The 72089-nt window shown below is 40.2% G+C and overlaps 2 protein-coding genes across 3 annotated transcripts in view; one reads left to right on the forward strand and one right to left on the reverse strand.

The window, feature by feature from the left end:
- Window positions 1–9686: 9686 nt before the first annotated feature.
- LOC139453281 (VPS10 domain-containing receptor SorCS2-like) lies at window positions 9687–59205 on the forward strand. 2 transcript variants are annotated; one of them, XM_071234916.1, is made up of 26 exons: window positions 9687–10005; window positions 12219–12283; window positions 13675–13777; window positions 15296–15451; window positions 15943–16016; window positions 18846–18907; window positions 19918–20039; window positions 20634–20723; window positions 21408–21575; window positions 22352–22486; window positions 23076–23246; window positions 31729–31829; window positions 32142–32252; window positions 32766–32883; window positions 35533–35672; window positions 39121–39231; window positions 40699–40870; window positions 42234–42417; window positions 47341–47480; window positions 48064–48202; window positions 49940–50055; window positions 51172–51285; window positions 52536–52644; window positions 54496–54613; window positions 55649–55806; window positions 57054–59205. In XM_071234916.1, exons 1-26 carry the CDS (start codon window positions 9697–9699, stop codon window positions 57113–57115), a joined length of 3348 nt encoding a protein of 1115 aa, XP_071091017.1. In that variant the 5' UTR covers window positions 9687–9696; the 3' UTR covers window positions 57116–59205. The 2 variants fall into 2 exon arrangements, with proteins under 2 accessions (XP_071091017.1, XP_071091018.1); XM_071234917.1 differs by having other exon boundaries at window positions 57058–59205.
- Window positions 59206–66186: 6981 nt separating this feature from the next.
- LOC139452630 (large ribosomal subunit protein uL24-like) overlaps window positions 66187–72089 on the reverse strand; it is a 9903-nt gene continuing 4000 nt past the window's right edge. The window contains exon 4 of the mRNA XM_071234167.1: window positions 66187–66332. Coding sequence (XP_071090268.1) covers window positions 66207–66332 — 126 coding nt within the window. The 3' untranslated portion in view covers window positions 66187–66206. The remainder of the gene's footprint in view (window positions 66333–72089) is intronic.

Raw genomic sequence — 72089 nt, forward strand, 5'->3', positions numbered from 1 at the left:
GCTTTAAGGACTTGGCTGCCCCACCGCACCATTCTTGAACGAACCTCGATTCGTTACTGCAGCTTCAAACGGTTCGATCATTGGATCGCCTGCGAGGCATGACATTCAGTGTATACTTGATAGTGAACTGATTTGTTGTTTGTTTGTTGTTTAACGCCGCACTCAACGATATTCCAGCCATATGACGGCGGTCTGTAAATAATCGAGTCTGGACCAGACAATCCAGCGTTTGACATAATGAGCATCATGCATCAACCAGCCTGACCACCTGATCCCGGAACTGATTTGTTCAGATCAGCTGCAATTAGTCGCAATTAATTCCCGACATAATCATGTTTCGCTTGCCAGAATGACTACAGTTATACAAAGCACGGGTTTCCTATCAGGGCATTGCCTAAAAGTCGGGACGGGCCGGGCCAAGACGGGCCAAAGTGTTACTGGCTAATTACTTCATTATCGGCGATGATACCTACATTTAATTGATGCAACATACACACATGACATTACTGAACAATCACCAACCAAAAACGTGCACCATAATTAAGTATTTCGGAGTAAATCACTTGAAAACCAGAAAGTGGAGCTGTGTGTAAGCGTCGCTGATCTAGGTAACATATAAAAGATCAATCGTTAAACGAAATAAGATTTGAAACGTATCAAATACTTCTAGCTATCTTGATACAAATTTCCATCTGTCTGCATATCGTTTATATTTATAGGAACGTACTATATCTAAGTAAATACCACTTAATAATGTCACTGTTCATCGTGTATAAAGCAGACACGTTGGTTAAAGTAGACCTCTTCTCCCCATACTCTCAACAGTCACACATGTGTTCGGTCCGACTTGGCCCGGGCTGTCAAAATAAACTTAAACCTCACAGATGTATCATGAAATGGATTCACACCTATAGATTAGTATTATATCTACCTAAATACATGTTTATAATGTCTCAGATCGCGGTATTTAAAGAACACAAGGTGCTCAAAGTGAAGGCCTTTTCCCTATACATTCTCAACATAGTCGCTATCAGAAGTGTTTGGCTTCTGTTAGGTCAGACTTGGCCAGGGCTGTCAAAATCAACTTTAAACACAAAGATTATCATCTTCCCGAGGCAAGAGAGTTAACTGACAATAAAAGTCCTGTTTCCACCCTTGCCGGACTAGGCTGGTATAATGGAGTTACATTTTGGCTGGACTAACGAGTTCGCGCACCGAAATCGAAATCCGGTTCGTAAACTGTCGCGCAGATTTCGGTCGATTGCAGGATTTGCAAAGCATGTGCACCGCCAACTCGTTGTCAGTAGATATTTTCCAAATCTTATCACGTGATTTGATGCATTTCGCGATGTAAGACCCGTTTTATCACAATATAGATTTTGATTATCGATCAGATCGTCCTGACTGGGCGCCACCATTTTGTGTGAAGCAAACGCAAGTGATACGAGAGGTGGAATCTGATTGGTCCATAGGAGAGGTTTAGTAGGGACATAACTGGTAATAGCCACTGGTGGCGCTACGATCAAACCCAGTAATTCCAGTCTAGTTCGGCAAGGGTGGAAACTGGACTTTTAATGTCAGTTAACTCTCTTGCCTAGGGATGATAGGGCCAAGTCGGACCAAACACTTCTGACAGAGATTTTCGTAAGAAAATACAGTAAAAGTGTTTGACTTTAACGGATCAGTTTTCTTTCAATGCTATGTGCTGTGACATTATAAGTATTGTATAGTAGGTAGATATAATACTAATCGATAGATGTAAACACATTTGATGATACATCTGTATGTTTGAAATTGATTTTGACAGCCCGGGCCAAGTCGGACCCAACACAAGCCAAACACTTCTGATAGACTATTTTGAGGACGTTGAGAATGGGGAATGAAAAGGGCTTCACTTTGAGCACCTTGTTTTCTTTAGATATATGAGACACTATGAAGTCGTCTATGGGTAGATATAATACTAATCTAGGGATCTGAATTCATAGCATGATACATATATGAGGTTTAAGTTGATTTTGACAGCCCGGGCCGAGTCGGGGCAAACACAGGTGACAGATTTTCATGAGAAAATACAGTAAAAGTGCTTGACTTTTACGGGTCCGTTTCCTTTAAATGCGGTGTTCTGTGACATTATAAAGAAATATGTAGGTAGATATAATATTAGTCCTTAGATGTAAACACATTTGATCATACATCTGTGAGTTTAAAGTTGATTGTGACAGCCCGGGCCAAGTCGGACCGAGCACAGACCAATCACTTCTAATAAAGAACGTTAGGAATGTATAGGGAAAAGGGCTTCCCTTTGAGCACCGTGTTTTCTTTAACTACTGCAATATGAGACACTAAAGTGATATATAGGTAGATTTAATACTAGTCTTTAGGTATAAAGAATGTTTAGTAACTTTTGAAATGTTAGGACAGTTATTAACACGTGTCGGGTCAGCCCTATGACATTCGAAGAATATCCAATTCCAGTAAACATCCTGTGTTGGTTTAACATGAATTAGTAAAGGTTAATTAGGGATGCCGAACACGTTAATTAATGAAAGAAGAGTAGTCGAAACACTGTCCTGCCCAGGACATCACACCCCTATACGCTAAGGTCGGTGAGAAACCTCATCAAAGAAAACACACAGTCAAGTCAGTGACTTTTCTACGAGGACTCACGGTATGTAGTCATAATTATCAATTTATTACATTGTTGAAGATGCATTTTGATTCAAACTCAATTAAATGAGAAAAAACTATACGTTTGTGGACATTTGAGATCTGCCGAGATATGTACGTTTCGTGTTATTATTCTGCAATCCATTTTTAGTATTACTCGATGACCCGGCCCGACATTTCTTGGCCCGACTTTTAGGCAATCCCTATCAGTTCCACCTTTACACCGTGACGCAGGCGAATACGTTGTGTATTTAACCGAGAAAGATTCCTTGCGGGTATGTATAAATGACTGCTATATGAACTGTTCCGAATCACTTCTCGTGACGGCAATATTATATTAGCTTGGTTTACTGTCTACCCGTGCTCCGCGTGTTTGCCATCAAAGGTTCACTGTGTCACTTAGGGGGGGCTGCGGTCCTGTCGTAAATTTAAGCGACAAAATCCCTTTCCATATTCTTTAGAAATCCCTGAAAGATTGTACGACTCCGACTTTTTCGTGAGCATGTGTCTATGAATCACTTACAAATAGTGACAATATAACTTTGGCGCAAACACAACACGGCGCAAAGAAAGCTTGTGGCATACCTACCTACCTGTTGATGCAAGTACCTTGATCTAGACGGTCATAAAGCGCTTATGTGTAACCCAGAAGAATAAACATATTGTAATTTGCATGTGGCACCTTTAGAATCAGGAATGGGAATATAGCACTTTGTCAGTTTAAATACTTATGTAATATATAAGTAGAAAACAAACATATTATGAAAACAAAACTAGTAATATGTTTTCACAACAATGACTTCCTGAAACATTGATTGTTTTCAAGGAACATGGGGTATTAAGTTGACAAAAACATTGTAGTATACTTGACACTGCTGGCAATGATATATATCTACAGTGGCAAAGTTATCAATATTTTTTAATATTTAATCTGCACATGGAGACATGCATATAGTGTTAAAATTGAAACCCACCATGCACGTTGTCTGTGCGTTTGAACCATGAACTATACTTCTCTATGAGAGTTACCTCCCTAATGGTAATATTTTTTACTCCTGTAGCCTGACAACGTCAATTATTAACACTGTCCAAAGGTGCTAATATCTCGCAACATGGAAACTTGGTCAATGTATCTCGTAAAGTGATATGCTGTAGGTCTGTCTCCATCCCTCTCGACAGACAGCCCGCCTCACGGAAATTGGTAATCGTTTCACTGCAGCGAAATGCTGTATGGGGAAATAGGTTGCATAGAACTAGACTGGTACCCTGCCCTTCGCCTACTAGCGGCTGAAGGCGAGGAGTGCATACGCTCTAGGGCAGGTAAACCAGTCTATGATATAGAACGTGGCTCACTGTCACGATTGTTGCCGAATAACATAAACATGTTCTGTATAATAATTTACAGTTTTACAGGAATGTTTTATAAAATATTGATTTATAATGATTTATGTATATCGTATGTACGCACGTCATTATGCACATGTGATACAAGGATAAAGTTTTTCTTTAAAAAGTTTGGTTACATCTTTCCAACGATTACTCATCCTAATTGCCCATGGACCTATGTCATTTTCTCAAACCCATAACAAATATGGCACGTGAAAAGGTGATCATATCCTGCCCCACCGGTGGCACCGGTGATAGGAAAAAGTCTGCCATTTTACGTGGCAGTATTTAAGTGGAAATATATCTGAATTGCTACAAATCATAGAAAAGATCATACTCTATCATTCGGGAAATTCAGGTTTAGAATAGGTCTTCAGCAACCCATGCTTGCCGTAAAAGGCGACTATGCTTGTCGTAAGAGGCGACTAACGGGATTGGGTGGTCGGGCTCCCTGACTTGGTTGATGCATATCATCGTATCCCATGGCCAATTACGTGGATCCATGCTCATGATGTCAACCACTTGATTATCTGGTCCAGACTTGATTAATATTTTCAGACCGCCGTCATATCCCTCTGGATGCCGAGTATTTTTTCTGACGCACATTTTCCTAAGATCGGAAAAGTGAAGGTTGTGCGAGAATTGCGCTCACGCGGCACTGGATCTACCTCTGGCTATAGAATTACGCAGAGGTGACGAATATTAAATTTCCTATTTGATGGTGTAAATCTAACTGGAAATATCAAACCGGTTTTAGAAAAAGACACTCCTAAGTGTTGTGCGTTGAAAAACAGTAAATTTCTCAGCTTTTTATCGTACACCGATAAAAGTACTGAGCGACAATTCTTTTAAGCTTTACGGAAACTGTGAGCGAACAAAATATTGCCTAATATCTGAACGGCATAACTACATATCAAATGGAGTTATATGCGTATGTATAACGAAATACATTCAATTCCAAAAGTAGCATGCCGTAAATGACGAAAACTGTCTTTTCTCTATGACGTCAAAAGGTGACAGAGAGGTTACACACGTACAAAGAAAAGGGGACATAACTCCGCTATGCTTAGCTCTAGTTTGTTGTAACTCAGGTCACTTGGTGAGAAATAGCTGTGGGTAAGGACAATGTATTTTCGTGGTGTTTTGTTCAGAAGGAACCAAACTATTCCAACACAAATATCGATATTGAAACAGTACATGTTTAGTTATAAAATATACCAATAACAAATTATGAAATCGTACTTCATAAAAAGGAGGTAATAGAGAAATGGATGGCCTTATCTAACCTATAACTAAGTCCTTAGATTCCAACATTCTCCTGATTGTGTAAGTGTAATTTGACTAATGTTACATCATTATTAATGGAGCACAAGCCTTAACATCAAATGTAATGAAGTACCCTAAAAATAGCACCATTCCTTTTGACGTCATGGCTGGTTTTATATCTTTGATAACGTCGGAAAAAGACGACACTGGTATTTTGATTTATATATATCTCCCCTAATTTTCTTTCATGGTATGGAAAATCTCGATGTGTGGAACGGAATTTGACGCTTTTTCGACACAACATAAAATTACTGCTCTCACCAAGTAAATAGTGTCTTGAATATGTAAACAATTAGATAGTTTATCGTGTATCCTAATTGGACAAGACACGCACCTGTTTAGCATCAATGTACGTAATGAAATACCCATAAGAATATTTCAAAAACAACCAAACATATATTCAATATTGGACATACATTTGTTCGCTATTATTTTATTAATAGATTCGAAGAAAGCTCTATTGGTATAGAATTATCAGGATAATCGTATACGTTTGAACCAACGGGGTACCTGGCATGGGTTATATTTTTATACATTTTACAATTCCTGGAGAAATAAAGTAAACAGTTTACTATCCTGTGATCACAATATTGAAAAAAGAATGAAACCATTGATTATATGATGCAAAACGAGAGGAATAATTCGTAAAGTGTTTGTGACTAACGCGCACCTGGGGAATTGTTAGATATCATTGTTTTCTGTATCCAACGACATAAAAGACAATTCCAAGACCAAGACATTTCAGAAATGTGTGCATATATTTTAACGAAAAATATTATCCATTTTTTTACATAAACCAATTAGTTTTAGTTAAATAAAATGAAACGGCTATTCATGGATATTGGTTATATGAACTTATAATATTGACTTATTACACATCCAAAGAAATACGTACATGCTGCAGTTACATTTACACTTCATCTTGTAACACTTGTCCAAAGGAAATAAGAAATATGGTAGTCGACACAATAAACCTATCACATTCTTATGTAAGCAATGTTCAAACAAACAGGAGATTATCAAAGGTTCGTTCATACATGCTGTGGCCTATATGTACGTATGATTTCATTTTGAACATTGACAAATATCCAGTGTGAAATTAATTGTGTGAAAAAAATGTATAAAAGACATGCAAAATCTACACCATAACTGAAACTGTAAACAGCATGATACAATAATCGTGTGCACTCTCATTCAAGGACCTTCACCTCAATGGAATTACCAAATATGTACAACAATGTTGACGTATGACATCACTACCTATGACCCACTTTTACAAAATGGCGTGTACACTGTCAACAGTACGCGGGAATGTACGAGGTGACTTTCGTTGATTCAGGGATCGTATAAACATAAATGTGACATGTAAGTAATCAGAAACATTCTAACAATCTATGTACTGTTGTTTGTTGTCATAATTTTCATTGAAACAAGCGGAAATAGTCAGAAATTCCGATAAATACCGTTGTCGTTGTGCGTGATTTTGCGTCAGTCATGGCGTCAACCAGAACGGTAACTTTGACAACTTCTGTTGAAAATATCAAATCATTGCAATGTATCTATTTGAAATTCCCTAATTCCTCCTACGATTCTCTTCCCATGCATATTCTGAAAATGTTGAGGCTATATCTTGAACGAATAGACGAATGGATAGCTCAAAATAGGAGAAAATGCTACACTGTGTAAAATCTGAATTTTGCTTTGTTTACATTTCAAACAAGTACAGTTTTTCGAGCACAGCGTTCGTTTTCACACCTAACATATTTTGCTTGATGTCATCCAGCCACTTTGTATTGGTGACAAAGACCATTGGTCATTTGATTCTAAAATGTATGAGGAATTCAAGGATGTGTGTATGGCAGCTAAGTTTGAAATATACGCGATGTTACAGGCGTCTCATAACCGGTGTACCTGAAACGTGATTTTGTAAACACTAGCCAATAAGGCGGAAAGTTCACTTCGGCGTTCGTGTTTGCGTATTTTCCAAAACATTCTTAACGATTCTATGGTTATCGGAGACGTTTTGCAATAATCATTGGTGATTTCATAAAAGACAGATACCCGTGATCACTAATATGCCATTTTTGAAATTCATTTCTCCGAGTAAATATCCTAAATATAGATGTCAAAACATGCCGTAAATAACGCCGTGAGTGGTGATTTAGTAATGGGTAAAAAATGGCGACATTTACAATGTACCTAATTTTCAGAGGTCATTTTCAGTACTTTTGCTTGGCCTAAAATGCCAGTGGATGATATCACATAACAGGAAATTTCCCACCTTATTCAAAACTGTGAAGTGTATTTGTGTTGGTGATGTATTTTGAATTTTATACGACTTCAAAGTGAGGGTTGTAGAGGAAGGACATATATGTCCCTCTGGCATCCAGGGGGATATAGCTGGAATATTGCTCATTGCGGCGTTACAACAAAGAAACAAACAAAAACATACCTCTATCGCCAAACCCGTGGACGTTTCGGGTTACAGTCTGACCCCAACAACTGAGACCGGTCGCAAGAGGCGACTTCTCATGGATCGGATGACAGCTTGTCATCGTAACCCGACGGCGTGGGTCGTTGCTCACACTTAATATCAATCATGCACTCATTTACAGGCTGTCGTCATATGGCGAAAATATTGCTGAGTGCGGCGTTAAACAGCAAACTAACAACTTTCTTTAAGTGGCATTTAGAAGTTGGTATGAACAAGAGAGAAAGTTCTATGGATATACAACGTCTTTATTGTAACATTGCAGTCATTGTAATAAAGAAGTTCTATATCCAAAAAACTATATCCCTTGTTCAACAAACACACATCGAAAGTGAAAGTGAATATCGAAAATGAATACGGGTAGTGATTTGGTTCGGCCCACCGACATGTCTTGAATTGTCTTCCACAACAAAAAGTAGTTATATCAGAATCTATGAACGCGCAATGCCTTTTAGAAAGTGGTCAAATGTAACAAATGTTATATCTGGGATAACACTTTCTGAGTAAAGTACAGATTCTCGTACTTTTTGGGGTTGAGTCCCGTCCGGTTTTCGGACCCACACTGCCAGAGTGAGGCACCTAATTGACAGCAGAGGGGGTACACAAAGTACGTAATTTAGACTAACAGTTGTCGGACTTTCCTTTTTGTGGAAGCCTCGGTGGCTGAGTGGGTTAGATCACTGACTCTTTGTGCTGGTAATTAGGTGCCTTACTCTGGCAGTGTGGGTTCGATTCCCGGGCAGGACTCAACACAAAAGAGAATCTGTACTTTAGTAAGAACGTGTTATCCCAGATATTACATTTGACCACTTTCTAAATGGCATTACAAGTGTGTTTGTTGCTTTCAGCCATCACCTCAATCCCGTGGGTCATCTCGACCACCTTTTTGGGGTGTCCATATTGAAACTGGATTCACTATTTTCACTCTTTCACGTGACTATCCCTTTAAACAACACAATCAGGCAGCACATTCCCGTAAGTCGCCTCTTATGACAAGCATAGTCGCTTTGTACGAATGAAGACCCCTTCTACCCCGGATCTTCACGGGTCGCATTCACTCACGAAGCTAATCTTATTATAACTTTTGAGTTATGATTGAAGAGCGGCGTTAAACCATACTCACTCAATATTAACATTAATTGAAAAGCATTGTTTAAAACTATCTATTTGAATTCTAAGAACATTATTAATATTTTTTTACGTAAATGCTTTTCTCCAATCGAACTTCTTGATCTGCAGACAGTGCCAGTGGGTTTCGCCAAGATGGTTAGCATGTTCATTCGGCACAGTAAGTCACCGTGATCCCCAGCGAGGTGTCCGAGCTTTGGTTACTGATGGCTTATAGCCCGTGTTTTAAAGTTATGAATTATATTGTTGTGGCCAAAATTGTTTAACAATTTTGTTTTTAAATATAAATTTGTATTCATAACACAACTTGTTCTCGTCGGTATATGGCTGGCATAACGCCGATGCGACGTTAAATTTTAACATACTTTTGTGACACTCCTTTCCAATGATGAAATAACACTGTTCAAAGCGGCGGTAAATTCGTAAACTCCCACCAACTCACACACGCTTATATTTTCAATTGTGTTTCACGTCGAACCATTGGTAGCATTAACATGCACATTCATTAAATTATTTTTTCAGTGAAATATCAATATCTTTCTCTTGTAGATAACACAACGCACTAGCATGTAATGATATGTAAGTACGTAACATCATTTATAGCAAACATCTTTGATCTTTTCCGAACACGGAAGTTGGGAAACTTTAAACCAATCAAAACGCCCCATGTATTTGCTGCGGACGGTAGTAGATCAAAGATGGCGTACCAAAACATTCCGGGCCCAGTGTGCATGGCTGTTTTTATCGCCGTTTTTGTCTCCTTCGAACTCGCATTCGTTTCAGCTGTTCATTTACGCGAGGATAGGTACACAGCAAGCTGTACACCAAGGAAACTCGACATCAGCGAGCATCATGAGGATGTTCTTCATGTCAGAGTGAGGCGCGATGTCGCGAGCTCAGCACCGTCAAACTACAGTGATACACACCTCAATTTCACAGATACGTACCTAGACGAGACGGAGAAGCACAGAGAGGCATACATGCATTGGTCTGGGAACAAAAGCAACGTATGTATACATATTTAACTGACAAAACGCATAGCAATTGTGATGTTGTAGAGTGTGTTTACCTTCACCGTCTGTTTACCTGTAATCCCGAGGAGTGGGGAGGTACCAGGTACGATATGGCAAGGACACAGGCGAAGGATGTCAGAGATCTCTGGCGGACGAAAACATTTTGTTCTCCGACTTACGTATGACATTTTCCAAGACATTTGAATGACTGTCAGTCACATGACGAGCAGAAGGCAATGCAGTTGTCATGAGGAAGTAATAGGCAACTTGTCAGAAGAATCAGGGCAAATAGGTTTTAGAATCTTATTATGTCAGTAAATAGTGTGACAAAGCAAACGTTTATTTTTTGTTCTGCTTTCAGTTGTGTTCATAAAATTCGTGTTTTTCTGCCAATTGCTATCAGTACATGCTGAAAGTGATATAACAATGATTGCAATAGTGGATCTGGCAAATCAGTGGTCGACATAATGTGCAATGTCCCCCATGCTGCCAGGGCATTACGACATGCACTCAGCCAAGTTACTGCATGACCTAGTCTGACCACCCAATTCATTTTGCTGTGACAAAGTTGCTGTGGACCTTCTAACCCTTCATGTCATAATTAGGGGCGGTCAGGTAGCCTAGTGGTTAAAGCGTTCGCTCGTCACGCCGAAGACCCGGGTTCAATTCCCGACATGGGTACAATGTGTGAAGCCCATTTCTGGTGTCCCCCGATGTGATATTGCTGGAATATTGCTAAAAGCGGCGTAAAACCATACTCACTCACTCACTCATGTCATAATTAGGTAACGGAATATACTGTGTAATGGGGGATTATGAACAGATGCTAAATCAGGAAGTCAATATTTAAGAAGGAAATGATAGCTATCAGAATGTCAGGCTAATACTATAAAACATGATAAAGTGTTCAAGTTTGTGTTTTGAAAGCATGACTAGACCCACTAGTGTGTAGTAGATTATACTTTAAATGAAAAAGTATTGCACTCAGAATGTTTTGCTACAGCATGAACATACTGAAAGTATTTTGTACTGCACCATGTGCACAGAAATATATTGAAGGTTTTCTCATAAAGTCTGTATCCTGGCTCTGTTGGCACTGGGACAACATAGTAATTATGATGAGGAGGACAACGTCAGATTACCAACTGTTTTTTACCAATTATGTTGAGAAATATCTTTCTCAAGGCCATGTTGTATAAAAGTGATACAGACACAGATGTATGTTTGGTCCAGTCACCAGTTAATTGTTCGTGATGTGAAGCAAAGCCTAGATACAACACTACCATGATAATGCCTGGGTTCTGTATTAGCATGTCAGCTTGTCAAAAAAAAAAAAATTTTGACAACCAACCAATTGTTGAAGGCTGATTAACATGAATAAGCAAAAGCCATATCCATTTGATCATTGTTTGCTAAGTTAGTCACCAAATATATGAATCATCTTAATTCTTACTTTTATTAGCTCACCTGAGTGAAGTCCAGCATGTCATGGCTTGCTTGTCAAGTGTTTTGACTGTTGTGTTTTGACCATTCTAATTCTCTGAAAACATCTTCTCATCTGAAAATGTCAGGATGTAGGAAATTGAACTTTGACCATTGCTGGCATACAGTGGACTCCTCTATCTTGAATTTGAAGGAACCAACCATTCAGGTTTGAGATAACGTGACTTGAGATATAGATACAAAACAAGGTAACCAATTTGTTTTTAATTCCTTATTCTCACCTTTCAAAAGTAAGACGTGTTCCCTGAACACCATTTTTCATGTCACATGATACCTATAGGATGCTTAATAGGGACTGACCATTTGATACACTGGGCTGGGATTTTATCTAAAAAAATTATATTGTCCCTGAAAATTCTTTAAGAAAATAATCATGCTTCTTTCTGTTTGAAGAAAATAAATTGCCTGCCACAAAAATGATATTGTTTCTAGGTGTTTATCTTAAAAAAATTCAGGCTCAAAGTTTTAAATATAAAACAATCTGGTTTTGAAGCCGTAGTTGAAATAATGTCTAACCTCCAGACAAATTCCTACCCCCCCCCCCCCCCCCCCCCCCCCCCCCCACCCACCCCCCCCACCCACCCCCAAATCCTTGGTCCCTACTATTAATCATTATTATGTTGGCTGACGGTCGTCATCATTTTTGCATCTTTGATATGTTTTGGATTTGGGCATTTAGTAATTCACTTACATCTTTTTTTCAGGTGATATTCATTCTCACCCGTCAGAGAAATTTGTTAGGAGAAGTAATCAGCAGTAAACTTTGGCAGTAAGTATTATTTCATATTTAGAAAATATTCAAGTTTGATAGTATTGTCGAGAAGTGGAGACCCACTGAACTATGTTTCATAAGGTGGTGCAATTTGCTGGTCAGGCTTCTCTAGTGGTGTGTTGAACCCCAGATTCTCACTGATTATGATCCATGTCTTGTTATGATGTCAACCCATATGCATGTCCATGGTTTCTCCATGCCTAATTCTGTCAACCCATAAGCATGTCCATGGTATCTCCATGTCTCGTTATGTCAACCCATCCATATGCATGTTCCTGCTTTCTCCATGCCTCGTTATGATGTCAACCCATATGCATGTTTCTGGTTTCTCCATGTCTCATGTCAACCCATATGCATGTTCCTGCTTTCTCCATGCCTTGTTATGTCAACCCATATGCATGTCCATGGTTTCTCCATGCCTCGTTATAATGTCAACCCATATGCATGTTTCTGGTTTCTCCATGTCTCATTATGTCAACCCATATGCATATCCATGGTTTCTCCATGCCTCGTTATGATGTCAACCCATATGCATGTTCCTGGTTTCTCCATGTCTCCTTTTAATGTCAACACATATGCATGTCCATGGCTTCTCCATGTCTTGTTACATCAACCCATTTGCATGTCCATGGTTTCTCCATGCCACGTAATGTCAACCCATATGCATGTCCATGGTTTCACTTAAATCTTGCTTCCCACAATATACATTACAAGCTGTCATGCCATAAATAATGAATCAAATTAGTTATAGCAGACAATTTGTACCATCCTTGACCATATCATATGATGATGATGATAACTGTTACCATGGTAACACAGACAATGGGGAAGTGAAGTTTGGTGCTTGACATGGAAATTGATGACCATGATTGATGGTATACAATGGAATATTGTAGTGATGGATATTGGCCTAACTTTTGCAATAATTATTATGATTCATGTACTGCGTTAAATGCCACAATATATTGCTTGTGTTCTTGCATCTGTTATTTGTTAGGAACCTGAATAAAAAACACTTCCCCCACACATTTTTGACAACTTCATAATCATCCACCATTTTGTTAGCTGTTGCTATGGTCACAAAGCATGCATAATAGATACATTATATAAAGGAAATTAGCCATGAATAGTTTCACTTCTTCTCTCACAGGAATCAGTTGCTAATTTCTGAATATCCTAATTTCAAGTAGTGAGTAATGTAAACTTTGCCAACTAGATGAAAATATGCATACTTTTGTAAGACTATTACACAATGATGCTATGTAAAACAGGCTATGGCTAGCCAGCATTCAACGTAAGGCCATCTTACTTGTTGACTCTTGAATAACTCATTAACCCTGTAACATACTAGAGCGTTCGTTGATGTTTTCACGATTTGCTTATGCCAGGTCCCAGGACTATGGCTCCCACTACCAGAAGGTTTCCCTGGGACATCCTGGGAAGGAGGCGCTCATCACCTTCTTCTACGTCTCCCCCGCCAACTCCAGCAGGGTGAGGCAACTGTTAGGGGCACATTGTCAGCATTGTGGGATCATTAGCAAATTTTGTCAAATCTTGTTTTTATATGAAAACTCTTATTTATGGAAATTTAGTAGTGGGAGTAATATGCTGACAGAAATTGTGTTTTGGTGGAAAGAAATGTGTTAGCATGTTTTTTTGTTGTTTAACGCAGCACTCAGCAATATTCCAGTTATATGATGGCTTTTTTAAAAACATCAAATCTGGACCAGACAATCCAGTGATTGACATCACGAGCATCGATCCACACACTTGGGATACGATGACATGCATCAACCAAGTCAGCGAGCTTGACCACCTGATCCCATTAGTCGTCTCTTACGACAAGCATAGTCACCTTTTACGGCAAGCCTGGGTTGCTGAAGACCTATTCTACCCTGGATCTTCACAGGTCGCATGGTTATGTTGGGATATAGTGTCTTGTTGTGATATTTTGTATTATGTTGTTAACACAAGGAGTGTAAGGACACAGTGTTATGGCATGCAAATGTTATGGTGGCGTAATATTGTACTTGTTTTTCTTGAAAGATATTGTGTTTATCTGTTGTTGCGGGAAATAGTATAGAGGGAGTTTTGTTATCATATTTTAGTGGGAGAGGGTTTATGTTATGAGTAGTTATGTTGTACAGTGTTCCCTTGCTACTATGCTACCTTGGAAGTCCAAATAATTGATGAATGTTTTAGGTTATCAGTGGTTTAGCCGACATGGAGTCGGAGAGGGTAGACGCAACAATACATGCTTGCTCTGCTTATCTAACACGATCTATACTGCATGTTTCAGAGTTTGAAAAAAGATTAGGATATTGTAGTTGTTTATGATTCATAATGTTAAAAAAGATTTATTGCGTGTTGTGCTCAGAAAAAAACACGCAGTATCCCTTCAATGAATTCGGGTGAACGAACAACCTTCATCAATAAAAATGTAAAAAATTGAGATAGAATATCTGTAGACATGATGATTTATTATTAAAATTGTATTTCTTGGTCTGCTAGGCATTGTTTTATATGAAGAGATTAAGATTACCGCCAGAAACATCAATCAGTTGTACACACACTTTCTCCCAGTTATGACTGTTAAGGAGTCAAAGTATGGCATTTATGATATATGTATCCATTCTCTGGTAACTAAAGTTCGTTTCAAGGCGTCATTAGAGGTAATCGGACTGTGGTTACTATAAATAATGATGAGTTGTGTGATCTACCGATCACTTCACACACAATTTTCACCGAAATTAATGTAAACAATATTGAATGAATTTTTTTATAAGATTTAAAAATATGTTACAAACATATGTCCAGATATACAAGAACATGATTTTATAAGCAGATAGTGTAATAATAGGATTAAATTGCAGACTTTAGTTCAGATTTGTTGATTGGTATTTCTGATGTTGCATGCTCTATTTATGTGTTTGTTCCTGTAGATTCAAGTGACAGTGCAATGGAAGTAGCATGCTTGATAATGACCCAGATTATGCATTTGCTCCACAGCTGATATTTGCCGACACAGCAAATAAAACGTTGTATATCACACATGATGAGCTCACAAATGTGAAGACTGTGACCATCCCCTTCATCCCAGACCGGCTTAAGCCCCATCCCACGATGGCTGACTACGTCCTGGGGTACACGCTCCAACAGAGGAAGGTGAGTTAAGGGGCAGCAACTCTATGTCCATGCACCTATTGAGGGCGGCACAGAAGCTTAATTGTACAATACGATTCATATGGTAATTCGTTGGTAATGTCACTTAATATATGTTGTGTTGTATTCATGGTCATGCTGATCGTTTTCAAAAGTCACGTCAGTGTTTGTTTGTTTGTTTGTTGTTTAACGCAACACTCAGCGATATTCCTGCTATACGACGGCACTGCAGTGAGTGAAAATACATTTTAAGTATAGATTGTTTTAAGGATGACAGTATATGATAGGATTATTACCTCTCATTTGTTATTGTATCACACGGCATATATTAAATTGTTAAGAATACAAAATATGTATTATACTTGCAATTTTTTTATGAAGTTGTTATTAATGATATTTATGATATGGAAACACATTTGGCTAATATTCTCCACTCATTTTGATACTGTTGATACTTTATGAGCAGTCAGTCTCACTCGGAGCTTTCTTTACAGCTCTACGTGTCAATGGACTTCGGTGAAACATGGCATGATATGAACCAAGATGGCGTCACTCCGCGAGTGTTTTGGTAAGAAATGAGTTTTTTGGTAATTTACACATGAGATTGTTGAAATGTTCAAATTATTAGTCTTTGTGGTCATAATTATCTGTTTTCACATTTGTCATGATAGGGCACTCTGTGACTTCACACATTTGTGCAAAGCCAGTGTTTTGCATATTTAGGGGAAATTTCATTTTGCTTAGAAAGCGCAACTAAAAAGAGTAACTATATTGACATTAAGACCTAATGTGTGTGGGTTGCTTTGTTTGTTGCTGCAAATTTAGCAATATTCCAGCTATACAGGCCACAAAGTTAAAAAAAATTCATAGGAGCCACTTGGCTCCTAAACTTTTTTTTCAAGGAGCCAAATAGAATTTCAAGGAGCCAAGGCAAAATGTAAGGAGCCAAAAGTAATGACTTGTAATTTAACTGAGCTTCTGCATAACAAAACACAAAAAAATCCAAAAGTTTGAATAATCAGTTTATATCATGAACAACAACTGTTGTTGAAGCTTTTGAGTTTTTCAGACAATCAAGCTTTAGAACATTGTGTCAGTAACATCATCTGACAGTTTACCGGTGCGAGTTGCAGGTTTTGGTTCATCGAACGTGTCGACAGACGATGAAACTTCCGTGTCAGCTTCGCCATTCAAAGCATTCCGTATTTTCTTGAGTATACTGCGCATTATCTTCCCCCCCAAAAAACACAGCTGTGTAGAAGGGGATGCGCATTATACAAGAAATAATGAGTTTTGATGTTTTTCCCCCATGGAAAGATATTACCGCGAGCAAGTAACACCGGAAATACCATGTCAACAAATCCATACTGAAGTACGCAAATTAATCATGTAATTACACTGTCTGACTATAAAAAGTGTTTTTTGTATATCTGGACTAATGTTTGTAACTTATTTCATTAATTTTATTCAAAATTACTTTTAATATTGTTTTAATTAATTTCGGCGAAATCATGTGTGAAGCGATCGGAAGATCGCACAACTCACCGTTATTGACAGAAACCACGGTCAGATTACCGCTATTGATGCCTTGAAACGAACTTTAGTTGACAGAGAATGGATACATATGTCATAAATGCCATACTTTGACTCGTTAAAAGTCATATTTCTTTTTGTTGGACGATTCTATGTCAACACGTAATTCTCACAATCACGCGATCACGTGCGCAGGAGCCTTGACGGTGACTGGTCAGACTGGTTCCATGTAAAACCATGTAATACCCGGTAATAGCAATCAGCTGCTTCACTTAGGGTTATTATTATTTCAAATATGTTTAGTAAAAGCTGCATCTAAATTAACAAGATATTGGAATATATTATTCCTGATAAAAAAATAGTTTCAGGTACAATTTTTGCCGATCCTTGCATTAAAATCCTGTAAAGTTATATCATTGGGTGTGTCTTGACTGAATCACCGGTAGATTCCAAGAAAATGTGTGTACAGCTGATTGCTGTGTCTGGCTTAGTTTACGAGAAGATACACAAGGTAATCTTAATCCCTGGATATAAATCAATGCCTAGCAGAACAAAAAATACAATTTAAACGGTAAATCAACATGTCTGGTGATTTTTTCTCTCAAATCTCAAATTTGTACTGACCAAGTTTCTCATCAACCATTCGTTTGCCGGACTTCGCTAATGGGGTAGATATATCTACGGTGTAATTTTTTTTTCTGAGCTTGGAAGATCTATTCAAATTTGTTTCCCAAAAAAATTCTGAATCCGCTAGAGAGGGGTGCACACAATACTTAAGAAAATATGGTATACATCATTTGCCGATTGACAACGATTTGTTGTTGTTTTGACTTGCGCAAATATGGAAAAATACTTCGTGTTTTTGAACGGCGAAACGACCGCCACAGCTGTCACCTGGGCGGATGGCGTACTGCGCATGCATGGGTACTAAACTCTTAACATCGTTAGTGCATTACTTAATAACGGAAAGTGCTTCCTTCATTCCAGGTATGGAGCTTCATATCGAAAGCGAAAACAGTACACATGGCCTAGCACTGATCTAGTCGATGTAATTATGTAATATCTAATGACGAGATATTTAGTCACCAAACTTAATTAAAGACAAGGAGCCAGTTGGCGACTGACATGAAAATACCAGTCGCAAAATACAAAACTAGATCGCCATGGCGACCAATTTAGTCGCAACTTTGTGGCCTGCTATATAACAGCTGCCTGTAAATAACCAAATCTGGATCAGACAATCTGGGTGATTGGCATTGTGATAATCAATCCACACAATTGAGATACGATGACATATAGCAGACCAAGTCACTGACCACCTGATCCATGTAGTCACCTCTACTACATGCATATGTTGTGGGGACCTGTATTCTTACCCGGAATACCTAGGGGTTGAGTGCCGAGAGGCAGTTTGTGGTTGGAGACTCAAAATGTTTTGGCACAGGCAGACGTGTACATCCAAAGTATACTAAGTTGAATATGTCATGGAGGAGAGAGCAATGAAAAGAGAACTCTTGGACATGTCATCTGGCAAAAATATTTAAGACTCAGCCTTTTACCATGTAAATAGGTCAGAACGGAATCCCAGAAGGCCTATACTTGTCATAAGAGGCAACACAGTCGTAATGTGTGACATGGCTTATTGGATGTCATCATCACCCAACAGCACACAATGTTGCACTGGTTTTCTTTGGCCAAGATTTGATTATTTACAGGCTGCTGTGACACAACATTCACATAACCTAGACAAAAAATACTATTTCTGTCAGCCACAGATGGTCTATCAGGTATCTGTGGTACTACATTGTCAACTAGACTCTTCCACGTGTTTCTTTAAGTGAAGAATGGATTGATGTTCTTTCAGGGCTGATGCCAAGTATGACAAGAACGAGACCCTTGTGCATGTTGAAGTTCAGACCTCCAACGGTAAGACTCCTTGTGTGTACACCATAGCCTAGTTCACACACCCCCATCCTTCAGCATGGATAGAGTGAATGAGTTAGGTTCAACTCCACTTCCAACAGTATTTCAGTTACATCTCAGCTTGTCAGTCTGATGTGGGAGGTAAGCCCAAAGTGATGCTAATCTTAGACATATAGCATTTTGGATGAAAGTCAGGAGCACAGGTTTGGTGCTAGCAGACCTAGAAACATAACCAGAGTGAACAGGAATTGGAACCTCTGCTGTAGGTTTGTGACTAGCCTAAACGATGCCACTCTGCACAGCAACTTGAGGTGCCTTAGAGGATTAGCACTCATGTGCCAGGGATAGACATTTATTCTAGACCACTAGCCTGTTGCTAGTAAGGAATTAGAAAATGATCCTGATGGGTTTTACTGACTAGCATGAAATGGCTCAAATGCATTATTGTAAGCATGGTAAGGGTAAGATTGGCCTAGATGTTGTCATAAAGTTTGATGCAAAATGATGCTAGCATAGTGGTGAGTGCATAATAAGAATAATGACAAAGGGCCAGTGATAGCCTTCTTCGTGCTCCCACTGGCCATTATTTACTACATTGTTATTGATAACAATGATGCGGTTGTTGGTCACAGCTATTTTAAATGAATTTTAGAATTCTGGATCCGCTTCCATATTGTATCAATGTTGCGGTAGTGTTGATCAGTCACTCTGCATCAGCTTCAGGTAATTGTTGTGACAGCTTTAAGGACACAATGTTGGTTCCATACATTTCCAAAAGTGTGTTTTGAGTTTGTATGTGTAGGAGTACAAGGCAAGAAGAATATCCCTATCCAAAATTTAATATGCTGTCCACATTGAACACAAAACTAGCAATCTAGGCCCAGTCATCGGTAGACCAGGTGCCAATACCAGATTGGGGAAAATGCCCCATGAAAAGTCGTCATTCAGTCACAAAACTTTGTGTCGTTAAAAGTAACCTTTACAAACCACTGAATTTCTTATGCTTGCAACAGGTCTAGCTCGCTACAAGATATGCAGCATCTACAGCACGTGTGGTGTTGCAGAGTTTGAGAGCAGCGTTGGCAGCTTTGACCCCTTCAGTATGCTGGTCATCAAAGAGTATGTCTTTGTGCAGGTAAGATGCTGGTCATCAAAGAGTATGTCTTTGTGCACGTAAGGTACTGGTCATCAAGGAGTATGTCTTTGTGCAGTTAAGGTACTGGTCATCAAAGAGTATGTCTTTGTGCAGGTAAGGTACTGGTCATCAAGGAGTATGTCTTTGTGCAGGTAAGGTACTGGTCATCAAGGAGTATGTCTTTGTGCAGGTAAGATACTGGTCATCAAAGAGTATGTCTTTGTGCACGTAAGGTACTGGTCATCAAGGAGTATGTCTTTGTGCACGTAAGATACTGGTCATCAAAGAGTATGTCTCTGTGCACGTAAGGTACTGGTCATCAAAGAGTATGTCTTTGTGCAGGTAAGATGCTGGTCATCAAAAAGTATGTCTTTGTGCAGGTAAGGTACTGGTCATCAAAGAGTGCAGGTAGAGTGCTGGTCATTTTCTTGTTTTAACAGGTTTTCTTACTGTTCAGATATATTGCAAGCTTTTAGGACATATCTCTTAAATGTTCATTCTTTCAAGATTTTTGTTTTTGTTTAATGTGATACTTACTTTGTTCAGAAATTAGCTTTGACGGAGTGAGCAGTTCATTTTCCTGTCATGTTTCAGAAAAGCAAAGTGTTTGAGAGCGTCATGCATGTTTCCTACAAGAGAGGAGACTTCAAGAGAGCCTACTTTCCTCCCCAAACCAGCACTAAGGTGATCACAGTCTTCTGTACATGGGATGTGGTGGGGTGGGATGGGCTTGGCATGTGTGTGTGTTTTACAGCCAACCATTTAAAAAACCTGAAATGAAAAAAAAGCTCAGATCTGAAAAGCATTCCTTCTTTTTTCTTTTTAACTTCTATGATATTACGAATCAACCTAGGTTTTAGGGGTGTTTGTTCTGTAAGTTCTCTGCAAATTATAGATAAAACCATCCTATTTTTCCCCAAAAGAATTGAGCAAATTCAGTCTTGCATATGTAGAGGATGCATAAACATTATTGTAAGCATGTAATTCTGGAACAAGTCTGTCAACAACTATACATTGAAATAAGCCACTTATTTGGGACTAAAATGTGTAGACTTCAGGTTGTTTCTTGGTCTACGTTTTTAATCTAATTCAATAATTGTATGGATAATTTCATTTATTATTGGACATTGTTACACAAGGTTGCATTTGATATACACCAAAATGGATGTATTTACTTAGTGCTTTTGGAACAAGAGAACAGGATATCAAACTTGACGTATATGCTCATTCATCATTTTCAGTTTTCGAAAAATTCACTTTTAACATATATTTAATCTTGTCCATGTCTAATTATTAGTATTTTTACTGACAGTATTATCGGATATGACCTGTTTCACCTGTAATGGAGGAATCTGATTGGTGTTCCAGGACTTTCTGATTGTGAATGCTGATGAAGGACAAGTGTTCATTGCTGTCAATCACCTGTCAAATGCAAACCTCTACCTCTCCGATGCCACTGGACAGTTCTATGTGTTGACAATTGCCAACTGTGTTTTCAAACCTCGGATAAACTGGTTTGATGTTGACATATATGAGGTGGGTTAGATTTATATATAGTGGTGATTTCGTAGTCAATTATCTTCTTGTTTTATTCCACAGTCAGCAATATTCAAACAAAATTACAAGAGTGTTTTTTGTTTGTTGTTTAACGCCACACTCAGGAATATTACAGCTACATTAGGGCGGTCTGTAAATAATTGAGTCTAGATGAGTTGAAAGAAGCTGAACCTTCCCTTATTTGTCCCTACCAATGGTGACATCCTGATTTGTTCAAGAAGTTAAAATTCCAAAATTGAAAAATCTCTTTTAGCTATTTTGTTACTCAGGTTTTTCATTCAAAATCGTTCCTTAATTATACATTGTCACTCAGTGTCAATGGTATAGTCACATTACCTGCCCCACCTCGTCAAGCTGCTTACAAAACACTGTGTAGTCCAGACATAGGCCAGCCTTATAAAACAACTGTTAGATAAACACGCTACTCCAACCTTCCTCTACAACTACAACAACTTTCATAAACACTGACTGACACTGAGCTACCTTTTCATCATGCCACATTCTACTGACAACATAACCCATGTAGAAGTAGTTGTCATCTCTGGTAATCTCATCAACAGGGTGTCGCAAACATTTCCAGATGCAGTTAAGGCTGTTGTTAGCCACTCGCAATAATTTCATGGCGCAAAACTTTCTAGATTTACAGCAGTTGGTCCTAAATAAGTAGCTACTCTTGTAAATGTTGGACACATGGACACATAAAACAGTGAATATGGTATGTATCTTCATTATTTTGGTTGTATTTTTCTCAATAGGTTAAAGGCATCTCCGGGACCTACATCGTCAACCAGATAGCTGATAATAATGGCTTCCGTACAAGAATCTCCTTTGACAAGGGTGGTAACTGGAATGACATTCCAACTCCCAAATCAGCAAAGACCAAATGTAATGTGAGTTGTTTAAGGTTTAAGCTTGCATTAATCTGAGGTAGTGTAAAAAGGGCTTTAACTATGCATTCAAGACTGTTTGACATATATGATGAAAATAGTGTTATACATGAAAGGTTTGTTTCTGAAATTTAAAGAAGAATGGTGTCATTTTGACATATTGTGTCAGTGATTACCTGTAAGACTCATGTTCACACAATTATTACTCTTTCAATGTACTCGTGCCATTGTATCTGATTCAGCAGTTTCATCATCTCACGAAATAGGACATGTATGAATGCAACAGCAATTCCTAAACAAAGGGGTTTCTCAATACCAGTGATGACCTTTATGGGTTATGTCCCTTAGTATTGTCGGGATCTGCTGATCATGGCTTCAAATCCAAGACTCATGCCAACGATGATCCTTGGTAGACCGACACCGTGTCCTGGCTGTGGGATTTCCCCAATGCTTGCAACCTGCACCATGCTGGGCTGTTAGGCTCTGATAACATAATTCTTCAAAGTAACTTTCAAAGCAAAACACAGCCCCTATCATTATTTCAATAGCACCTGTTAAACATTTTGCCACAATCAACGACTCTCTGTCTCAGACCAGCGACTGCTCCATCCACCTGATGGTCCGAGGTGTCTACGTGCTGGGCATCCTGGCTGAGGCCAAGGCGCCAGGCATCCTGATGGCTCACGGCAACATTGGCACCAAGCTTCAGGATGGGCCCATGTCCGTCTTCATCAGCCGTGATGGGGGCTGGACCTGGACACAGGTGAGTGTTTCTAGCTCTGCAACAGGCAGTGTCACATGGACAACTATTATTTCACTCAATATATCACTTATCACTTTCAATATGAAACCATATTCTCTAAGGGATATGACAACAACAAACTTATCTTTCCGCCATGTCTATAATTTACAACAACATGAAAATAAATGGAGATAAGATGCAAGCCATATTGCCAGGTGAGCTCCAAACAAAGAGGTCAGAATTAATATACGTGTATATGTTTCTCTGTAAGGAGTTTCAATTGATGAGTATAAGGACATCTGCAAAATGTCGGTGCATGAATGTGAATGTACATGAAAATTTATCAAAACATCATTTACCAATAACATTCAAGTACTGTACATGCATGTTGAGATGGACTGTTTTAAAGTCTGTTCAAATCCCTGTGTAATGTATCATACTGTTCATCATATATTACATGAAGTAATACGTTACCACTGTTATACCGAGGCTGCTGTCCCCCACAAGTGCTCTTATAGCGAAATCTTCCACAGAGATCTCAATTACCACAATTAGGCTCGTGCATAGCCACCTAGCTGCTATGTGATACCCTTCACTCTTGTCTCTTCGCTTGCCTTCGCCAGACGTGTATATCGACTGCTATAATATATATATTTTATGTATTCGCTCTTATCGTTTGTTTTTCTACGTTTGTGAATATGTTTGGTGTGTGTGTTGTAACCATGTTTTGCTTTTTGTTCAAAGAACATTGTCTGACATGGAGATGGATTTGTCCAGCACCCCGACTACTCCTGTTACCAGGCGTTGCGGCGCCTGTCTGAAGTTTTTGCCTTCCCGGGATCCCCATAATCGTTGCCCGCGGTGTAGGGTCCCTTGTGAGGACAACCGGTGCACCCTGTTCAAGGGTCTGGGGCCAGAGGATTTTGCAAGATACAGGCGCTACGTGCGTTCTGCTATCACCCCTGAGGTGGCCGCTTCGTCCGGTCAGGCGCCCATTGTGGGCACTACTTCCTCGGCGGCGGATCCCTTGGCGGCCCTTGCGCTGTTTGTTGTCTCAACTGGTGGACTCCAAACTGGCGGCCTTATCTCAGGATAAGGCCCTGGTTGTTCCGTCCCCGGCCCCTTCGGTGGCTGTGTTTTCGGACGCGAGGTCCACGGGTACTTCGGCAGCTAACGTAGTCACCGGTCCTTCCCCCGAGCCGATACTCCGGTTATCAACTAAGGACTGCATGGCTATGGTGTATGACCTCTTTGAGGACATGCCATGGCCCCAGCCGGTACCCCGGGGAATCAACCGTTCTGTGGTTTCCTCCGAGGTTTTTGACAAGTCTGCTGACATCACGCCATCTCCAGACCGGGGCACAAGATTCAGGCGATGATTGCCAAAGTGTTAGCGGTGCAACAGACTGTTTGCTTTTGGGAACAGCTGTTAGGGCTACTTGTGTCAGCCCAGGACTGCACCGATCGGGGTCGTCTCCTACTCCGCCCGCTTCAACGGTTTCTAATCCAGTTGTTAGCACAGGAGGAGAACAGTGCGATCGGCTCCGACTGCATCTGGAGTGGTGAACAGTCCCTTGCAAGGTTTTATCAGGTGTCTCTATGCGTCCCTTCCGCGCCACTTGAACCTGTATACAGACGCCTCTCTAGTGGGCTGGGGCGCCCATCTAGAGGGGGAGGTGAGCTCAGGGCTGTGGTGCGTAGACAAACTAGGTCTTCACATCATTTGCCTTGAGTTCAAGGCAGTGATAAACGCAGTCAATCACTGGAAGCATCTTCTCGTCGACGCCCGGCTCATGCTGGCGACCGACAACACGACTGTAGTGTCCTATGTTAACAAACTGGGGGGAACCCACAGTCACTCTCTACTCGATCTCGCATTCGAGTTTTACGCTCTGGTGGACAGTGTCCCGTGCCAGGTACGCGCCCGTCACATCAGGAGATCCGGTCTCACAGGCAGTGAGACCGGATCTCCTGATCCACCCTCACACCCATCAGCTTCATCCAAACGCAGGGCAGTTCAATCTGCACGCGTGGATGTTGTCACCGAGCGTCTGAGGAGTAAAGGTTTTACTCGTCGGGCGTCTCGGGCATAAGTTAGTATGCATCGTGATTCTACCCAAATGGTGTATAAATGCACCTTGGGCTATTTTCACGAAGTGGTGTTGTAAACATCACATTTATTCGCCAGATAAGGTATCTGTGCAGGATATTGCTCGTTTCATGTCTCACTTACGAGAGACCCGGAAACTCTCCGGGGGTTCCATTGCCAACTATGTCTCGTCCGTTGCTATGGGTACCAGGTGATTCGGGGTATTATCAAGGGTTTCAAACAGCAAGATCTTACAAAGGGCCGCCTTGGGGCACACGGCCTTGGATCTCTCCTTAGTGTTGAAAAGACTTGCAGAGGCTCCGTATGACCCCTTTGGTAGTGCTTCGTTCCAGCATGTGACTTGGAAAACAGCATTTCTCCTCTCCTTTGCCACAGCGGCACGAGTGTCGGAAATACACGCACTCGATGTCACCAAAGTACAATTCGATAGGGGGGACGAAGGAGCTGTCCGCCTGGGCTTGCTCATGGGCTTCGTTGCTAAGAATCAGAATTTGGCCAAACGGAGAGAGAATTCACTGTAAGATCTCTCAAAGAAATCTTACATCCTGCTGATACCGAGGACAGATCGCTGTGTCTGGTTAGGGCCCTTAAGTATTATCTTAAGGCTTTGAATGAACGCAGACAAGGGCGTGACCGTCTGTTCATATCGTGTATCCCTAATCGCACTGCTGACATAACTCGCAACTCGATTGCCTTATGGCTTTGTTCTGTCATCAATCTGGCATACCAGTCTCGGGGGTTACCGGTAGCGGGGTCAAACCCGCACGAGATTAGGGCGCTAGCGGCAACATTTGCCCTACACTCCAATATATCTGTTCACAGAATATTGCGGGGTTGTTACTGGCATTCTGACTCGTATTTTACCTCAGAAGGGTCTCTGATAAAGACGTGGAGGGTGTGCACCGTCTTGGGCCTCTGATCGCGGCACAAGCGGTCATCTAAGGGGTGTGCCCGGCGCAATTCCGAACTCCTCAGGCTTCAGACCTTGCACGGTGGTCAATCTGGATCTACTCCAAAGTTCCCACAGCCGTGGGTATGGGAGTGGGGGTCCCACAAGCCAATGCGCTCATCCACAGGTGAGTGCGGCTTTCTATGTGTTTCTATATTTGGATTTGACAATTATTAACTTAATTGTCTGTCGTGTATTGCAATCTTGTAATGCATGCTTTCCAATATTGAATTTAGGTCATGCGCCAATTACATACGCTTAAGTATGCCTGTTCTTGGGATATACGGTCCGAATGAAATTAATTTCCCTCTTTTCGACTGTTAACCTGATCTAAGATTTAGCTCACACTGATACTCACACCTATCCAGTGGGGCCGTTTGGAGTCACCAATCGTCTGGCTATAACGATTGAGCCTTACGGTATACGCTTACGGACAGTGCTTTGGTATCCCTATATGGTAACGCCAAGCTGGGAGCATGCGCATGGAGTGCTTCCGTCTTGTTGTATACTTCTGCTGGCTGAAAGAAACACGAGCAGTCAGGTTTCGGGTTGTAGGTGCTCCCCACTGCCTACTGTGGTAGTCAGCCTCGATATAGCAGTGGTAACGTATTACTTAATGTAATTTGTAGAATTTTTCTATTCGGAATATTCTATAAGTAATACGTTACCACTAAGTTGCTGCCCGCCCGTCCGTCCCCTGAGCACTTGCTCTCGCAAGAGACAAGAGTGAAGTGTGTTGCATGGCACCTAGGAGGCTACGCTTCTCTGTGGAAGATTTCGCTATAAGAGCAGTTGTGGGGGACAACAGCCTTGGTATAACAGTGGTAACGTATTACTTATAGAATATTCCGAATAGGAAAATTCTACAAATACTTTTCTTGTATCTTTTAGATACAACCATTGTTTTCAGGGTGGGATAGTTGTAACTCTCCATAAGTTAAATGGAAATTGAATTATTATTATTATTATTATTATTATTATTATTATTATATGTTCTAATTTAATAATTTTTTACGTATCCTGCATTACTCCTTAATGCATTCACTGCAAAGAAATGGGACATCGTACCGGTGATGGTCCTGGGCGAAGAATTATTAAACTGTTCGTAGTCCCACTTTTCACACCCTATTGCCACTGTCCTGTGACCTCTGTGACCTTAGGTCACCTCTTCACATTACTGCCTGTCGCGCTACTGCGGAGCTCTCGTTTTGGATATATTTAGACCTTCTGTTTTCGTCTACAATTCTAAAATTCATCGGTGATGGGTGATGTATTCTTTTCATATTTTTTCTCTCAACATGTTGTGCTGTTATATATGATTTATTTAGGCGTAAAAAGACTCTGACTTTTTTCCCGCCACGTGCTGTTTGTTCACCGCCAATTTTGAATTGTGTTACAATTGTTTGTCTGTCAAGGTAGTCAATTTGTTTACAATTCTCAGCAATGTTTGTATAACATATTTATGTGTTCTTAAATACTACTAGCTTTGGTGTTTCATTGAGTTGTGTATATACAAATTATTGAATACACTTTCAACTTGTTACAATATTTTGCTGATAGAATAATTACATTCTACGGCAGTCTTCTAGTCGTGCTTCATCAAAAGTCTGAAATTTGCGTATCTGTACTTATGCTTGCGTGATGTACTAATTGTTGTGGAAAAAAAGAAATCTGACGAAGATCCTCATCTATGTTGACTGGCATGCACGCAAGTTCGTGCACCAAACTCTAAATGTGTTCATTGCGTAAATCTCTCTCCAATGAGTTTTACTATGTATAGAGATTCAGATGTCACAATCGCGAATTAGCGAGGGACATGGTTAATTCATTACTACGTAACCATTATCTTCGACGGGTAATATGTTGGCCGTTACTATCACTGCTGAAGTGCACGCACCGCCGAAAACTTCAAACCCAGAGGATATTGTATCATAATTGACCCTTATTTTCAGTTGCCTGAGAAAACTACATCTGCTAGATCGGCGAAGACTGTGCCAGCGTCTCAAGATGCTTTGATGGGGGTAGTGCAAACCCAAGCCACGTTCAAGCCAACACCATTGAGCATTGCGTCTCAGATGCCTGTGCTGAGCGCAGCCCCTGCTTTCTACCCAAGCGCATCTACAATGACGTCAGCCCCAGGGCTATCAGCGTAAAATGTTACACAGGCAGCGCATGATCAGCTTAGCGCTGTACAAACTAATCCAGCTCAGCAGATGCAAGCTCAGGGGTCAATGCCATTACAGAACACTAATTGGATGCATATTTTTTTTGCAAACCTTGTGGCAGCAATCCATGATGCAATTGTATCCTGCTCCCAAGCCTACGCCTATATATCAGACAACTGCGTCAGTTTCATCTACGGCTCAGATCTTACCATCTACTCCGGAGCCTAATGTATATAATACTTCCATTGTGTGTCATGATACAGCACATTCATTGTTGAGTAGTACCAGTATGCATATTTGGACATCGACGTATGACTCCTATTCACCAGGCAGTTCATCTAAGCCCTCGGTCAGAGGTAGTACTACAAATCGGAGTAGAAGTCGTTCACTATCTTGACGCTCACGTCAACATCGTTCTTATTCGTCAGACTATTCTAATGGTGAAGGGGGAAATTCCTCGACAGAATGGAATGCTCATCTCGGTCTGTCACTTGTACCTGATTGGGTAGCGGACCGCCTCATTTCAGTGCCTTCCCCGGGTAATGGGGTGGATAAAAAAGATACCATATGGACACATCCTGTGTCGATTCCGGTCGACCCTATGATGACAGATATGATTAGATCTTTGGATGAGGACTGCTCCAGGCTGATGCTTATGCTGTCATTTTAGCCGCCCAAGTTTAGAAAGGATGAATTTCCTATCCTTGGCTTTGAGGCAACAGACCAGGCACATAGTTTGGATGAAGATATACAGAGAATGACGAGGCTCGTCAAGGCCTACTACTCTTAAGGTTCAGGATACCAGAGGTGCGTTTATTGAAACGGAAATTCAAGGGTATTAAAACCTTTATCAGCACTAGCATCGTCAACACATGCGGTAGAGCAGGATCTGTCAGAGGATAATCCTAGCCGACTAGATCACCTCCTAACTATAGTTGATTTTCAACATCGTCAGATTGTCCACATGAGAAATCACCTTAAAGCCGCATCGGCAGAAATAACTGTCACACGGAGGCTTGGTTATTTAGCCCTATCTACTTGGGACTCGGAGTTTAAGCGCAGGTTAACACCAGGTTGTTTTTTTCTCACATCTACTTGGTACCCAAGAAGGGCTCAGACAAGATGAGATTGATACACAATCTCTCCGTTTTCAACGAACGTTACCTGAAGCGTCCACCCTATTTCCGCCTCACCACGTTGAGACTACTCAGAACCAGCATGACAGAGTTCGATTCTTTGATCAGTCTCAATCTGCAGGATGCATATCTGCATATACCTATCCATCCCAACGACTTCAGGTTCCTCAGGTTCCAGTTCAATGGGGACCACTACCTGTGGGCAGTGCTCCCATTTGGCATTTCAGTGGCCCCCTTGGCTATTTACATGAGTAATGAAGCTCATAGCTGCGTTTCTACACCTGAGGAACATTTGGTTTGAGTCATACATAGACGACTGTCTCCTGTGTCATCAACACACGCAGACGTTAGTACGCCACCGGGATATACTATATTAACTGGGATGGATAATCAACGAGGCTAAGTTGGAGTTAACTCCATCATTTCGACTCCAGTTCATAGGTGGCCTGTTCCAATAGGACCTCCTATCAGTTCCAAGGGGCCGATGGCACAAGATTTTACACCTCCTGTCACCTGCTCTTTGTCAACCACGCACACTTCACCAATTACACCCAATTCAACAATTCCTGAACCCTTACATCAGGAGTCAGGATCCACTCTAGGCCATCACTCTACCGGTTCAACTAAGGCCTTACCTCAATTGGTGGATGGTAGAGTCGAATGTCTTGGGAGGAGTCTCTTTATCCAGGATATCCACGAGTCTACAACTGTTCGTAGACGCCTCCCTTCAGAGGTGGGGTGCTCACCTGCAAGGCCAGACAGCCTCAGGGCTATGGTCAGGCGCTCATCGAAAGTCGCAAATAAACTACTTGGAGTTGGAATCCTTAATTCTGGCCATATTTAATTGGCAGAATCAACTACAGCCAGCCCAACTTGTAATATCCACAGACAACAGCACTGGTGTGGGGTCCCTACCCATGTCTACTCTGATCACGACTGAAGTTGGTCTGAACACCATATCTCTATGGTTATGCTCAATCATTGTTTAGGCTTATTCGATCGCCAATCTGGATCCGCCGAGAGCGAATAATCCTCAGGAGATCAGGGCGTTAGCCTCTACAGTGGCTTTACACAGCAATTGTACTATTAAAACAAACATGTAAGGATGTTTTCGGAGGCCCGACAAAATTTTCGCCACTCGTTATCCCCGTGATGTGACTCCTGAGGATGACAAAAGTGTACGAAGGTTTAGTCCCGTTGGCTGTAGCCCAGCAGGTTACTAACCCCCAACACAAATAATGAACTCGCCCTATACAGAGCGGTTCCAATTTTCGGTGCAGTCGATCAGATTTTTTTCCAGTGGAAGAATATTGGACAATCGATTGTCTTCAAGGCTTTATATTCTACTAAGTAAAGATTTAGCTGATAAGCCTATTGTCTTTATTACTAGGATGTATAGGGACCACTCTTTAATTCCTATGTTCATTTGTTTTCACATTGAAATAACCCGACCATAAGGGCGTTTTTCTGAACTTTTCCACTTCACGGTGTATCGATCAATTGGTGACCTACCTTTCGGGTGTGAATTATTGAGGTGTCTGTATTTTGAGGGTTTCCCAACTCCAAGCTCTCCGATACAGATGCATTAAGGAGTAATACAGGATAGGTAAATAATTTAGTAAAATCTAAATATGTTTTACATTTGAATACTTATCCTGCATTACTACGTTTAAGGCCCACCCATCGCAGACTTGCCTCCCCACTTTGGCTTCAGAAACCTCAAAAGCATGTCTTTCTTAAGCTAAGGGCGACAGGCAGTAATGTGAAGAGGTGACCTAAGGTCACAGAGGTCACAGGACAGTGGCAATGGGGTGTGAAAAGTGGGACTACGAACAGTTTAATAATTCTTCGCCCAGGACCATCGCCAGTAAGCTGTCCCATTTCTTTGTCGCAAGGTAAGCAGTGAATGCATTAAGGAGTAATGCAGGATAAGTATACAAATGTAAAAAATATTTCGATTTTACTAATTTCTTCCAAATTTTTTCCATTTTTTTTCAAAATTTTATAGAATTTGCATTGACTTGTGAAATAATTCAGGCAAATGTGTATAATTTCCCTTTACATCTTTAAGAAAATAAGAATAGTTGTACATTAAAAAACACACTGTGCAATGCCAGTTAGAGCCATCTCCTTTTTGATCCAGACTTCGCTGGCTGCAGGTCGGTACAAGTTCAACATCCTGGACCAGGGCAGTGTCCTGACGGCCATAGAGGATGCCTCCATCAACCTGACTGACTCCGTGCAGTAAGTCAAGGAGTTCCATGTGTCCATAGCATTTTTCCACCAGTTTTATGCAATATTTGCATTTGTCATGTCATGTCGCCATGGAAACTTGTCAAAACACATTGTCAAAACCCCCATGCTTATGAGGGAGGTAAGAGAATCATGTATTGCGTGGTCAAAATGGCTACTGTGGAGTACTGGTAATAGTATTTAATGGAAGGACTAGCATGTTCCATGGATGATTGTTGTCATGATTATTGTGTGCCATTGTTATTACTGAACATCACTGTAACGTTGCTGAACATGGTGTAAAGTCTCATTCATTGGTTGCAGTTACTCTCTTGATGAAGGCAAGACCTGGCAAACCGAGAAGTTCCTGTCATCGAAGCAGATCCGTGTGGACGGGGTCCTCAACGAGCCGGGCATCACCTCCCTCATTGCAAGGTAGGGAGTGATTGGAATCATTATTGAGTATTTCCAAAGTTCATGGTCAAATTGTACTCACATCAACTGGTGCACACTTTGTATACAATTATACTTTCCATACTGATATAATAAATGTTTCCCATAATTACATCGCAGTGCTGACAATAATCACAGACATAGAAAGCTTAGAATGTTCCAACATATTCTAACATAGACTAACATATTCAATGTTCAAATTATATTTATTATCAATTGTACATGTGCCTGATTCATTAATTGATTGGTTGGTTGGTAGGTTGACAATACCATTGCCATGTCTTTTATCATTAACTTAGCACACAATTTCCCCAGTTCATGAGAGCAGAGTATTGTTGTGTCACCAGTTTTGCAATTGTTACACCATTTGTGTTGCTATTTTTACAGCATATTTGTTGTAATGGTTACAATGATTGTGTTTCTATTTTTACCGGGATATGGTTTTCAGTTTTTGTTGTTGCTATGGTTACCGTTTTTCTGTTGCTATGATCACAGTGTATACGGCCATGAGAACAAAGGCAGCATCTGGACAGTGGTCAAGCTCAACTTCTCATCTGTGCTGACACAAAAATGTGTTCAGGATAATTACACAAGCTGGAGCCCTGCTGACCAGGTAAGAAATGATGATGATGATGATGATGATGATGATGATGATGATGATGGCATATTGGCATTGCATTGATGGCTTACAGGCTCATATCACATGCCATCCTGTGGGTTGTGAACAGGATGGCACGTGATGTGCTCGTATAATAACCAACAGAATTGCACATGATGTGTGCATATAACAATATAACAACCAACAGGATGGCACGTGACTTGAGTCTATAACAACAAACAGGATGGCACGTGATGTGAGCCTATAACAACCAACAGGATGGCACATGATACGAGCCTTTAACAACCAACAGGATGGCCTATGATGTGAGCCTATAACAACCAACAGGATGGCACATGATGTGAGTCTATAACAACCAACAGGATGGCATGTTATGCGTGCATATAAAAACCAACAGGATGGCACATGTCGTGAGCCTTTAACATCTAACAGGATGGCACGTGATGTGAGCCTATAACAACCAACTGGATGGCACATGATGTGAGCCTATAACAACCAACAGGATGGCAGGTGTCGTGAGCCTATAACAACCAACAGGATGGCAGGTGTCGTGAGCCTTTAACAACCAACAGGATGGCACGTGATGTGAGCCTATAACAACCAACTGGATGGCACATGATGTGAGCCTATAACAACCAACAGGATGGCAGGTGTCGTGAGCCTATAACAACCAACAGGATGGCAGGTGTCGTGAGCCTTTAACAACCAACAGGATGGCACATGATGTGAGCCTATAACAACCAACAGGATGGCACATGATGTGAGTCTATAACAACCAACAGGATGGCATGTTATGCGTGCAAATAAAAACCAACAGGATGGCACATGTCGTGAGCCTTTAACAACTAACAGGATGGCACGTGATGTGAGCCTATAACAACCAACTGGATGGCACATGATGTGAGCCTATAACAACCAACAGGATGGCAGGTGTCGTGAGCCTATAACAACCAACAGGATGGCAGGTGTCGTGAGCCTTTAACAACCAACAGGATGGCACATGATGTGAGCCTATAACAACCAACAGGGTGGCACATGATGTGAGTCTATAACAACCAACAGGATGGCACATGATGTGAGTCTATAACAACCAACAGGATGGCATGTCATGCGTGCATATAAAAACCAACAGGATGGCACATGTCGTGAGCCTTTAACAACAAACAGGATGGCACGTGATGTGAGCCTATAACAACCAACTGGATGGCACATGATGTGAGCCTATAACAACCAACAGGATGGCAGGTGTCGTGAGCCTATAACAACCAACAGGATGGCAGGTGTCGTGAGCCTTTAACAACCAACAGGATGGCACATGATGTGAGCCTATAACAACCAACAGGATGGCAGGTGTCGTGAGCCTATAACAACCAACAGGATGGCAGGTGTCGTGAGCCTATAACAACCAACAGGATGGCAGGTGTCGTGAGCCTTTAACAACCAACAGGATGGCCTATGATGTGAGCCTATAACAACCAACAGGATGGCAGGTGTCGTGAGCCTATAACAACCAACAGGATGGCAGGTGTCGTGAGCCTTTAACAACCAACAGGATGGCACATGATGTGAGCCTATAACAACCAACAGGATGGCAGGTGTCGTGAGCCTATAACAACCAACAGGATGGCAGGTGTCGTGAGCCTATAACAACCAACAGGATGGCAGGTGTCGTGAGCCTTTAACAACCAACAGGATGGCCTGTGATGTGAGCCTATAACAACCAACCGAATGGCATGGGACGTGAGTCTAGAACAACCAACCGTAATTCATGTGATGTGAGCCTATAACATACTTGTTGTTACCCTGCCTGGCACTTGGTATTAAGGGGCAAGGACTGGTTGGCCCGAGTCAGTATTCTGTGTATGAGTGGGTATGAGTATCCATGTTAAGCTGTGGCATGGTATTTCAGTGGACTAGCACTATACAATCAGCATTCGTCTGGACTAGTATAAGCAGCCACAAAAACATGTGCATGCACTACGCTATATAGGTGCAATAATCCTAGAAGCGACATTAAACCCCAAATTACCACACCTCTCCTCCTATTTTTTGCAGTGTAGTTCCTCCAAAGGACCAATAAATCTCTGGCTTTGAATAATGATAAAACACCTATGAGATAAGATGGATTATTGCTTACAACATGTACAACAGCTCCATCTTGAACAACAGACACAACAACAGCTTGCACATGCACTACAGGCTGAGTGGGCTAATATTCGGTGGTCTGTACTCTCATTTCATCTATAGGCCAGTGCCAGACGCTACTGATAGACACACAAAATATTCAAGTGTCATTGGACAGTAATAATGTCATGGAATTTGTGACCAGTGTTTGACAGCAGTCAGTGACAATACAAACCTACTGAGACTGAGTGTTTTTCATGAGGTACTCATTTGCCAACTGTAAAAAGAGTAGTGTATTATTATTGTATTCTCAGCAGTTTTTCAGTGCTGCTTACATTTTTTTTAAAGGTTTAGAACGATAGTTTGCTTTAGTCAGTAAAACCATCAGGATCGTGTGCGACGGATTGTCAATTCCGTGGTAGCAGGAACTTGGTTCTGTTCATTGGGACATAGTTGTGGCACAAGTGACTGTTGACATATCACTCAATTTTTTTAATAGAAAATACCTTTGTTTGACAGATGGATAATCAAAATTGCACCTTGGGACGGAAAATTGTCTATGAGCGAAGGAAGCAAGATTCACTGTGTTACAATGGGGATGATTACAGAAGACCTACAAGCACTAAAACTTGTCGGTGTGAAAAGGAAGACTTCGAATGGTGGGTACACGATAGGATCTTTCTCTTCTGTGAAAATGAATTATAGCAAATGCCAGGTAGCGGTAAGACACATTTAAATGAGGTCAGGTCAAATGGTGAGGATCGAAAAGGCTTCAAGATTTGTTACTCAAAGTAGTATGATCTGTTAAACGAAAACAAGCAAAAGGCATGTCTGCTATTACTCTCCTAGCATTATTCATTGTGTTAAGCAGAAGTGTTTGTCTTTAATGATAGATTAGACTGTGCGAGCATTCACAGTGCAGCTTGAATATAAAACCTTGTTGGCATGTGTCGTTTATATATTAGCTGTATGCTGTTTATTGTGGTGTCGTCTTTATTTTTTAGCTTTGTTTGTGTTGTTTCTTGTTTAACGATTCACGCAGCTATATTGGAGTTATGAGTCAGCGGTCTGTAAATAATCAAGTCTAAACCAGATGATCCAGTGATTGACATCATGAGCATCGATCTATGCAATTGGGATGTAATGACATGCTTCAACCAAGTCAGCTTGTCTGACCTCCTTATAACAAGCATTCATTTAGGAAGTGATATTTGAGAAAGACTAGCCTATGTAAACTGAACAGATTTAGATCGTGTGGGCAGGCTGTGTGAGCAACGTGGTTGAATTGTTTTTCATCATATCGGACAGCATGGGATGTTGCTCACAATATCAACCAATGGTTTGTCTGGTCCAGGCTTGATTATTTAATATACTATCCATAAAGCGGAATATTGCTGAGTGTGGAGTTAAGTTAGCAGTTCTCAACCATAAAGCAATGATCAGTAGCAGTAGTGAGAATTTGCCACAAATAAGAGCCATAAGTCCTCTGTATCAAATCGTGCTGCTTGTGAAATCTGTATTGATATACAGTGGTCATTTTTTATATTTTTTTATTTATTTATATTTATTTTTTTATTTTTTTATTATACCTTTCTTGATTGTTGCTTTCCATGAGTCTGGTATATTGAAAGTTAAATATCTATAGTCTTATATTGTACCTTTTGTCAGATATTTTAGTTTTAGATCTTCAAATGGTATAAATCTGTTTTCATTCCGTATATCTTTAATTGAGTTAATTCTATTATTAACCCATTGTTTTATGTAGTATGTTGCTTAAATTGTTTGAAGTTGTGTGTTTAAGACATAAGACAAAAATTCTCCTATATTATCAACATGAATAATATTTTTTCTACAAAAGTTGTTCCAAGCTTTCAATACAGAAAGGGTAGTTTGGTATACAAGTATACAACACCTCTTTTCATTGTCATACTTATTTTGTTTTTAGCAGAATTTGTTAGTCCAGAATTTTAGTTCTTACCAGACAAAATAAAAAATTCAATAGGAAAGCCATCAATACCAGACCTTGTATTATTATCCCCTGCCACGAAGTGCCTTTGGATAGTTTTTTTTTTAAGAGTTATTTTTCGAGTTTCCATGGCAACGACTTTGGTTTAGACTGAAAATGGAGGTAGTCCTCGTTTCCGGAGCAGATCTTGAAAAACGTAGTATATTTCTTTACAAAAAGGCCCAGTGAACATAGTTTGCAGGAGCTAATGCATTGCACACACCCGACATGTGATATTGGTGGGGGATGTGAGTATTTCATGCTTGTTTTTCATGTCTTAAACTGCAAATGAAATTTAATCAAGCTCAATTTCTCTTTCTAATAAATTATCATTTGGTTGTCTAATTTTGGAATCTCTAAATTTGGTAGTTTTACTTAACTTGTCGTATCTGCCATCAGATGTATATAATTGTTTATCCAAGTTTTTTAACTTATCCAATACACAATGAAATCTGTTATAACCATATCATCGTCACTTATAACTTTATTTATTATTTTACTGACATACAGTAAACTACGGTTATAACGAACTCAAACAGAGACCACTAATTTTAGTTTGTGATAATTGTAGTTCATTATAGGCCTATATACAACATGTATACAGCAAATGGACAGGGCCAAAAGACCACTTTGTTATGTCTGTCAGTTCGTTAAAAGTGTGTTCGTTGTAAACATAGTTTACTGTAATTTCTATTTTCCAAGTGGCAGAAATAACTTGTTGGCTTTTCTCCTCCCCATACCACTGCATTCTATTCCTAGTTTGTATTTCTCTTCTTTCATCTTCTCCCCTATGTGTTCCATTGCTGATGTGTATTTTGATAATTCTGATAGATGTTTTTCATCCATTTGTTGAAAATTTTGCCTTATGTTATCTTATAAAACACTTATCTTACTTTCTAATTCTTTTGTTTTATTTTGGTTCTTTAATGAACAAAGTGTCAGTATCCTGTTTATTTTATTTCCTTTCTTATTTCCGGACATTTTGTCAGGATTTCACTTGATTGCGGTCATTGTGGTCATTGATAGGATTATTTTGAACACCATAGTTTTAATATTTTTGTTTGTCAAGAGTCAAGTTAAATTTGACATCATGTTATACTATGATGATACTATCCTACTCAACATTTGCTAAGAACAAAATAGCCCTCCTTTGTCAAAGGTTTGATCCTTAGCAAATGTTGAGTAGCATCAGTGTATAAAATTCCCTAAAACTTCAGTCAGACAACCAGACTGGCAACTTTGCAAAGTTACCAGACCAGATAAAATGTTGCTAGTCCAGAATTTTTAACATGCTCTCAAAGCACACTTTCCACCCTTTCCGAACTAGGCTGGAATTTCTGGGCTCAATCATAGCATCACCAGTGGCTATTATGAGTTATGTCCATTTTTATGTCCCTCCTATTGACCAGTCAGATTCCACCTCTCATGTCACTTGCATTTGCTTCAAACAAAATGGTGGCGCCCAGTCAAGACAATTTGATTAATGATCAAGATATATATTGTAATAAAATGGGTCTTACCTTACAAAGTGCATCAAATCACTGCAAAGTTGAAATCCATGCCGTTTACAAACTGGATGTCGATTTCGCTACGAGTTTTTATTGTGCTATACATAGACTGGTTAGTCAAGCCAAAATATGACACCCTTAATTGCAGCCGAGTTCAGCAACGATGGAAACTGGACTTTTACACTCAGTTAACTCCCTTGCCTCGGGAAGATGGAATTTTCTAGACTAATGAACAAAAGTAAAAACAGAGTAAACATAAGAATATTACTTTTTAATCTTAGTTTTCAGGAATAACAATACATTGGTGCAGTGTCAACTTAGTAACTTTAACCATGTTAACTCAATGAAATTTTATTCATCACATATGTGTTGAACGTTTACAGTTTATTTACCTCTTACATTGAAGTAAAACTAGAATGCTAGGATAATTTAGGGAATACAATAATAGTCCGACTATTGGGAATTCAACTTTTCAAAATTGACTGTCCATCAGCATAATTGACTTTCTGGCAGGCAGGGTATTCTAAACACTGGTAGTATATGATGAGATGTTTGAAGTGAGTAGGGAGTAAGCATGTGCTGTTTGTTCTTCAGTGACTATGGGTACATCGCCAGCAAGGCCAGTTGCACTAAGGCGGGATGGTTTAACAAGGACAGCATCATCAACGAGTGCCAGGAAGGGAAGAAGTTCAACTCCAGCAACGGGTAATCATTCTACATACCATGCTGTCTCTCACACCACTGTTTCTTGTATAAATATGTTGCTTGGTTGGACATAATGGCCGCTAAAGTGTGACTGGTACCTACAAGCTGTGGAGGGGGTTATATGTTGTTTTAAGCAGAGCATTGACAGCTGGGAACGCAATGAACCATCACCCATCTCACCTAAACTGTGGAACAGGTGGACGTTGCAAGGTGGAGTAGCAGATCTTCTGTTTCAAAACATATCTAACAAATTGTGTTTCAATTTTTTAAGAGCATTTACTGTGGAGAAAAGGCTTCCTTTTTTAGAATGATTGTTAAAATGTAATGGGTCAAGCTCCATCTCATTCAAAATTAATGAAAATGGTGACTTTAGGCATGATGTTTTCTGTTTTGCTTAAACAAGGAGTCAGAAATACTCCTTACTCAGAAATCTTGATTTTATACTTGTGATGTCCAGGATTTTATGCATCTGAATACGTCTCTCATCAAGACGTGGGTTGGACTCCCCACATGGATACAAGAAGCCTATTACTGATAATCACCTGATATTGCTGGAGTACACACAGATTTACAAAGGCTTGAAAGTCGGGATCCAAGTGGTACCTCTGTTCCAAAAATGAGTAGTTATAAAAAAAGTATTATGCTTTCAGATATCCTTGTTGGAACCAAAATGTTTGTGGGTGAAGAAGACATAGACAGTGTGAACATTGATAGTGTTTACCATGTTTTGTATTTTGATAGAACTTTTCATAAATATAAAGAGCATGGTACAAATGAATTAGTTTGGATGATTCCCACTGCCTTTCTCATTTTAGTCACAGAGGACCTGTTGTACACATATGTCTTGTTGCTTGCTGTCTCATTAACATCAGATCTTAGAGCTCACTACTGCTAAATAAAGATCTGAGGACTTTACGCGTCACGTCAGAATGACCTTTTATCCGACCAATCAGAGCATTGCTTTCCAGATCGGGAAAGGTGGAAGTCTGAATGTGTATTTTTGTCATGCAACCTCAATGACAGTTACAGGGTGTACAACTCTGTAGGAAGCACTGACTTACAATCTCGACCATCTATTAGACAGTCCAGAATTTTCTTTTGTTTAGATTTCATATTTTGAATCTATTTTTCAAAGTGTAGTCTGGAATGGAAGTCGCCCGTTTGAAACTTGTGCCGTAAAGCTCGAGAAAGCTCGTCAGTCAAAGTTTGCTAAAAGATGTCCTGGCGTGACCTGTAATGGATTCTTTGTTTAGCGGTAGCAAGAACTAAGATCAGATTGATGAGATTGTGTTATTTGTGTCAATTTGCCATGTTTGCAGTTTTATGTTTAAAGGGCACAATAGTTTATCACCACTAAAAACCCTGACTATTGCAAGAGCCAGTGTTACACCTCACTCACTCACTCACTCACTCATTCAGCTGTTAACTGTGTGATCAAACTTTACCCTTGTCTTTTCATTGGCACAGATACCGCAAAATTGCTGCCGATGCTTGTACAGGTGGCAAAGCTGATGATGACAAGTACAAGCCATCGTTAATGACATGTCCGACTGTCAAACCAGGGGATCTGAAGATTCAGACCGATCAGCCAATCGCAGCCACAAATTCCGATGTTGTTTTCTCACTCATACAAGGGAAGGTGAGTGGTGGCATCGAGTGATCAAGTCAAGCTATACTCCAGTGAACCTACACAAGAGAAGGTCAATTCTTAAAAGAAAGAGACAACATCAGATTTGATTTACTTAGTTAATTGCATATACTGACATAATCCTGTTTTCAATTCAAGCATCAGACATGTTGTGTTTAGTGCTCAAGCCCATCTTGAAACACATTGAATGAGATTTCGAAACCAGAATGACTACATTCTTGTGTTGATTTCCTTATGCCTAAATACACACAACAGCTTCATTAAATTTTTGTGCCAATTTGCCAAATATTACAAAAGATTGAATATACAATTTTCAAAGTATAGAACCAGTGGGGATTCCGGGTTAGAATAAGTCCCCAGCAACCAAGCTGGTCTTAAGAGGGGACTAAACAGATCTGTTGCTCAGACTCCGTGACTTAGTTGATAGTGTGTCATCATTCACGAAAGTGGGGATCATTGCTCATAATTTTTCGATCACAGAATTGTCTTGTCCAGACTTGATTATTTACCGGTTCTTGTCATATAGCTGGAATATTGCTGCGTGCTTGCAAACAAACAGACAGACAAGCCTCTGGTCCAGTTTCACCATGCAAAGTTGTCTCCCCTAATCTTGCCTCTAATTGGTTCTAATTGTATATTTGCCCTGATTGTCATCCTTGGTTTGTCAATTGATAGGGTGGTCAGGCTCCAAGTGGTTGACGGAATGTCATTGCGCATTATATCAATCACTGTTTTGAGTGGTCCAGATACGATTTTCCTCATCCCGTCTTCATGATCCTGATGAGATGAGGATCATGTGCTTGTGATACAGGCTACAGACGACATCATTCTTGTCAAACATCATGTTGATTCGATCAAGGGATGACGCCAGATTTATTCTGTGGCTCTGTTCCCCCTTACTCGTTCGGTATGGTTAGTTTTGTTCTGGAACTTAGATATGTATACTGAATATGACTGACACTGTTCCCTACAACTGTAGACATGTGAACCATAGATACAAAATATGCCACAGACTTGAGTTCTACAATGGACCTTACAAGTATGTGCATTGATAAATACGTGATGTTCTTTTGACCTTTGTATTTCAAACATTCATCAGCTCACCTGGTCATAGATATCATGCAATGGTAAACAGTTCTGTGGTGCCATCAAGTCTGACAACTAGCCAGACAGTCAATGTTACCAAAAGCAAAGGTCATACGACCAAGTAAAAAAATTGAGATTGATTTCAACCCAACTAAATCCAAGTCCTAGGTTCACAATGTTCAACTTTCCCCAACACAACTGTTTATGTATCAGTAAAATGACTCAATTTGGTAAGGAAACTGATCATGGTGATTTGTCACTCTCCCAGGGTTCTAAAGTGTCGACGAAGTACTTGTGGTCATTTGGGGATGACTCTCCAGCTGTCACCAAGACAAGTCTCAAGAACAGCTCTGTGAAACACAGTTTCACTAAACATGGACTTAAAAATGTCACAGTCACGGCCACCAATGCCAAGGGCAGTGTCACCAAGTCACTGGAGTTCCGAGTTGAAGGTTAGTAAGCACATCTTCATAAAACTAGCACCCTCAATATGTTACTGGGAGCTTTCAATTTTCACCTCATGATGACAGTATGGTTAAGCAGTGATGCCAGCCATTAGGATTTTGACGTAATAGTTATGATTTTGAGCCGAAAATTATGTTATTACGCTTGTCCTCTCCCAAATCTTTAGTCTGTCCACCTTTCCCTCTGTCCCAATAGCATCGTAACCACCCAAGCTATGGCCGGAACCTCACTTTTTCCTGTGTGTGCTCGAGTCCACATCTATTGTTATAGTTGTAACGATCTAGTACATTGTATTAGTCACATTAATCTCTGATTATTCAAACAGTTTTCTATCAAACAGAGCAGTAAGTAAATATGGAGTGACGATTGCATACACGTTAGTATAAGCTGGTGTGATGTGTTGTTGTGATGTCGTAATGGAGTCTCCTTGTACTCCCGGTTGCAAGAAGTGTGTTTGGTTCATGATCACGGGAGTTCCTCTTGTGCATGATGTGCAGAGAGAAGATATGCACAGAGGAGACAAGATGTGAGCACTACATCTAAGAAAGCCTTTTTAAAGTTACAGAGGCCATGACTAAGGCTAAAAGGATATGAAGCGGCAAAGAAGAAAGTGGAAGTCATCATGGCAGCCAACACCGTTCAGGCACCTGCATACCACAGCACCTCCCACTCCATCAAAACAACCATTTCCTGTGCTCTCCATGAGTCTGATTAAGCAACTATTCAAGCAATTGCAGGAAATGATGAAGGCCATGTTTGAGACACGGTTCTCAGCCTTAAACGAGGATGTAAGGATGATGAAAACTATGGTCAAAAGACCGCATGGGGGACAACCATCTGTCTTTGCTACACACACGGCCATAGGGCCTACCCCAGCCCATCGTACTGACCAGCCAACCGTCCAGCCAGCCGGTCAGCCAGCTGTCCAGCCAACTGACCAGTCACATGGCCAGCCGACCGATCAGCCGACCTATCAGCCGTCCGACCAGCCGTCTGTCCAGCCGGGTATAAGCTTGCAAGCTTTTCCCTACCGTGATACACAGGCAGCTAGACTTTGTTTTGGTCCCAGAAGAGTACTACAAGGCCATAGTCCCTAGCTAAGTCACTGTATGGCAACACCGCCGGCCGGCAGCCCAGCCAACCGATAGGACACCGTACGGTTACAGCATGGACTCCACTGTGAACCTGACGACCGTCCAGCCAATCAGCCTACCGTTTGATCTCCATCAACTGACGGTACCCAAGCCAGCTGCACGGACCACACAGGGCTGTCCAACCGACCGAGATGTACGAGCTCTGTAACACCAGGGCAGCCATCACAAGCCACACAGATTCCTACCGGAATCCTGGACACCAGAGGAAGATGAACCACACGGGGAATACGTGGCGGACTATTATGAATATCCTCCCCCCACATGAGCTACCCATGGTCACTCGGAGGCAGAGTGTTATGAAGACATTAATCAGGCTGACGCTTCACCCCAATGGGATTATATGAGGGACATACCTTCATGGAACTCACCGAAGATTTTACGAAGCCTGTACTCAACCCTAGTACTAATGTTACGTTACCTGCTTCATGGATGAAGGATCTGTCTTTGGTATCCATATATGCAATGGACATTGGCGCCTATATCAACTGGTTTGTCATGGGAATCGGACATCTTATAAAGGTATACCCGGAGAGACTCCTATGATTATTAGGACAGGTCATGTCAGACTCATCCACAGCCTCCTTGACACTATAGTCAGAATGCAGGAAGACTTACTCTCCACCCAAGTCTGGATGTCTTCACAGCTACTATAAATTCAGCATCAACAATTACTAACACAGATTCATTCAAGAGCTGTTTCTAACCAAACCAAGAGGTTGATAATGTCACAACCGATATTTGCGCCCAAGACATTCAACAGAAAATCAGACAAGGTACAACACAACGATTCAAAGCATCTACTATCAGCCTAGCTGCCAAGGCACATGGATATTCCCAGCCCCAGAAGTGTTCCTGGGATCAGAAAGACTCAACTTATAAACAGCCTCCTAAGAAGAAGTTTGTCCCCTCCAGGAAGGATTCATTTCAACCGAGTCAGGGGTACGACAAGCGCCAATCTTCTCAGGAATCTTTTCATCTGTCTGACGACAAGAAACGTGGATCCCATCGCCAGGGCAGATCTGGCCATCAAGAGGCTACTAAAGAAGCAAGCTATTCGGAGACCAACAAGAACAAAGGCTTTTATTCGCCGGTATTTCTAGTCCCGAAGAAGAATACAACTCACATGAGGATGTTAATCGACCTAAAGATCCTAAACAAGAAATTCCTGGTACCTCCGCCAAAATTCCAGATGGAATCCATACAGAAGTTACAGTCAATGTTAAAGACAGGAGATTGGCTCATCAGCCTCGACCTACAAGATGCCTATCTTCATGTCCTGATACAACCATCGTCATGCGCATTGCAATCACTGGTCGACTTTACGAGTCAGGCTATTTACCAGGATTACAGCGCCAATCATCAGATTTGCCCATCTCCAGCTAGTACGAATCCATGGATACCTGGACAATTTCCTGGCTGCAGATCAAGCTCAGTTTCACCAGAACATGCTATTTCTGATCAAGCTTATGACCTACCTAGGCTTCCTAGTCAATCCCTCCAAGTCCAAGGCCACTCAGGTTGAAGACATCATATACACCTGAGCACGTTTCCAACCACACAAGGGATATCTATGTCCACCAGAGGATCGATTCATCAAGACTTATCACGATGATTCAATCACTATCAAGTCAACCCAGCAGGTCGCTAAGGTGGTGGATGGCTCTTCTAGGCAACTTAATGTCTCTACATGATATGACCATCAGAGGAAGGTTGAAGTTACGTCCTCTACAGCCATGGATCAACTCTCCTCCATGCCTCTCCCTAGAGTGCAAGACTCACTTACCTCCCAATTTAGCATGAGACCTGCATTGGTGGACTCACAGAGTGCATGTGATGAGCAGCATCCCTCTGACTTCTCCAACACCCGAACACCATCTACTCACAGACATGTCAGATTCGGGATTGGGAGCCCGGTACAGGGATTTTGGAACACCGGAGAAAAGAACCTTCAACTGCAAGGAAATGAAGGCCATGTATTACACCATCCTGGCATGGAAGATATGTCTCTCACAATTGTCCATCCTCATAGCCATGGACAATACCTCAGTAGTGGCTTACATCCAGAAACAAGGGGGAACCAGATCCAGCTCTCTGATGATAGAGACTACATGATTGGTTGCCTTGGCAGACTCCATCAATTGCCGAATGGAAGTGAGACATATACCCAGGAAACTGAACATGCTCGCCGACAGCCTTTCCTGCCAGGGGAGAATAGTGGCAACAGAATGGTTCTTACATCCCCAGATCCAGATCTTTGCTTGGATAACCACTACTACTACTCTATGTCAAGATCTGTTACAACAATCCAAGTCCAGCATTTTCCATGACAATCTGTCCAGCCTACATCCAACCACCTGGAAGTTATCACACAGAAAATGCCGACATCCAGATACTCTGAGCTTGCCTCGGAAGCTGTGGCAAGATCATGGAGACGTTCATCCTCTCTTATATATTATATGACAACAGATGGGACAAGTTGGACCAGTGGAGAAGACAAGGGATTACAACTAATGCTATATCAATCCCTATGGTATTTTCCCTATTTTCTATTACATCTACATCAGGACAATACCTCAGGTTAGTTCTTTTGGGGAAGGGGCATGGTGGATTTCCAGAGCACAACATGAAAACAGTGAAAGACTTTTCATCCAAGCCTGGTACACATGTATTAACCAAGAGATGAAGTGGTGCCTTTTGGTATCAGAAATTTTTAAGTAATTTTTTTTCCCTGTTTCCATAGCAACAAGTTTGACTTTGTTTATAGTGATGTGTTTGTCCAGACCATATCTCTGAACCTAATTGGTATTCTTTTCTTGACACTTTGCACACTCAAGACCAGGTTGTCAAATCATGCCTTTTGCTATTTAGGGGTGTTTAGCATGTATATTTTATCCGTTTCCATGGCAACAAGTTTTACTTTGATTCTGTTCATAGTGGTGTGTTTGTCCGGACGATATCTCTCAAAGTAATAGGTATTCTTTTTTGAAACTGTGCACAAACAAAGACCATGTTGTCAACTGGTGACTTTTGCTAATTAGGGATTTTTGTGTACCAGGGATTTTTTGAATTTATAGTTTTTCCATTTCCATGGCAACAAGTTTAACTTTGACGTAGAAATACAAAATTCTGAATCCCAATTCCATGGGTTTGTTTTGATAGCTCAATAACTGCTCTTGCATATGGACAGACAGATTAAATAGAAATTCTCTCATCAAGTTGGGCTTAAAGTAACAGTCAGATGGGGGATTTGTCTGTTCTGATGACTCTTGTTTATTTATTTTTTATGTTTTCATGACAACAAGTTGGACTTTACTGAAAATGAGGGTAGTGCTTGTTTCCAGAGCAGAACTCCAAAATCGTTGAATATTTCTAGATGAGACCTGCTATACAGATGTTGAACTGGTGCCTTTTGATGATTTGGGATTTTGAAAAATACTGAACTGCAATACTTTTTTCTTCACTGAACTGAAGGTATCCAATGGCAATGAACCAGAAGTGTGGAATGAGTAGCCATAAACCATTTCCAATTTGCACATGAGCGGGGGATATGTCATCTCCTGATGACTCTTATTTTTGTTCCGGTTCTTAACAATTACAGATGAAAGGACGCATGCAATATATTGTGGTGCGTATCACAATATGTTAAAAAGTATTGCAATATACGCAGTTCAGACCAGTTCCCGTCACTAGTGGAAAGCCATGATATTGCTTATTACAGCTGCAAAAAATAATCCCTGGTTTGTTCTCTCTCAACAGATAAGATCACCCGCACAATTGTCATTGTCCCATCAGCAACAAAGGTGAATCACTTGACTAACTTTGACATCGATGTTTTTGGACCACTGGTGAGCAACAACCAGGCACACATCCACTTCCTGTGGACTTTTGGTGATGAGGTGAGTCACCCCTTTAAACCCCTGATGGGGATTCCAGGTAAAAACAGCTTTCCCAACACCATCACTAGAAGAACTATGATGAACCTGGTGGTCAGGCTCATTGACTTGGTTGATAGAGTGTCATCATACCCTGACCCAATAGATTTTTGATCATGATATCAATCACTGGGTTGTCTGTTCCAGACTTGATTATTTACAGGCTGTTGTTATAAAATGGGGGGAACGGGTGGCCCAGTCATCTAAATGCCACGATTCACTGTGCAGAGTTACATCCCTTGGGCATGCCAGAAACCTATGATGGGGGGTTCGAATCCCGGTTCGCCCCGATTATGTTGCTAGGTTTGTCAGCACCATACTTGTGCTCATGGGTTTGTCTGAAGTGGAAAACATCCGAGATCTGCATCACTTCGGGCTTTCCTCCCACATAGAGCAAACACGCCTTGATGTAACTGGAATTAAAAGTGGAATTAAACCCAACTCACTCACTCACTTACTGTTATTAAATGAATATCAACAACAACAATTTAGAAACAAATAACAATGTTGAGCACCCACATGTTTGATGACTTTTGGTTTCCTGTAGGTCGGAAATGTGAGGCCGCTGTTGTCATGGGAACGACGTGTCCAGCATTCATACAGCAAACCAGGCAATTATACCGTCACCGCGGAAGCCATCAACTCTGTGAGCACTGTGTACAAGCGCTACAATGTCCAGGTGTTTGGTGAGTCAACACTTTCCACGAACACACTGGGACCTTCTTGTCCTTCTCAAAGACAGATATTTGGCCCGTACTCTGCAGCTGATGCCATCTAAAAATCCCAAATTGGAATTAAGAATTTCCCAAATCATGAAGTATTTATAACTAATGTACTGGCTTTGTAGAGGTGACTTGTATTTCACTGATAACAGGACCAATGAAGAGGAAGAGGCTTGCTAAGATTACAGTATTGTATTGAATGCAGTGTTAATATAAAAAATCTCAATTTAGGAAAATAGGAACTTAAACAAAAGAATTTTCCCCAATTCGACTGGCTATTGCACTGTGTTTGGAATCCTAGATAAGTTTTGCTCCCATTCCACAAAGCAATCTTTTGTTAAAGTAAGGGAGTTACAATCGTCTTAGTGCTACCACTGTTGCAATCCCATGTTAACGTATGGGAGCTACAATCATCTTAGCGCATCTTAGCGCTGTCACAAACCTATGTTAAATGATGGGAGTTATGATCATCTTAATGCTATGACTGTCGCAAACAGGTGTTAAAGGATGGGAGTTACGATTATTGTAGCGCTAAGATCGCTTCATGGAATGGAACCCATGGGCAATAGATTTTCTCTACTTTATTTCTTGGTTACAAAGTTCATTGATATTGGATTTTGAAACGAATGTATGTATTTGCTGCCATCTGATTGAAAACATTGCTAAATGGAGTTTGAAGCCTGAAATCCTTCGACTTCTGGGCTTCATAGGACTTCATTCCCAATGTAGAAAACATGACATTCAGCATTGAAACTTGAATGTCACATCCACATGTTGTGTTCGATTAATATGTATCAGAAAAAAGTCTGAATGAGTTTATTTTTCACTGCATTTTGCCAACATGTCATGATCAATTGTATTACAACTTCATATTATACCAGAGTGACGTCATGTAGTTCTCACAACTGTTGGAGAACCTGTAGAAACAGGGAGCTTCAGACAATTTTATTACTGATAACCTTTGTTTAAAATGTTGATAAACCTTATACCTTGGCACTAAAGAAAGCTATATGATAATAATAAAAAAGATAAAAATCAGGTATCTAATTCCATTTGATACCTCAAAATTCACACTATAATTATCTTGAAAACGCAGTCTATGCATCAATGCAAAAACAATGGCTGTCGATAACCCAATAGAATTGTATACATTTGATGTCAGAACAACAGATCATCAAACATGATGAAATCAAGAGTACACAATTAAGTAAAACACACATTTACCACTGTGTCAGGGCCACATAATCCCTGATCTATCTATCTATCTATCTATCTATCTATCTATCTATCTATCTATCTATATCCTCTTTGTTGTGACAGTGAAATACAAGCCACCATTGTAAAGAAAGCTTAAACATCAGTGATGCATATTCTAACCACAATGTGATAATTTGACCATTCTTTTGGGGGAATTATTACAAACAATTTCTGTAGACTGTGAGAAAAACGACCCGAGAATGCCAAGATAAAACAGATAGATCAGATATATTTGTAGCCTTTTTGTTAATTATGAATGGCCATTGTGAATGGCATCTGTAAACACTTTTATTGAGAGCACTGAAACACTGAAACCTTATCCCCATCAATGCACAATTGTAGATTTGTTGATCATCTTCAAATTAGACTAGCGTTATTAGGCTGCCACATTACTGATGCCATGTAAACAAGATTCATAGAAGACTTGCTATATTGTTTTTACAGAAAAGGGTATCATCATCCGTCTTAATTTCTCACCAAATGCAGAAAGTTATCATTTTGACAAGAATATCTTCCACAAGCTGATGTTCCTACAGTTGCTGAAGGTGGCCTTGTCTCTGGTGAGTAGAGGTAACTAGGGGGGATTCGGAACCATCAGGAAAGGATAAAATGGTTTTGTGATACTTTTGCAATACTACAATAGTGCCGTTGTGGAAGTACTACAATAGTGCTGTTGTGGAGGAACTACAATAGTGCCGTTGATGAAGCACTACAATAATGCTGTTGTGGAACCACTACAATAGTGCCGTTGTGGAACCACTACAATAGTGCCGTTGTGGAAGCACTACAATAGTGCCGTTGTGGAACCACTACAATAGTGCCGTTGTGGAACCACTATCAGTGTCCAAAATAGCTGCCTGCCCACTGTCTGGGAACTGGTAACATTTCTTTCAGTATGGGTGAAATATATCCATATCTGCCTGAAAATTTGAGCACTTATTATTGTGTCAGTGAAGATTTACTAACAAACATTTTTGATTTACTGCAACTGAATTTGGTTACAAGAAGTGTTAACAATGTGTGTTATCACCTGTCGTGTTAACAACTTCTAAAGAATGTCTCTGATAGTTAATGAGATGTAGTGGACCACACTGAATATGTAGTAAAGGTTACAGTCAACAAGTTACCGCTGTCAAACAGGCAATATGACAGTTGCTATATTTTGTTTCTTTTGGGGGGGGGGGAAGCATGTTGTTGTTTGACCCCTGGTTTACTGCCTTTCATCATGTGCGATGTCTCAGTTGAAGATAGTTTTTGTAGAAATCTTAACTACTTTAAAGAAATGACAACAGACGTAGACGCTAGAGAGAACTAGAATTATACCTTATTCCCTTTATATGAATATTTACCATCTAAACCAGGGCCCCGTTCCACAAAGCTATCTTAGCGCTAAAGTGATTGTAACTCCCATACTTTAACACTGGCTTACGATAGTTGTAGTACTAAGATCGCTTTGTGGAACGATGCCCAGGCAGCATGGCGGAACACAAGAACAAGTTCTACCAGTCCTTTCTTCCTGTTGGTATAGCATGGTCAGTGTCAATCTTCTCAACCAATATATATGTCAGCTTGAAAAACTAAGACAAATGCAGCCCCAGCTATGATATATATATAATATATATTAATTGTCTTTAAGGTTTCCCTTATTGTATATCATCTCTTTCATCCTGTTTCAGACGTACGGTGAAGGTGCGAACCGACTGGTGGTCCAGATCCACAAGACCAACCCTGTGCTTGCCAATGTCCTGCTGGTCCCTTCCAAGGATCCCCAGGACATGTCCACAGCTGATGTAAGCACCACTTACTGTATATGTCCACAGATGATGTAAGCACCACTTACTGTATATGTCAACAGCTGATGTAAGCATCACTTACTGTATATGTCCACAGCTGATGTAAGCACCACTTACTGTATATGTCCACAGCTGATGTAAACACAACTTACTGTATATGTCCACAGCTGATGTAAGCACCACTTACTGTATATATCGACACTGCACTGGCTATTGTCATTGGTGTCAGTATACTGCAGGGAACATAAGCCCAAGCATAAAGCACTGGCTATTGTCATAGGTGTCAGTATACTGAAGGTAACATAAGCCCAAGCATAAAACACTGGCTTTTGTCATTGGTGTCAGTATACTGAAGGGAACAAAAGCCCAAGCATAAAGCACTGGCTATTGTCATAGGTGTCAGTATACTGCAGGGAACATAAGCCCAAGCATAAAGCACTGGCTATTGTCATAGGTGTCAGTATACTGCAGGGAACATAAGCCCAAGCATAAAGCACTGGCTATTGTCATAGGTGTCAGTATACTGAAGGGAACGTAAGCCCAAGCATAAAGCACTGGCTATTGTCATAGGTGTCAGTATACTGAAGGGAACATAAGCCCAAGCATAAAGCACTGGCTATTGTCATAGTTGTCAGTATACTGAAGGGAACATAAGCCCAAGCATAAAGCACTGGCTATTGTCATTGGTGTCAGTATACTGAAGGGAACATAAGCCAAAGTATAAAGCACTGGCTATTGTCATAGGTGTCAGTATACTGCAGGGAACATAAGCCCAAGCATAAAGCACTGGCTATTGTCATAGGTGTCAGTATATTGTAGGGAACATAAGCCCAAGCATTAAGCACTGGCTATTGTCATTGGTGTCAGTATACTGCAGGGAACATAAGCTCAAGCATAAAGCACTGGCTATTGTCATAGGTGTCAGTATACTGAAGGGAACATAAGCCCAAGCATTAAGCACTGGCTATGGTCATAGGTGTCAGTATACTGCAGGGAACATAAGCCCAAGCATAAAGCACTGGCTATTGTCATAGGTGTCAGTGTATTGCAGGGATCTAATGCATTGAGCCACACACTACCCCTGGTTCAGGATAAGTCCTGGGCCCGTTGCTTATAGCGATTTTAGCACTTAGGTGATCCTAACTCCCATGCTTTAACATAGGTTTATGATAGTCAAAGCTTTGTGCAATGGGGCCCTGGTCAATATAGAGAGATGGTACTACTGGATGCTGTGGGTTGTGTTCCAGTTTGTGTCAAGGATCCAGACAGCTGCTAAGAGCAGGACGCTCCTCATCCCCATGGACGGCAAGGAAAAGAGTAAGATCATCTATGTGGTGGGAGCCCAGCTTGTCAATGGTAGGTAAAGCAACATGGTTGGCTTACATGCCTATTGCCCTGTTACCATGGTTACGTGAATGTCCTTTGAAATTTGATTTTTGTTGTGTGTGGTCCTTGACACTGACTATTCCTTAAACTCATGAGGTCTTGGTCTCATGTAGGCCCTGTCCCCACCCTATCCTCATGGACCCTGTCCTCACACAGAGACCACGGACAGTGTCCTCATACAGACACTATCACCACGGACTGTGTCCTCATACAGACACCATCACCATGGACTGTGTCCTCATACAGACACCATCACCATGGACTGTGTCCTCATACAGACACTATCACCACGGACTGTGTCCTCATACAGACACAATCACCACGGACTGTGTCCTCATACAGACACTATCACCACGGACTGTGTCCTCATACAGACACCATCACCACGAACTGTGTCCTCATACAGACACAATCACCACGGACTGTGTCCTCATACAGACCCTATCACCACGGACTGTGTCCTCATACAGACACCATCACCTGGGACTGTGTCCTCATACAGACACCATCACCACGGACTGTGTCTTCATACAGACACCATCACCTGGGACTGTGTCCTCATACAGACACCATCACCACGGACTGTGTGCTCATACAGACACCATCACCTGGGCCTGTGTCCTCATACAGACACCATCACCTGGGACTGTGTCCTCATACAGACACCATCACCACGGACTGTGTGCTCATACAGACACCATCACCTGGGACTGTGTCCTCATACAGACACCATCACCACGGACAGTGTCCTCATACAGACACCATCACCACGGACTGTGTCCTCATACAGACACCATCACCTGGGACTGTGTCCTCATACAGACACCATCACCACGGACTGTGTGCTCATACAGACACCATCACCACAGACTGGGTCCTCATACAGACACCATCACCACGGACAGTGTCCTCATACAGACACCATCACCACGGACTGTGTCCTCATACAGACACCATCACCACGGACTGTGTCCTCATACAGACACCATCACCTGGGACTGTGTCCTCATACAGACACCATCGCCATGGACTGTGTGCTCATACAGACACTATCACCACGGACTGTGTCCTCATACAGACACTATCACCACAGACTGTGTCCTCATACAGACACTATCACCACGGACTGTGTCCTCATACAGACACCATCACCACGGACTGTGTCCTCGTACAGACACCATCACCTGGGACTGTGTCCTCATACAGACACTATCACCATGGACTGTGTCCTCATACAGACACCATCACCACGGACTGTGTCCTCATACAGACACAATCACCTCAGACTGTGTCCTCATACAGACACCATCACCACGGACTGTGTCCTCATACAGACACCATCACCACGGACTGTGTCCTCATACAGACACTATCACCACAGACTGTGTCCTCATACAAACACCATCACCACGGACTGTGTCCTCATACAGACACCATCACCATGGACTGTGTCCTCATACAGACACTATCACCACGGACTGTGTCCTCATACAGACACCATCACCACGGACTGTGTCCTCATACAGACACTATCACCACGGACTGTGTCCTCATACAGACACCATCACCTGGGACTGTGTCCTCATACAGACACCATCACCATGGACTGTGTCCTCATACAGACACCATCACCACGGACTATGTCTTCATACAGACACAATCACCATGGACTGTGTCTTCACACCATCTTTATGCAAACTGTCCTCATACTGGACTTTTTCTCATGTAGACCCCTACAACAAATATTATCTTTTTGGTGGATGCACAAACAATTTGAAAACACAACAAATGACTATAAACATTCATGGTGTCTGCCACCAGACAGCGGCCCATCAGCGCCAGACATCAAGGGTCCCAACATGCGGGCCGTCTACATTGCCGTGCCAGTGTTGCTGGGAGCAGCCTTCGTCACCATCCTCGTCATCGTGTATTACAAAAGGTTTGTGAAGGCATGCTCTAATAATAATAACAATAGTAATAATAATCTTAAACGACATGATGGTGTAGCTTGATCATTTTATCACCGCCTTCGCCATGCTTGTGGTTTTGAGGTATGTAGAGGGTGTCATGGAAAATGATAGATACAAAAGTCTTTGGAATAGGCCCATTTACAGCCTTAGACGTATCCAGGCCTACAAACCTGATCTTGTCCTTTTTGATAAATCCAATGAAATCATTTAGGTCATTGAATTTGCTGTCCCCTTGACAGTAATGTGATTGACAAGATTGAGGAAAAACATGGCAAATATGCAGACCTCGCTTTTGAAATGTCACGCTTGCATCCCATCTACCATGTTGTCCGACTCTCCATTGTCCTCGATGCCTTAGTTTAAGTACCTCCCAATCTGTTGACTGACGTCGGGAGAGTACCCGGGTTTGCTACCAGGAATACAGCCCTTCTGACAATCTGGGTAATGCAGAAGGCTGCAGTGTTGGGGAGTCTTCACATTCTCCGAAAAGTCCTGCGTGGGTTAGACTAGGCAGTGTTCCTGGGAGGAGACCCATTCACTGTCTGGGCTGCGTGTACGTAGAAGGGGCAAGGGCCCTGAGCTGATGATGAGCCTAACAAACCCACTTAGCTTCATTTTTTATTTTAATCTGTAAATAATAATTGCAATAATAATGATACCTCTCAATCTGTTTCACATTCTCTGAAAAGTTCTCATCTGCACCACTGTTTGACTCCCCATTCAGTGTCAGTAGCCAGCTGGTGACTGAAGGATATCAAGGTGTCACCATGATTATGGAACTGTTGGTACATATACATATCAGAACCCTCGGCTAGGAGTTGAGAGTTGCCATTTTGTCCTTAAGCATGTCTTTTGTCACAAGAGCACCAAATGGATTTGAAAATCCAGGTTAATCTTTACCCTGAGAGTTTATTTGTTTCCATTCAATTGTTACGTGCAGTATGAAACCCCAACATTTGAAGGTGATCTTCTGAACCCTGGTCATTTCTTTCGTGGTCCTACAGGAAGTTCCGTGAAGTGCGTCGATACTCCATCCTGAGACAGAGGTCGGACTCCGATGCCCTGTTGGGAGCTGATGAAGATGATGACCCACCACTGGATTTGAACCCAGACTTTGGCAGCAATGATCGTGCGGATGATGACCAGTTGGACCTGGGAACAGGTCGGAGACTCAATATAGTTTTGTTTTGTTAGTTTTTTAATAGAACTGGTCGTAGTTACGTATAGAATTGGTCAGTTAACAATGCTTGACTTACCAGCCAACTGACATCAGGTGATCAGACTTTTGTTTGTTTGTTTTTTAACACCGCACTCAGCAATATTCCATCTATATGACGGAGGTCTGTAAATAATCGAGTATGAACCAAATAATCTGGTGATTGATATCATAAGCATCAATCCACCCAATTTGGATATTATGACATGCCTCAACCAAGTCAGCAAAGCTGACCACTGGCTCCCGTTAGTCGCCTCTTACGACAGGCATGGGTTGCTGGAGACCAATTCTAACCCAGATCTTCACGGGTGTTAGGCTCTGTGACTTAGCCAATATGATGTGGATGGATAATTTCTCCTATTTTCAGTCATTGGTTTCCTAAGTCCAGACTCCATTATTTATATTACCACATATCTAGAATATTGCTGACTGCAGCATTAAACAACATTCATTCACTCACTACTTTTTGTCTCTGAATAGGAGGAAAATTATCAAACGTTTAATATTCATTATTATTGTCATATTTATATTTTGTTCAAGGTAAATTATTTTTATTTTATTAATCTAACATTTTTTCCCCTTCCTTTGGTTCAATTTGGTACTTTTTAAAATAAAAAAATTCTTAAGTGTTAATCTTTACATAAATATATTACCTAACTTGTTTGAAGCAAGAATAGAAATTTGCTCTTGCCTTTTAAACTGTAGCTTGAGGTCAAGTAGAATACTAGGCCTTTGGTTGTCCTTATATGTGGGCAAGTGAGCTTTCCGGTTGCTATATATATATATATATATACACCTGCAAGCTGAGCGAAAGTGTCTGCGAAGTAGACTATGTTGAGTGAGAGTAACTGATGTCAAATCCACCAAGTTCTGAAATCAGATAGTTCCACTCTGCAAAATGTCATCAAATTACAGATTTTAGAAACAAGGTGTTAGGTTGCAACAATATTAAGCCCTACCATTAATAAAACCATTAAACTTTTCTCACTGAAGATATTAGATGGACCTGTTTCTTTTCATCCTGTTCTTGGCAATCAAACTTGATTGACCAATCAGAAATGCCTAAGTGAAGTAGAATCTGTTATTGTCAAACCTGTCAAACCTTTATCAAAGAGTTATATATGTTATTTAGCTTCATGGCAGGTTAGAATATATACATGTATACTTTGTTGATATGGATTGTATTTTTCAAGGCAGTCACCTGGTGATGGTCACTGGACGTGGAGATGGGGGTGACAACTCTATCAACTGCTGAAGAGGAGATTAATGAGTGATGAAGAAGGACATTCCAAAATGATCTGTGATGAAGTAGTTGCATAGATGAAGAGCGAGACGCGAGTGGGAGGGAGAGTGTGTTGTGTGTGACTGATAGTAAGTATAGCTTGATAAGCAAACATAGTCTGAATTGTTACAATTGTTTGTTATTTTGTATTTTGGAAGAATGACATCTGATGGTTGCCATGGTCACTTGAAAATACATTTAGAAAAGTTATGTTTCCTGGTAATGTGACACCATTGTCATGTTACTGGAGAAAGGTACTTAAGATTGTTCCCGTGGTTACAGCAAAAATTATATCTGATTGTTGTCATGGTATTAAAAATTATACTTGATGCTTGTCATTGTTACTTGGGGAAAATGTAACAGTTGTATCACTTTTTGAATTGAAACATGCTTAAATATATTTTGATCCTGATATTTTATGATTGGTTTGTTCTCATACTGTCATTGTCTTAGATGAAGGAGATACTGTTGTTTCGTGATGCAATGCTTGAAAGACCTTAAGGACAAATACTTATCAGATTTGGAATGTTCAGCTTTGTTGAAGAGGAAATTACCTCCCTTAGTTGGAGAATTAACATTAATTGTTTACAGTCTGATTGTGCAAATGAATATTTTGTGTGCATTTACATTTTCTGAAAACAATTTGACATGCAATTAATACTGCACTGAATTTTGATCCTGATATTTTATGATTGGTTTGTTCTCATACTGTCATTGTCTTAGATGAAGGAGATACTGTTGTTTCGTGATGCAATGCTTGAAAGACCTTAAGGACAAATACTTATCAGATTTGGAATGTTCAGCTTTGTTGAAGAGGAAATTACCTCCCTTAGTTGGAGAATTAACATTAATTGTTTACAGTCTGATTGTGCAAATGAATATTTTGTGTGCATTTACATTTTCTGAAAACAATTTGACATGCAATTAAGACTGCACTGAATTGCCACACTCTACTTTGTTTGACACACACACTGGAAAACGGCATTGCTAAAGTCACATACAAGTCGATCTCTAAACTACCGTCAGGAGTCATGGCCACACTACAGAAATATCATTATAGTTTCAGTGTGAAATTATTTCAGCTTCATTCACTTCAAAATGAGTCATTGTAATGATTAAAGCCTACATTGAGGCGTATCCAGGGTTTTGGAAAAGAGGGGGTACACACTACCAGTGGGCAGAAACACATGATTACTGGACACCTGAGGTGTCGGAGACGGTGGAGGGGTGCAGACCTTGAACTCTCCTCTGTAGATCCACCAGAAGTCAGCAGCCTTGGACACTATTCTGAGGCCTGGGATTCCTAATTGGTTTAGCCTTGTTAAGAAAAGTGGAAATTGTTAACACCAAGATCTACTGGAAATGGTGTCAAGTGACAAGTTTGGACTCAAAAGTGTTTGGCACAGAACTCTATACGTTGACAGGTAGTTGTGGCAGACATTCTCAGTTGTACCTGTAATAGCATCAATTTGAGTTTTAAATCCTCCCAACCAGAAGTACATTACTAAAACTCTTTATATTTCGTTCCAGGTGTTGCTAGCTCTTTAAGCATGATATGTAAGATAAACATCTGAAAGGTATTGAACGTTTCTTTGGTAAATGTTGATTTATGGATGAAGAATTTATTTGACATGTGTGATGACTTGATGATTTGGTTTGCTCCAGCCCTCTTGAATTCTCTAAATGTAAGATTTGATTTGATATTTCACATACCTGGAAAGTGTTATGAAACAAATGATTGGAAGTTCATTTTATATGAGATGAAGAATACCACAACATATGTACATGTTATTTTCTTACTATTGTATGTATGTATCACTGATATACATTGTCCATGGTTGGTGTCAGTATTTCTTGAAGTCAGTTTTGTGTGTATTTGACCTGAGTCATCCTCAATATGTCTTTGGTTCATATACACAACATGCCACCATCACCCATCAATACATGTACAGTTGCATTGAGGTGTAAGAGTGTGTCTATTTTAAGTCAACAAGCTGAAACGAGGTTCAGTATAAGTCACGGAATTCAAATGAGTCAGTCTCCATTCTATGGCATGAACACTGTGCAAAGTTGCAAACCCTACCACTGCCTGACTCTGAAGCAAAGTGTAGAGAGAGGCTCTAAGACATGCTGCAGAAGAAATATTGCAGATGTAATCTGAGCCAGTGTATGAAATATAACAATTGTCAGACTTCCATCAGGACCCACAGACTTTAGAAACTGCAGCTCACTGTGTTCAATACATTGACACATAAATTTACTGCATAAGGACCAATACAAATTTGGAACTACCAGCCCAAAATCTACATGCCACGGGCCTATGGGCAGGCACTTATATCAAACACTGAGCACTCATTTAGGAGAGCTGATAAGAGCATGGGAAGGCTGATAAGAGAATGGGAGGGCTGATAAGAGAATGGGAGGGCTGATAAGAGCATGGGAGGGCTGATAATAGAATGGGAGGGCTGATAAGAGAATGGGAGGGCTGATAAGAGAATGGGAGGGCTGATAAGAGCATGGGAGGGCTGATAATAGAATGGGAGGGCTGATAAGAGCATGGGAAGGCTGATAAGAGAATGGGAGGGCTGATAAGAGCATGGGAGGACTGATAAGAGAATGGGAGGGCTGATAATAGAATGGGAGGGCTGATAATAGAATGGGAGGGCTGATAAGAGAATGGGAGGGCTGATGATAGAATGGGAGGACTGATAATAGAATGGGAGGACTGATAATAGAATGGGAGGACTGATAAGAGAATGGGAGGGCTGATAAGAGAATGGGAGGGCTGATAAGAGAATGGGAGGGCTGATGATAGAATGGGAGGGCTGATAATAGAATGGGAGGGCTGATAAGAGCATGGGAAGGCTGATGATAGAATGGGAGGACTGATAAGAGAATGGGAGGGCTGATAAGAGAATGGGAGGGCTGATAAGAGAATGGGAGGGCTGATGATAGAATGGGAGGGCTGATAATAGAATTATTATGCTGAACAATGTCAACTGATTTTGTACTGCTTTCTACGTTTTTTTACCTTATTTGGTGTGTTCATGCTTAAAGTAGCAGTCTGTGAAGTTATTATTGTTGATGTATATATTTATAAGAGTTGACTAGATGTTTTTGCATTGATGGAGTTAAAAACATAAACACTAGTGTGCATTCTTTGCATAAATACACTGGTTTAAACATTTATGCCTCCATAAACAGAAAAGACATTGAAGTCAATTCTTAAGTGAATATTTGTATCTACATCAGGCAAGTGCTAAGATGGCTCCTCTTTCTAAACAGAGGTTGTTTAAACCTTTTTTCTTTTTTCTTTCATTATTTATAGTTTCTGAATAATATAACATTACTGTCAACTATTTCTGAATGAAATGTTCTGATTATTGAACAGTACCTTTCTTATCCACTTGATTGGAAGGTAGAGAAAGCATTTGCAGGACAGAAGGATTCCTCGACTCAGCCAGTGTCTGTCACAGTGTCACTTGTACTCACAAGTATAACACAGTCTTGATTAGTTACATCAGCTATGTGACATACATATACTTGGTTTTATGATTTTATTAACATATTCAAATGTAGCAGGGATATAGATGACATTGCCTTTGTGTTTCATTTGCACTGTCTACTACACATGTCCAGTTGTTCAGAGATCCTGTCCTTGACGATTTCATTGATAAAATCCTGGAAATTCCACCACTGATTGTTAAAAGCGGCGTTAAACCAAACTCACTCACTCACTCACTTCACCACTGATTCCGAAATTCTTATGTTTAGTTATTAATGAAAAGAATTCTTCAAATCACATTTTGCTATTTCTTCAAAAGTTGGATGCAGTTTTTGTTTGATATTAAATAAACATCTACTTCAGGAGATCTACTTTACTTTAGATGATACTTGTGCTGGTAAGACATTTGGTAACTTTCATACACACACAGCACAAAATTTGTTTCTCCAAATCAATATGAACTATGAATACCTTCTAACTCGAAATCCTAAACATTGGTAGAGCAGGACAAGTTATTGATGCTTGCGATGGTTATCAGCATCTGAGTCAAGCTGGCAGAGAGAAAATATGAACATTGTGTATGTCCTAACTGTATTACCCATTATTGGTAATGTTATCATTTATGTTTGGTGTGGTGTTTATAGTGCAATATGTCAACTATGTAGCAACTAACCTATGTACCTGTATAACAGGTTAGTGTCTGTGTGGTTTTGTTTCATTGTTATATGTTTGTATATGAGGCAACACTATATTCTTTCTTGGTTCATGGATTATCCTTTATTTAAAAAAATCTTGGTGGATTGGAATAATCTTCAAATAGAAAATAGACTTATAGTTGGTATAGTAATTATAACTGTTATTCAAGAACTGGTTCTTACAGATAATCTTCTGTGTATAGTGTGTTCTGTCACATGTCAACTGACACATTTTCACCAACCTTTCCACACTATAATTGAATAATGTGACAACAAAGACATGAAACAATATATGTTGTTGGCCGACCACGAGGGGCATATGGTGTGATGTACCCTGTGTGTGACCCTATGAAGTATCAGCATCACACACAGGGTACATCACACCATATGCCCTGAGGGATCAGTTGACAACACATTTATCTCACTGGTACATGAGCTGGCTACATGAATGGGCTACATGGAAAATAATTGCCTGCTCCTTAACCAATTAGAAGCTAGTATTTTAATGTAAGGTGAGATAAGTATAGTTACATGTTTTGTCAGGCTTCGTGTGTAAGGCCAGACCAAGTTAATTACTTGTTTTTACAGATCCATGTCCCTCTTTACACACACACCCAGTCACACACACACACACACACACACACACACACACACACACACATCCATTTGCATCCATTTGATGTGCAAGTGTTTCAGTATCTCAAGGATGCTTTGGACCCGTTCTGCTCCATGTGGATTCACTTTGCATGCCACCACACCTAAGATCACATATCTGGAAAAGTTACCAACATTAGACTACAGGTGAATCTGTTGAAACCCCACTTTCTTCTTAGTTATATTGTTATTCATATAGAAAGAATATGTTCATTTTCTAAAAAGATTCAAATTAATAGCATGTGGCGTGAATGTTATCACACCTAACAATGGTGTCGCTATATACCTGTAATATTGCTGATGCGCTGTAACATTTTAACTCACCCACTCACCTGTGGTACTTCATAGCAATATATTCAATGGTTCTTAGAAAGTATTTGTCCTTGCAGACAACTTACACAACCAAACCTCATCTAAAAATTACAAAGTCATCTTGTGATGATGAGGATGCTATGGCCACAAATTCCCCTTCCAAGAGGGCATATTCACACAAACCTCATCTAAAAAATTACAAACAATTTACACAACCAAACCTCATCTAAACAATTACAAAGTCATCTTGTGATGATGATGATGATGATGATGATGCTATGGCCACAAATTCCCCTTCCCAGAAGGCATATTCTCAGAGCATCATTACCCGAGTCATTGGATCAGCTGCTTTTTCAAATTTCATTCTAAGCTCCCTTGGGAGAACACACTGATAATGACTGTAATATTGTACACATAGTGATGCTACACCTGGTTGTGCCACACGTTCCTTCCATCCATGTAATGCTAGATGCCATTTGTATTCTGCTGTACATAGTGTCATAGATTTGTTTTATATATATAACTTTTTGCTATTGATGTTTCTTTGGAAAACAGATTCAAAGCCATGTATTACCTACACTGAATGTGATTTCTGTGTTTCATTAATATTATCTTATGTTGGTGTGCTTATTTATGAAGGATTTGTACAATTGTTTCATGTTTAAACACAAGACTGAGATTTCTGTTAAGTTTTCATTTTCATCTGGTCTGAAATATCAATATATTGTTTAATGAATCTGTCAGTAATCCATTTTGGCAGAAGATAGCACTTATTGATCATGGTTGAAATTGTGAGTTATTAAATTTGGACATACTGACATGTTTCGAGATCTATAAACTTGTGGGTTTTGATGTCCAGGACCACACTCTCTTCCTATTTAAACACTCAGATAATGTCACTCCTTACCCTGTCTAGTTCTGTCCTGTCCTGTTGAGTTCTAGGTTATTGCCAGTTTTCAACTAGTCATATCCTGCAACATATCATTATGTGTCACCTTTAGAAATCTCATGTAAATAGCTATTGTGAAGTATAACTCAGTATGTGTTGGGCTTAAATAAATTCTTTTACCCTAGGTTTTCATCCAGTGTTTGTATTTGAGGCAAGTAGAAGTATAAATGAAGCAACATGTTCAATCAGGTCAGTTTTGGATCTAAGAACTATTCTAATCGACTTTTGTGAAAGAATTCACTTTTCAGTCTGATCAACTGCTGTTCAACAAAGTGAGTGGAAAAACTGATTATAAGGAAACAGCATTGTATTTTGTCCTTAAATATATAATGTGAATGTATATATAAGAAAAATGTAAGATTACATAATCATGATATTTATATTATCCTAAGTTGTGTTGTTTCTGCCAAAAACAAGCAGCAGTATGGAACAGAGCATTTGGCATGTATTGACATGGCAGCCATGCACCTCTTGAAAAGCTGGAGAGCACTGCAGTCACTTTCCACTGTCTTCCCTTCTCTTCTATTAATCCAGGACCAGTGCTTCTTCATGCTGTGTGAAGCTGTCAGTGACTCTGCCTCAACTCATTTACGAAGTGGGCTGCAACACCCTTCTGGTTAAAGCATGTGCTCATCAAATTATTTGATTCACCATATGGGTACAATTTTTAAAGGCCATTGCGTCTCCTGCAGTGATATTGTTGTAACTTTGTTGAAAGGGACATAAACACCACTCACTCACTTAATGATCTTAGCTCAACTGATCATCGTTCATTTGGGTTTTATGTTCATGACTAGTCTGTTGTCAAATTTACTTTGCACACCTACAGAAATAGTATTGATCTAAAATATTTTCATATTTTATATTTTGTTCGCTACTTTGTTTCTCAATGTTAGATACAGGACAATGAGGTGGAAGACACTTGGATTGGTTTAACAAAGTTGCATCTCAAAAACTCACTCCGTGGGTTCAGTCTTTCAGTTCCAAAACCAACATTATCTCACTGAGGTCGGAGTTATTTTGGTGCTGGGAAAGGTGTTGATGAGAATGTTAATCTAAGCAGTTCAAAATGCTTTGACCTGAAATAACATGCGATTGATTGGAAATTAGAAACCCTTCTCTTGCACAATTAATGCATATCCTTCTTGCCACAACTATAGGATACTGTGTAAAGAAATACTAACTGGGGCGAGGTGAAATTGTACCTCAATACAAATGGACAAGCAATGGATGTTATTTTCACTGCAATGCATGTAACTGGTAACACTTTTGTCCAATCTTTCTGTAACTTTTGCTGTACATAATTATTCTGTTCTTGTAAATAAACAAATAAAACACAATAGTTTTTGTGTCTTATGTGGGGTAAAAATAATTGGTCCTTAAAATGAATGTTCCAATATTAGAAATGTTACTTCTTTCAAGAGGTATTCCCCAGCTACCAGACATTGTTGGTTTGAATTTCAGGAAAGAATCCCTTACTTGTATGTTTCATGGACGTCCATGTCTACACAGTACACTGCTTTAGGTTTTCAACCCAAGTTATGTGCAGAGTAATTTCGAACAAACTCATTTACTTTTGTATAGATTTGTAATACTGTGTGGAAAACATTTCTTACAATATACACGATCCCCCATAGGGATACATAGAGATCGTCAGTGCTCAACCTGGTTGAAATGTCACTACATAAACATCCCTGAGCAGGTGTTGTCCTCATCAACTGAAAGTACTGCCATGCAATGGTGGTGAGTCCAGACTAATGCCGATTTTAATAGTGGTAGCCCAATGCGATGCCATACCACAGTTTAACATGAATGCCATGTGGAAACAGTAACCATGCCACGTCCTCCATATGGAAACAGTAACAATGCCATGTCCTCCATATGGAAACAGTAACCATGCCATGTCCTCCATATGGAAACAGTAACCATGCCATGTCCTCCAAATGGATAGTTACCATGCCATGTCCTCCATATGAAAACAGTAACCATGCCATGTCCTCCAAATGGATAGTTGCCATGCCCTCCATATGAAAACAGTAACCATGCCATGTCCTCCATATGAAAACAGTAACCATGCCATGTCCTCCAAATGGATAGTTACCATGCCATGTCCTCCATATGGAAACAGTAACCATGCCATGTCCTCCATATGGAAACAGTAACCATCCCATGTCCTCCAAATGGATAGTTACCATGCCATGTCCTCCATATGGAAACAGTTACCATGCCATGTCCTCCATATGGAAACAGTTACCATGCCATGTCCTCCATATGGAAACAGTTACCATGCCATGTCCTCCATATGGAAACAGTAACCATGCCATATCCTCCATATGGAAACAGTTACCATGCCATGTCCTCCATATGGAAACAGTAACCATGCCATGTCCTCAAAATGGAAAAGGTTACCATGACATGTCCTTCATATGGAAACAGTTGCCATGTCCTCCAAATGGAAACAGTTACCATTCCATGTCCCCCAAATGGAAACAGTTACCATGCCTTCTCCCCAAAATGGAAACAGTTACCATGCCTTGTCCCCCAAATGGAAACAGCTACCATGCCTTGTCCTCCCAATGGCAACATTAACTCCCCAATATGTAGGGACATCAGTGGCCAAGTCATTTAAAAAAGCTACCTCTCTGCACACCAGAAACATACGATCATTGGTCTGAATCCAGGTTAACACTGATAATGTGTCTAGGTGTCAGCATCATACTTGTTCTCGTTTCACCAAAGTGGTAAACGTCCAAGACATGCATCACTTCAGGCTTTCCCCAGACAAGCTGACACGCCATGATATAACTGGAATAGCGTTCAAAGTGGCATTTAACCCAACTCACTCACTCTTCCCATGGAATACATCAAACAAACCATTTCAGACAGATTCTAAATTTATACTGTTGAACATGAAAACAAACATTACAAGTACACATCAGGCATTTATTTTTAAGACTCCATGATGGTTTCTTCTGTGTGCTTGCCTTTGTCGGCCATAGCTTGTTGCCGAGAGCGAGCCTTGCGCTCCAGAATGCGTTTCCTATCCTTGTCCATCTTCAGTTTGACCAGCACCACCTGGAACATACATCATTTGAAGAAATAATCCACATGTTTACACAACCAAAGGAACAGCTGATCAGTGGAGTTTTGTTGTTAGGTTGGTAATGGACCTATCCTATGTGCAAGGAGGTTCTCAAGCTACAGAAACCAAGTAAACAAAACATATTAACACTGATAGTGTTCAGGTGAAGTTATAGACTTAACACGTGGAAGCTGGAATTTAGGTGGATTTAAGTGTGCAGCTACGGTTTTATGTGAGTTAAGTTTGACACCTAATTGATGATTTTAAATTAATCATGATCTAGATTACATTCTTAGGCTTTCTTATTTTGTACACAATAGGGGTGGTAATAAATTATCCAAAACTTTAATCACAGGGAATGTTGTTCGGTTGGTAATGGACCTATCCTATATGTGAGGATGATCTCCAGCTACACAAACTTATTAGCTCCCCTTTCTTGGAGGCCACTCATCATACGAGACAAGAAACAATAAGAAAGAAAGGGCTCATGCAAATACTGCCATCACATTTCATCAGCACAGAGCAGATCCAGTTGGGTTCAAAACGCTCAAACACACAATACTGTCTGCAACATCATTCCTTCAGATGTATCAAAAACAAAACTTAACGTACCAAGTAACTGGGTAAAATTCATCTTTTTATGGCACATTGTGAACAGTTTCATTTGATGACTTAAGGCTCAATTGAATAACAATGCAAGACAGACTTGCACCTAACCCAGTAACTAACATAAAATGATAACCTTAAACAGCTAAGTATGCATAACACTGGACTGGCAATATTGACAGAAAACATCTTATAATAAACCGGGGGGCAAGCCTCTGTAGTATGGTTGGTAAAGTGAGTGAGTGAGTGAGTTGGGTTTAGCGCCGCTTTTAACATTATTCCAGTTACATCACGGCGTGTCAGCTTAATGTGGGAGGAAAGCCCGAAGTGATGCAGGTCTAAGACGTTAACCACTTCGGTGAAACCCACGAGCACGGTATGGTGCTGACAAACCTAGAAACATAATCAGGGCGAACTGGGATTCGAACCCACAATCATAGGTTTCTGGAGTGCCAAAGGGACGCAACTCTGCACAGAGAATCGCGGCGCCTTAAAATGGGCCACCCGTGCCCCCGGTTGGTAAAGTGAACCTGTCTAGGAAAACAGTTCTCTGCTTACCAAACATTTATTCTATGAAAACAATGAAATTAAGCCAAAGAATATCCTGAATGACAAACATTAAAATATTGGTGGGGTGGTCAAAATCTGTTTTGCTACATAAATTTAAGACCTTCACAAGTTCACACATAAATCTGCCAAATATATATATCACGATGCCCCATGATTGCATAATCATAAAGACGTTGTCGTTCGGTTGGTAATGGACCTATCCTATGTGTGAGGATGATCTCCAGCTACACAAACTTTTTATCTCCGCTTTCTTGGAGGCCGCTCATCATAGGAGACAAGAAGCCAGATATAAAGAAAGAGGTTCAAAACTTACCTTACTTCAACTGTCTAAAATGACACGATTTTGTTATTATTATATGTGTTTACAATGGTTAATGATGCAAAACCTGGGATAAAATAAGATGCAATGTTTCCCTACACTTCCCTCAATACAAACCAGAAACCAACAAAACAAAACATATTAACACTGATAGTGTTCAAGTAAAGTTATGGACCTATTGGCAAAAATTGGAATACAGGTGGACTTGTATCAGGTTCTAAGACATCAACCTTTGATAATTGATACAAGTGTACAGACACCGTCCAATGTGAGTTAATAAGTTTGACGCCTGAATAATAATTTCCATGTTTAATTGAAACATGATCAAGACTACGGATGGGATGGTAATAAATTATCCAAAACTTTAATCACAGGGAATGTTGTTCGGTTGGTAATGGACCTATCCTATGTGTGAGGATGATCTCCAGCTACACAAACTTATTATCTCCCCTTTCTTGGAGGTCACTCATCATACGAGACAAGAAACAATAAGAAAGAAAGGGCTCATGCAAATACTGCCATCACATTTCATCAGCACAGAGCAGATCCAGTTGGGTTCAAAACGCTCAAACACACAATACTGTCTGCAACATCATTCCTTCAGATGTATCAAGAACAAAACTTAACGTAGCAAGTAACTGGGCAAAAATCATCTTTTTATAGTAGATTGTGAACAGTTTCATTTGATGACTTAAGGCTCAATTGAATAACAATGCAAGAAAGACTCCCACCTAACCCAGTAACTAACTCCCACCTAACCCAGTAACTAACATAAAACAATCACCCTAAACAGCCAAGTATGCATAACACTGGACTGGCAATATTGACAGAAAACATCTTATAATAAACCAGGGGGCAAGCCTCTGTAGTATGGTTGGTAAAGTGAACCTGTCTAGGAAAACAGTTCTCTGCTTACCAAACATTTATTCTTCCCAAGTCCATGTGCTACAGCATGCTTACTTGTAATGTCAGCAAGAAAGCAGCTGAATATGGGGCAACACCCAAGATTCAGAAATAACCATGTTAATCTCAATTATATTTCCATCGGACAACTTTCAACAAGAACATATTTAGTCTCATTTGGTAGCAGGGTTTCATAATGAATTTTGTATGTTACCCTAACCTTCTGTCTTCTACATCTGGATAATACTTTCAATTGTTAATATTTTTCTTTTCAAAAACAAATTAGAGAACCTCACCTTAACAATTTTACACAATGAGATTGAGCCAAAGAATATCCCCACAACAATTATAAGTATATTGGTGGGGTGGTCAAAATCTGTTGCGTTATTTAACTTAAAGATCATAACTTGTTCACATATCAATTTGCCAACAAAAGATCTTAACTGATACCCCTTGATTGCATAATCATAAAGACGTTGTCGTTCGGTTGGTAATGGACCTATCCTATGTGTGAGGATGATCTCCAGCTACACAAACTTTTATCTCCGCTTTCTTGGAGGCCGCTCATCATAGGAGACAAGAAGCCAGATATAAAGAAAGAGGTTCAAAACTTACCTTACTTCAACTGTCTCAAATGACACGATTTTGTTATTATTATATGTGTTTACAATGGTTAATGATGCAAAACCTGGGATAAAATAAGATGCAATGTTTCCCTACACTTCCCTCAATACAAACCAGAAACCAACAAAACAAAACATATTAACACTGATAGTGTTCAAGTAAAGTTATGGACCTATTGGCAAAAATTGGAATACAGGTGGACTTGTATCAGGTTCTAAGACATCAACCTTTGATAATTGGAACAAGTGTACAGACACCGTCCAATGTGAGTTAATAAGTTTGACGCCTGAATAATAATTTCCATGTTTAATTGAAACATGATCAAGACTACGGATGGGATGGTAATAAATTATCCAAAACTTTAATCACAGGGAATGTCGTTCGGTTGGTAATGGACCTATCCTATGTGTGAGGATGATCTCCAGCTACACAAACTTTTTATCTCCGCTTTCTTGGAGGCCGCTCATCATAGGAGACAAGAAGCCAGATATAAAGAAAGAGGTTCAAAACTTACCTTACTTCAACTGTCTAAAATGACACGATTTTGTTATTATTAGATGTGTTTACAATGGTTAATGATGCAAAACCTGGGATAAAATAAGATGCAATGTTTCCCTACACTTCCCTCAATACAAACCAGAAACCAACAAAACAAAACATATTAACACTGATAGTGTTCAAGTAAAGTTATGGACCTATTGGCAAAAATTGGAATACAGGTGGACTTGTATCAGGTTCTAAGACATCAACCTTTGATAATTGGAACAAGTGTACAGACACCGTCCAATGTGAGTTAATAAGTTTGACGCCTGAATAATAATTTCCATGTTTAATTGACACATGATCAAGACTACGGATGGGATGGTAATAAATTATCCAAAACTTTAATCACAGGGAATGTCGTTCGGTTGGTAATGGACCTATCCTATGTGTGAGGATGATCTCCAGCTACACAAACTTATTATCTCCCCTTTCTTGGAGGTCACTCATCATACGAGACAAGAAACAATAAGAAAGAAAGGGCTCATGCAAATACTGCCATCACATTTCATCAGCACAGAGCAGATCCAGTTGGGTTCAAAACGCTCAAAACACACAATACTGTCTACAACATCATTCCTTCATCAAAACTTAACGTAGCAAGTAACTGGGCAAAAATCATCTTTTTATAGTACATTGTGAACAGTTTCATTTGATGACTTAAGGCTCAATTGAATAACAATGCAAGAAAGACTCCCACCTAACCCAGTAACTAAAAAACAATCACCCTTAACAGCCAAGTATGCATAGCACTGGACTGGCAATATTGACAGAAAACATCTTATAATAAACCAGGGGGCAAGCCTCTGTAGTATGGTTGGTAAAGTGAACCTGTCTAGGAAAACAGTTCTCTGCTTACCAAACATTTATTCTTCCCAAGTCCATGTGCTACAGCATGCTTACTTGTAATGTCAGCAAGAAAGCAGCTGAATATGGGGCAACACCCAAGATTCAGAAATAACCATGTTAATCTCAATTATATTTCCATCGGACAACTTTCAACAAGAACATATTTAGAAGCAGGGTTTCATAATGAATTTTGTATGTTACCCTAACCTTCTGTCTTCTACATCTGGATAATACTTTCAATTGTTAATATTTTTCTTTTCAAAAACAAATTAGAGGACCTCACCTTAACAATTTTACACAATGAGATTGAGCCAAAGAATATCCCCACAACAATTATAAGTATATTGGTGGGGTGGTCAAAATCTGTTGCGTTATTTAACTTAAAGATCTTCACTTGTTCACATATCAATTTGCCAACAAAAGATCTTAACTGATACCCCTTGATTGCATAATCATAAAGACGTTGTCGTTCGGTTGGTAATGGACCTATCCTATGTGTGAGGATGATCTCCAGCTACACAAACTTTTTATCTCCGCTTTCTTGGAGGCCGCTCATCATAGGAGACAAGAAGCCAGATATAAAGAAAGAGGTTCAAAACTTACCTTACTTCAACTGTCTAAAATGACACGATTTTGTTATTATATGTGTTTACAATGGTTAATGATGCAAAACCTGGGATAAAATAAGATGCAATGTTTCCCTACACTTCCCTCAATACAAACCAGAAACCAACAAAACAAAACATATTAACACTGATAGTGTTCAAGTAAAGTTATGGACCTATTGGCAAAAATTGGAATACAGGTGGACTTGTATCAGGTTCTAAGACATCAACCTTTGATAATTGATACAAGTGTACAGACACCGTCCAATGTGAGTTAATAAGTTTGACGCCTGAATAATAATTTCCATGTTTAATTGAAACATGATCAAGACTACGGATGTGATGGTAATAAATTATCCAAAACTTTAATCACAGGGAATGTTGTTCGGTTGGTAATGGACCTATCCTATGTGTGAGGATGATCTCCAGCTACACAAACTTATTATCTCCCCTTTCTTGGAGGTCACTCATCATACGAGACAAGAAACAATAAGAAAGAAAGGGCTCATGCAAATACTGCCATCACATTTCATCAGCACAGAGCAGATCCAGTTGGGTTCAAAACGCTCAAACACACAATACTGTCTACAACATCATTCCTTCATCAAAACTTCAAAAACAAAACTTAACGTAGCAAGTAACTGGGCAAAAATCATCTTTTTATAGTACATTGTGAACAGTTTCATTTGATGACTTAAGGCTCAATTGAATAACAATGCAAGAAAGACTCCCAT

Source organism: Haliotis cracherodii, unplaced genomic scaffold (assembly GCF_022045235.1).
Source record: "Haliotis cracherodii isolate W230 unplaced genomic scaffold, xgHalCrac1.p SCAF_9, whole genome shotgun sequence".
In the NCBI taxonomy this organism is placed as follows: domain Eukaryota; kingdom Metazoa; phylum Mollusca; class Gastropoda; order Lepetellida; family Haliotidae; genus Haliotis; species Haliotis cracherodii.

Excerpts from the sequence above, each read along its gene's own strand:
- LOC139453281 (XM_071234916.1), top strand. The coding sequence starts at position 9,697 with ATGGCGTACCAAAACATTCCGGGCCCAGTGTGCATGGCTGTTTTTATC. Across the intron at positions 51,286-52,535 it reads AGGACATGTCCACAGCTGAT|TTTGTGTCAAGGATCCAGAC; the intron begins GTAAGCACCACT and ends GTTGTGTTCCAG. Across the intron at positions 55,807-57,053 it reads CCAGTTGGACCTGGGAACAG|GCAGTCACCTGGTGATGGTC; the intron begins GTCGGAGACTCA and ends GTATTTTTCAAG.